The sequence below is a fragment of the Osmerus mordax genome, chromosome 3, assembly GCF_038355195.1.
Source record: "Osmerus mordax isolate fOsmMor3 chromosome 3, fOsmMor3.pri, whole genome shotgun sequence".
Taxonomy (NCBI): Eukaryota; Metazoa; Chordata; class Actinopteri; order Osmeriformes; family Osmeridae; genus Osmerus; species Osmerus mordax.
Window position 1 is genome coordinate 10586922 of NC_090052.1, and position 72089 is coordinate 10659010.

The 72089-nt window shown below is 41.3% G+C and overlaps 2 protein-coding genes and 2 long non-coding RNA genes across 8 annotated transcripts; 1 reads left to right on the forward strand and 3 right to left on the reverse strand.

Annotated features, from left to right (window-relative positions):
• Positions 1-12740: 12740 nt before the first annotated feature.
• LOC136941021 (uncharacterized) lies at positions 12741-14841 on the reverse strand. Its single transcript, XR_010876431.1, has 2 exons — positions 14402-14841; positions 12741-13281 (listed from the first exon to the last, which is right to left on the reverse strand). It is a non-coding gene; the product is annotated as an uncharacterized lncRNA (long non-coding RNA).
• A 3078-nt stretch (positions 14842-17919) lies between these two features.
• On the forward strand, positions 17920-34466 carry LOC136941018 (uncharacterized). 4 transcript variants are annotated; one of them, XM_067233389.1, is made up of 6 exons: positions 17920-18137; positions 31888-31995; positions 32441-33150; positions 33328-33438; positions 33517-33793; positions 34088-34413. In XM_067233389.1, exons 2-6 carry the CDS (start codon positions 31966-31968, stop codon positions 34289-34291), a joined length of 1332 nt encoding a protein of 443 aa, XP_067089490.1. In that variant the 5' UTR covers positions 17920-18137; positions 31888-31965; the 3' UTR covers positions 34292-34413. The 4 variants fall into 4 exon arrangements, with proteins under 4 accessions (XP_067089490.1, XP_067089489.1, XP_067089488.1 ...); XM_067233388.1 differs by lacking the exon at positions 17920-18137 and having other exon boundaries at positions 31566-31995; positions 34088-34277; positions 34408-34466; XM_067233390.1 differs by lacking the exon at positions 17920-18137 and having other exon boundaries at positions 31567-31995; positions 32441-32947; positions 33059-33150.
• A 77-nt stretch (positions 34467-34543) lies between these two features.
• Positions 34544-36717, reverse strand: LOC136941020 (G2/M phase-specific E3 ubiquitin-protein ligase-like). Of its 2 annotated transcripts, none has more exons than XM_067233393.1 (7): positions 36594-36717; positions 36426-36512; positions 35915-36168; positions 35570-35698; positions 35302-35442; positions 34943-35030; positions 34544-34793 (listed from the first exon to the last, which is right to left on the reverse strand). In XM_067233393.1, exons 1-7 carry the CDS (start codon positions 36694-36696, stop codon positions 34573-34575), a joined length of 1023 nt encoding a protein of 340 aa, XP_067089494.1. In that variant the 5' UTR covers positions 36697-36717; the 3' UTR covers positions 34544-34572. The 2 variants fall into 2 exon arrangements, with proteins under 2 accessions (XP_067089494.1, XP_067089493.1); XM_067233392.1 differs by having other exon boundaries at positions 34916-35030.
• A 17347-nt stretch (positions 36718-54064) lies between these two features.
• LOC136941052 (uncharacterized) lies at positions 54065-56150 on the reverse strand. Its single transcript, XR_010876436.1, has 4 exons — positions 55799-56150; positions 54899-54963; positions 54542-54642; positions 54065-54253 (listed from the first exon to the last, which is right to left on the reverse strand). It is a non-coding gene; the product is annotated as an uncharacterized lncRNA (long non-coding RNA).
• Positions 56151-72089: the final 15939 nt, after the last annotated feature.

Consider the following 72089-nt stretch of genomic DNA (forward strand, 5'->3'; position numbering starts at 1 on the left):
CAGGAAGAGAGAGAGAGTATGTGAGAGAACAGTTTTTCTCTCAGCAACATTTGATGGTGGCACTTGACAAACCTGGCAGAGAGTGAAACATCAATACTCATCCACCAACCTTTGTTGCTGCTGGGAGGAAATGGATGTTAATCTGGAGAGCACTGGAGGACGGCTAAACCAGCCAATTGATTACAAAGAAACACCCAAATCTTCATCTCATTATTAATCTCAAGGCCCTGGGTGTTCTTAAGTCTGGCTACATCTTCCAAATGAAACCCCTCAGAACTGCTGTACATTTCAGAGTATTGACATTTTCACTGTTTGGCATGCCAGCCTGGTCCCTACAAAGCCATTCATTTTAATGTTTGACACTCTTCTTAATGATTGGACTGTAAATCACAATGCGGGCGTGATAGCATTGACATTACCAATTCATGCAATGAAGGAGATTGCTGAGTACATACTCATAATGTGCAGCTATTACACCACAGAGAGTACTGATGCTGATTATATGCTTTTTTTCTATTTATTCTGTCTCTTCTCTCTTTCCTCTCTGTATCACATCATCCCTTCATCCCGTAAGATGCAATCGTACTTTATCAGCGCTGAACTGTTGGGCGGATTTGTTAAAAAAGATTATTTTTTTTGAAAGTCTGCACTCAAATGTGTTTAATACAGTGACATGTTGACAGATCTCAACTGGTGGGTAGACTCAACACTGTTGACTCCCGGACACAGCAGCAGAACACTTGCAGTAACTCAATCAATCTTTGTTACACATTTGTGACATAGATCAGGGCTATCTGAAATTAAATACAATATATACTATATTGGATTCTGGATCATAACAAAAGCTACTACAAGCTGGGATGGATACTTAAGGCATGAGCTGTGTGGAACCTTGCCGACTCCTGGCAGTTTTACTCTCCGGATCAGAGGAGGGATGTGCTGTTCAATAAAGAACTCATAGCTCCAGATCATTAGACACAATACATGTACCTCATGACTCCAGCATGGTATCATTCATAAAAAATGCAACAAGGGTCTTTCAAGCTGAAAACATACTTTGATACCCCCTTTCCACCAAAGTGAACCGGGAGCTAGTTCGGAGCTGGTGCTAGAGCCAGTTCAGAGCTAGTTCAAGATCGGAACCTTCTAAGAACCGGTTTGCTTTTCCACGGGCTAGAGATCCACCACAGATCCACGTCATTACGTCACTGTATACGTCTCATCTTTCCCAGCAACGCTAGCGCGGCTGCGCCAAACACAAAGCAGAGCCCTTCTAAAGGCTGTTTATCAATCCGAAGAACGCTAAGAACGCGAGGTTGAGATGCATGTTTTCTTGGCTATTGCGCAATACCCTGGACGCGCAGCAGTATGACAACACTGGCATTATCAGCGCAACATTTTAGTAACTTTTGCTGTATAGTGCTTGTGAATTACATTTGTGTTAAATATAGGATCAATAGCTCATAACATTTGTGTTTGTCATTTCACTCATTTGATAGGATTATGATCAAATGCAGCAACTAGTGTCTGTACTGCACTGCGATGCTAGCTAGGTTATCAAAAAGTCAGAGCACATTTTCAATGAGAAATTTCATCAATAAAATAAGCACATTTTCAGCAACTAAACTGCCCACTTTCGTTAAATTTTCGTTTCATTCAGATGCTGATTTGCAAGTATCGTTTAGCTGAAATATGAATTGTAAAAACTTAGAGCAATGGCGGTCAAAGGATTCTGTTCGTCTTGTTGGTCACGGTAAACCCGCCCCAAGCGGTTCTTACTTGGGTCCCAATCTAGCCCAGCTCCGAAGTGGTGCTATTTGCGAATCACGTACGAACCACTTTTCTGGTTCTCAGTGTGTCAAAAGAGAAATAACTGGTTCACGATTAAGCACCGGCTCCGAACCGGCACCCAAAATGCGTTGGTGGAGATACACAACTCCCACTATACAAACAGGTACCAGCCTTGCGGAGGTGTTGATCCAGCTCAATGACTGTGGAGTGTGGAGACCAACACCTTCCCCCACTGTCCAAACATTCCATGGAAGTCCATACTGAGCCCTCACTAGTCCCAGACCTGCAAGGTATTTCAGCTGGCAGGATGTGTGGTGCAGGGGCACTTCCTAAAACAGCTCACACACGTATAATTGGGCTTTTGTTGACCCATGACATGAGAACAACACTAAAATTTACTCCTAGTTGTTACAACACTTCAAGAATCATGAATTTGAGACAAGAACATTTGTTTGTTGGAAGTCCACTGCAATTTCATCATAGCTCTTTATTACTTAGCTTCCTTGTCATTTAATGTTCGTCAGGTCTGGTTGTTATTTTCTTCCCTAGGAGCTGTGCTGGTAAATACCCAGAAGGAGGGGTATACTGTCTGGACCTGTGTTCAGTCATGGCATCAGCATAGCAGACCAGTTAGCCCAGATACAGAGCAGCACAAGATCTGTCTGCAGGAAAGGGTGGGTGGTTGACACCACAGGCGAAGACAAAAAAATGGGAACCATTGGCCCCTAAGGCAATATGTGGGAAATAATATTATGCAACCATGCAGCACTCTTTTCTTAATGGACAAACATATTCTATACATTGTCAATCTAAATGTTACGTCATAAATAAAGTTCTGAACATATGTTAATCTCTGACTAAGTATCTTTTGTCAGAATCATAATCACAACAACCTTTTTCAGAAATGGAGACGTGGTCACAATTCTGCTCAAAGACCAACGGACAGTGAGAGATGTGGATTGCCTGGTCTCATAGAGCTAGCATTTTGACATGATAAACACAAAAGCAGCTGCATTCAGTATTTACACGCACTTTGTCATTGCTTGCTTATTATCCAGCTGTAGCAACACTCAAGTGTCCCTTTATGTCCAGTCTGTTCCTGGATTTGGTAATACTGTTTGCTTCAACCCACAGCTGAGTACCTCAGCATGTTCAATATCGACACGTTTGTGTGCTAAACATCTGAACGAGGTGTAATGGGGGCCGTCCGAGCTGAGGGGATCTTTGTGTGGCAAGGTTGGACGTAGGATCAACACTCCTAGATGGCACTTTAACCTGGCATGAAGATGGTTTCTAATTGCAGCAAGCTCTCTGAAGGCTCTGGAAGCCCCCAGCATTGATTATAGTATGTTCAGAATGCCTGGAGGACGAGAGCGAGTCAGCGCTTTTCTCAGGTCCAGTGATGGTGCAGGAACAGCTTTCTCTCTACCTCTTTGCACCTTTCACACCTGATAGGAGGGGATGTCAACAAGACTAGAATAAAATAATTGTAGAATGGTTACATCTGATTTTATGGAGTTAGATAAACTGAAGTTCGGGAAGAAGACAGCGCACCAAGACTCCTCCTTCACTCCAATCAACTCATACGCATCAGCCCAGCTAAAGCACGGAGGAATGCGACCGAACCTCAAACTTCCCGTTTTCAATTACGAGTTCTGCATAAAGTATCTTCCGTTACTCTGGTCCTTGTACTAGCATGTTCTTGTCAGGTACTAGAATGTTGTCTTGTCAGCTTGTCATCTTGCGTGTTACCCCTTGTCGCTATTGCTGCCTTCACTGCTGCATCTGCTCCCGCTTCTGCTCCTGACTCATCTTGACTCATCTCCCAGCTCCCGCGGATCCCCTCCCGGCTGGAGAGGCTGTCCCGTCCCCAGCGTTCCGGCCACGTTCCCTAGACCCCCGGTCGCTCCCCGTTTGGTGGTACTCCGTGCTCCTTGGTCTCCCTGGGTCCCACACCTCTGCCTCCTGTTTCCGGGCGTCGGTTCTACCGTCCTCCACGGTCTCCACCTCCAGGGCCTTCTGCTCGGGCTCGCTCCCGGGATCGCCCTCTCTTTGGCCTCCCCTCCGGCTGGATCCGAAGGCTCGGCTCTTCCACCTCTGCTTCGGGGACTCCAGGAGCCGGCGTGCCTCCCCCTCCTCAACTTTCCCTCATCCTTCAGCTCACCCTGTAGTTCGGGAGCTCCGGGTTTTTCACCTACCACGTCCGGTTTGCCTCCGAGGCGGCGCCAGCAATTCAACAAGGCCACCTTCAACGGGGCTCCAGGGAGCCTTCAACAGGGCTCCCTGGACAACAAGATCTATTGTCGGGTTTTCGCTGCCCAGTCTGCCCTGCCCTGCTCCCTGTGCGGTGCTCCTTCCCACCCTGGAGTGCACGGCCGTGGCCGAGGCTCTCAGGAACCACCTGGATCTGGCATTCGTGCGGTATCACCTGGACGGCTTCATCCTCGGCTTCTCCCCCGGCCTCGTGTCCCTGCCCACCTGCTTCTTCAGTTGCCACATCCTCCGCTCTGTGCTCAAGGCCCCCGATGTGGTGTCTTCTCTGCTGGCCAACTAGTTGGCTCAGGGCTTTGTGGTCGGCCCGTTTGCCTCCCTGTTCCCAATATACCAGGTGAGCCCCATTGGCATCGCCACCAGGAAATCCTCGGGCAAGTAGAGGCTCATCATCGACCTCTCTGCCCCCCGTGGCGGCTCCGTCCCCGGCATCAATAACCTGATCCCTAGCCCGGACTACTCCCTGTCTTGCTCTCCATCGAGCAAGCCATTTCCGCCTGGCCGGTTGCAGCACCTGGCTGGCCAAGTCCGACATCACAACCGCCTTCAAGGTCGTTCCCATCCACCCCGACTTTTGGGCTTTCTTTGGGGTTCACTGGCAGGACTCGTACTAAATTACTTTGCCGTCCGCCTGGCATTCGGATGCAAAAGCAGCCCATGCATCTTTGACTGTCTCTCACCGCATCAGGCTTGGCTCTGCTACCAGCCCCGCCTCGGTAAAAACTAACTCCCTCTCCCGTCTCTCCCTCCAGTAATTCAGACTTTTGGCACCAGAGGTGGACCCCCTTCCCACTCCAGTTCCTCCGTTTTCCTGTTCCACCTTCCCATGACAGCACCCCTCTACGACCTTCCCCTCCACACCAAAGAGGCCATCCTCCAAGGTGTGTCCCCCCGTACAGTCTCCACCTACTGAACAGCCTGGAAGTGCTTCAATTCCTTTCACACTGCTCACCACCTCACCTTCATCAGCTTAATTTCCCATTTCCGCCTCAACTCTCCCCTCAGCCCCTATGAGTCTCTGTATAACCTGGTTTGTTCCAAGTCAGGAAGTGGTGCCTTACCCTCCAGCCCACTATTCCCCACAGAATCAGGACACGTCGCCTCCCGTTTCTGGTTCCACCATCCTCTCCTCCCCATCCTCGCCAAATCAGGTATCGACCCCTCACCTTTCCTCAGCACATGCATTCAGGATCGGTGCTGCCTCCTTGGCTTCCAGCCAAAGTGTCACCGACCACACCATCCAGCTCATGGGTCGCTGGTGCTCCCAGGCATACCGCTCATACGTCAGGACCAACCTCCCTGACCTTCACCACACTCAGGCACGCATCAGCCTCGCCGCAGCCCGCTAGGTGAGTCTGTTCCTTTTGGGGATCTGCTTGAGCTGTTGCTCGGCCGTGACCCACTAGGACTCTCTGCCACACCCGCTCCACCAGGCTCGGCTCTGCTACTAACCTCCACCAAACGCTCCAGCCTCGGCTCTGCTTCCAGCCTCCACCAAACGCTCCAGGCTTGGCTCTACTACCAGCCTCCACCAACTGCATTAGGCTTGGCTCTGCTACCAGCCTCCTCCACTCAATCGGGCTTGGTTTTTGGATTTGTGGCTTATGGCCGTTGTAATACAGAACCATGGTTTACACCATGTTCAAGCTGTCCCCTGGTCTGGTGGGGAGGTGTGGTTGCTCAGGTGGTACCGGTTCGATTCCCGGCCATGCAAAAATGACGTTGTGTCCTTGGGCAAGGCACTTCACCCTACTTGCCTCGGGGGAATGTCCCTGTACTTACTGTAAGTCGCTCTGGATAAGAGTGGATAAATGTAAATGGCAAAGAGGGGGGAAAGATTTACTGGTTATTTAACGGCCTTGTACTTTGGCAGTCTGCCACGACTCTGAGGGTCATGAGTTAAAATTGAGAGATGAGACCACACGTACACACACCGCTTTCATACACTTTTCATTTGCAATAATGATACGACAGGTGGCCATAGGATGGAGGCCGGCTGTGCCTGAGTCTCATTGCTCTATGTAAAGACCATTGACATTGCTGTTCTGTACTGCAGGGACAAAGTAAATAGTGGATGTGTTTGTGGCAAAGGGTTGATAGAAAAGTGCAATACTGACTGTAAAGACTTAAGCATTGGTGCAGGAATGATATCATAAATCTTTTGGTAAATGCACACACACATACTCACATACTACAGGGATGGAGGACTTGAGGATGTCATTATATTTAATGGGGTTGTTAGCGTGTCCTTGGAGATGGGCTGGACTGTGATGTAATCACAGATCTGGCAGACTGAGACTCTAAATTGAATAATCCTTGGGATGAATGACATTGTGATCTCACAACACAACAATACCAAACAGATTACTTTGAGTATTTTTCCCCCAAGGGGCTCCATTGAAAGAGTAACAGACGTCACCAGAAGGCTCTTTCAACATCATTGGGAGTTTGACGCCAAGGCTGTCCTCATCTGTGTATCCACACATCACAACCAGTGCAAGATTCTAACCGAGTAGTCATTCAATTTCATCCTTGCCTAAATCATGTTTTTGGTCAATCGTATCATATTTGACTAATCAAATCCCATGATAAAAGGTTCCTTCACGTCTTTGATGTTCAGGCCAACTTTTCAATGACAAGCTTAGTAGGCTCTGTAAAAAATATCAAGTGGGTGTGACCCTCTGGACTGTAACTTGAGACCTCTTGCCTTGACCTTTCCTTGACAGGAATGCCACTGACAAGCAAATATCTTTGGAAAATAAAACGTAGGATTAATTTGACTTGTTTACAGTTCATTGACGATATTGAGCATCTATAGGGTGTACAGAAAGGGTACTGGGTAACTCTTTACGGGGGTATTACATCTGTATATGTCATGTGTAACATGTAAAATGTAAAAGCTATGGCAAAGTGTTTAAAGGTATGCTGCGTTATTTGACTGCTATATTTGAGTAACTAAATGTGTGCATGCATGTTGTTGGCACAGATTTTCTCACACAAATGTTGCTGCAGTATGTTATGTTTTGTAATTTGTGTTTTACATTATGTAGAAACCATTTTGTGTAGTATCAGGTATTATAAGCGTACAATTCTAGAGACAAGACAGTCCACAAGGCCGAAACAACATACTCAACAGTCCGTGATCATCTTCAGTGTTGCTGAAAGTCCCATGGCAACAGTATTATGATGCTCTGTTACACTTCTCACCAAAGGTCACTGTGTACTAGGTCACTGTGAACAGTGTTAACAGGAAACGCTTGCTTCTCATTACATTTCTGCATCAAGCTTATTCATACGTATGTTAAGCAGTAAGACGAGCTCTCTCTCATCAGCAACGTGAGATTCCCATGCCAGGAGGGCTCAATGCTGCTGTGTTATTGGGACCTTATTCTCTTCTTCAGCACTCATATTTCACTTTGCTGCTTGGGTCAACATATTTTGAGCTTGCAGTCTTTATATTGATTGTATCTGCTCTCTATTTCATGCGGGCGAGTTGGAGGGAAGTCACATTCCTCGGGTCCTTCGTCCTTGAGAGGGCCTGTGTCATTATCTCCTCATAATCTTTCATCCATCAGTTTGAGACCAAAGTGCTCTTTCCAGAAGGTGCTTACTAAAGTCAGTAGTGTTGAGCACACACTCTTATCATACATATTTGGTGCTGTGCATAATGATATTGGATTGTGCCATGTGGTGAGGTTCTGTCTTTAAGGTAATTTCATGGCATGCCTTTTGAAGCTTAGAATATTTCATAGCATAGAAGCAATTGTGTCACTAGATTTCTTTATTAATTGTATGACAATATATCTGATGATAAGTATCTTTAAATCCACAAGTGGCTGTTATGTGGATGTGTGTGTGCTCTTCCTGATGTACTTTGTCTGATAATGACTAATAATGATCATCTATAATTTTCTGCTGTTCAAATGCACAAACACACTACCAACAGTAATGATAGGGTTTAGTGATTTAAACAATGCACACAGATAACAGCACACAGGAATAGAAACAAATGTGCTTCCCAAACGCACATTGATATCTGGTATTATCATCCCTGTCATCTGGTACCAGGGCAATTTCCCTGCTCCTGAGTCCGCCTCTCTCTCCTACTTTTTTCCCTCCCCCTCTCCTCCTCCCCTCACGTCATCCCCCCACTTGTTCCTCTATTCTGTAACAGCCTATGTTTTTATAATGCAAGAGGTGGCTGACACGATTCTGCTGCATGATGCGGAACCCCCCTTATCACACACACACAACTTGTCACGCTGGTTTCTCGGGCGAGTTACAAAACCCAGAGCCTTGATTGGATGAAAGGAGCCGTCTGCCTTTTGACGGAAAGCTGAAACATTACGCAGCTCAAACGAGATGGAAATACCCTGGTCAACTGTGAAAGGGGGAGGGGGGGGCGAGGAGAAAGGATAAAACTTGCACTCCTCTCTGCAGCCTTTCCTGACTTCCCTGCCTCATCCCTTTCCCTTCTCTGTCAGCCCCTCCACACGTTCATACCCTTTTCTTCACTAGTCGACCATGCAGGTTTCCTGGTGCCGGGGCTGTCACTAACAGTTGTCATTGTTTACGTTTATCCAGTGGGCCGGCCGTGTGTGTGTCTCTCTCTGTCTCTCTGTGTGTCTCTCCAGTCGTGCAGGAAGGTGCAAGAGAGAGTGCTCCTAGCCTGGAGGCTCACTTCCAGAGCACTGGCTCCAAACAAGGACTGCATTCTGAAGCCAAGGGAGAGAGGAGAACTAGCCAACTACACTGGCTGGCCTGGTCATTCAGGCTGGCCTTCAGACAACACGACACGATCAAAGACTGTGCTTCCCTTGCCATGGATGACCCACCCTCTGCTGAGTGGCAATGATTGGTCTGGGTATAGTTCTGAACCGAACATGTGCAACAATGTAACATTGGCAACATTGGGCTGGATTTGGATAATATGTGTATTTTTGTCAAGACAGTATCTTTGAATAATTTTCATTGTTGTTTACAGAAAGAAGAGTGAGAAGGAATTAATTATGTCTAGTGAGGAACACATGTTTATGTACTGTACAACGATACATTTACATTTAGTCATTTTAGCAGACGCTCTTATCCAGAGCGATTTACAGTAAGTACAGGGACATTCCCCCAGGCAAGTAGGGTGAAGTGCCTTGCCCAAGGACACAACGTCATTTTGCACAGCAAGAATCGAACCAGCAACCTTCTGATTACTAGCCCAATTCCCTAACCGCTCAGCCACCTGACTCCCAACATTTCTACCTCTGTACTGTATCTCTCCCTCATCCTCAATCTGTCTGTCTGTCTGACTTTATTTGACCACTATGCCCCATATTCACTTCCACACAGCTTCAACATTTCTGTAGAATTATCAAATGTATTCTGTAAACTAAGTGATCAATGGACCACAGTCCAGGTAGACATGATGTAATGTAATGGACACTTAGAACTTAGCACTCAAAGTGAACCTCTTGATCCCTGTTTTGGACACAGTAGAGTGGTCACTCGTAACAACTGTAGCATGGACTGGTCTAAGATGGTGTTAATTGATCAGTATTGTCTGTTAAAGATTGTACTATTGTCACCAACAGCCAAAGCATATCTTACCCAGGGACACATACCGTATTTCTTCGAATAAACGTCGCCCTTGAATAAACGCTGCACCAAAAATACACGTTGTGTAATAAATGCCGCCCTCGGATAAATGCTGCACCAAAAAAATCTGAAAACGGTTATTTAATTGGTTAAATTCAACCCCAGTATCTATTACACATGTACATAAGTTTCTGCACAGCTTTCTGTTTGAATGCTAACATGTATGCATGTTTAGGCATGCAGCTTCAGATTTCTACACAATGTAGAACACTTGTATAAGACAGTTGTACTACCAACGCACATAATTGATAGCCAATGAGAAAGGGAGTTGCCGCACTCATAGACAAACAAAGAATAGACTAGGAGGTCAGCAGTAGTAAATGAAACCTGCGTTTAAGCTGCATGATTCATTTATCACAATGTCAGCAACGAAGTTGTCTATGGCTGCACTGCAGCTACAATTAACGAAATCTCTCTTACTAATTAAACGCCGCCCTCGCATAAACGCCAGCCTCGAATAAACGCCGGCCTCGAATAAACGCTGCACCAAAAATGAACGTGAAAATATGAGGATAAACCGCACTGGAAAATATGCGATCTTACAGCATGCCGTTGTGTAACACACTTCGAAAACGAAAGTAAGTAAGTGCGTAATGTATGTTTTCTATTGCCTGGGAATTAACTAATATTTACCTTTAGACACGTGAGTTCTAAATATTTCCAACGGTCCCCAAAGCATAAGTTATTTTGTAAATGCAGGGATTTGTAACTTGTGTTCTCCGATTTGTAACTCGTGTTCTCCGATTTGTAACTCGTGTTTGTCAGGTTGCAAACAAATGTCATGGGGTCATTTATTTGTGAATCCCGTTACATTTGTTAATCACGAAATACATTTGTGAATCGCGTTACATTTATTTGTGAATAATGAAATACATTTGTGAATCGTGTTACGTTTGTTTGTTTGTTTGAATTATTAAACTAATCTAACTCCATAGAGCTGCACAGGGATCTTCTACGCTACGGTATAGACAGACATCAGCCATGCCCGTTGAGTCAATGTTAGCTAGACTCTAGCTCATCATGCTTTTTATTAACGCTGATTTGCAAGGAATGCAAGAACAACTAGATAGCGAAACACCTACACTGTAGGCATGTTAACTAGTTTAGCTTGCTAACGCAAGAGCATAGGTAGAATGTGTGATGATTTAGCGTAGTTTATTGGCAATGGGGCTTACGCGTTATTTCATGTTCCTGACTGTGTTTCATTCGAATAAATATAACCTGTGTTGTCATGTAAATCTACAATTCACGATGCATGTTTGTGCAGATCTTTGTCAGGTTATTCTTCATTTTATTTTTCAGCAAGATATCTAGCTAACTGAAGCTGAGTTGAATCACGATAGAGTTTGGTTGCTAAACTGTAACGTTACCCACCTAAGTCGATCCCGTTTGCTTCGACAACAGAAGTGGAAACAAGTAACGTTATCATTTCAAATGATATCTAGTCAATCTGTTGAAAACAGTGTTGTGTAGACACAATAAATGTATTTGCACGTTTTTATTTCAAGTCTCCACCTTCGATGCTTCAGTGAGTGCTGTTGGCCGTGTTGCGTTTTTGCTCCGCAGCTTCACTCGTTGTAAGCCAACCAATCAGCGCCAGCTCATCTATATATTCATGAGCATACCATAAAAGGAGAAAACCTAGCGTTTTTTCCCGGGACAATTTCAAAGGAAGCACCAGGGGGCATAGAACAGCACCCGGGCCATTTTCAGCCCAACCAATGTTACACAACCTATTGGGAGACCTTAAGGAACAGTGTGAAATACCCCTAAAACCCAGTCAATGACCCCTTTAAACAAGATGAACATAGACATATGTTCTACATTAGCCTTCTCATTAGTACATTTTGAAGCCATACTAAAGCATTTGTGGCATAGTTTTTGTCCATCGGAAAATATTCAGTTGGAATGTTCGAAATCGCATATATGCGACGTTACGCTGTGAGACCCGCATTCAAACAATCACATATGTGCAAAGCTACTCCTTAACGGGAGACCATTGACAAGCGTTAACTTCCTTGAAGGCAGGTACTCTGTTGAAGTTTAAAACTATTGGATCTGCCCAGAGCCACTCTGGATCTGCCATAACCAATCGCTAGCGTTTGCTTTAGCCAACTCCTTCACCACTAATGGAGCTAGCTGGAAAATCAAACTTTTCCAGAACCCCATGGGGAGGAGGGCCACAACATCATGGCCACCAAGAAAACTCAGCAGAGATTGTTCTTGCTTCGGCTTTAACTTTTGGATATTTGCCTCAACGGACCAAATGGCTTCGCTCGCATCTTTCTCCGCCGCCATTACTGAACTAGAACTCAAACTAGCGCACAACATCAACGTCATCGTTGCTGATTGGACCGGTAAAAAGTTGATTTGAAAAATCCGACTAATTTGCCGAAACCCCAGACTGAGTACAGAAGCAAATTGAAAATTGAGCGGAAGTACGTAGGAGGGGAGTGCCAGGCTAGCTATAAGCCGCTTCGAAATAAAAACTGCACCACCACAAGAAAAATGTAAACTCGGGGTATAAACCGTGGTTTTATTTCCCAAAAATACGGTATGCTTAATTTACAATCCAAGAAAATAAATAGGGATATAGTAGAAGATAATCATTGAAAAACATGTCTTTTGATGCTGGTTATTTTTAAAGAATATGAATTAAAACACCCACTCAACCCTACTCTATGGATGCACAAACAACGTGATTTTTTGTTGTGGTGATATGTTATACATAAACAATCTGATTATGAGATTGGAGCTATCCGTTATTACAATCCCATTCATCTAGATTTTCCTAGCATGGTTAGAAAATGACTTCACAGCCTTAAGTCTATGGAGTGTCATTTAGAATTATGTGAAGTTAAACATGTAAAACATTCAGTAACATATGAAGTAGCTGCTGCGCTGGTACCCTACATTACCCATGGCTAATCCTTTGATGTGATTTGATGATTGAGTTACTGAATTAGCTGGAGTCCTGTGCAAATATAAAGAGAGCCAGAATGCTAAATATATTAAAAGGTACAACATACAAGTAAAACATAAGGTTTTATTCCATATAAACATGGAAGATAATGAGCCCCATTGAGTTGTATAGCAAGCAACACAGACAGCCCTGTTGGAGAATACATTCCACATTTTTGGAGTAGCCTGATACTTCCAATCAATCATGTTATAGCAAGTCTGTTCCAGCCAATTGCCTTTGGTAAGGCGGGTCTTCCTTCTTATTTTGTAAAACCACTAATGAAAATAACTTGAGCTGGAGGAAAGTGAAGTTCAGACAATAATTGAGGGTTTCTTCTGTTTGAGTTTGTTTAATAATCTTAACAATTGCATCTTTACATAGGGATGTCAAAACTACCCCACAGATATGTATACTTTTTTGCAAGGTGTTGGATATTTTACATTGTGAGATGAAACAACTTACAATGTTACAAAGGGCTTTGTGATCGGTTGTAATACGATGGAAACATCAACAATGATTTGGAGGAAGATGTGCCATTAAACCACAACTGTGGGTACGGCGGAAGAGCCCATAGCAGCTTGGTACAGGAAGTCTTGTTCCTCTCCAGGTTTCTAAATGGAGAGAAGACCAAATAAAAGAGAAAAAATGAATCTCAGTTAATTCATCTCTGAAGTTTTGGTAGCCTCTACGATGAAAATAGTATTATCCAAAAATAATTATCCAAGCACAGCTTTTAATGTGCCCTTGAGAGTTAGTGTGTATGGAGCAGGGATTTTTTCTGTGATGTAATGAAAAAAAGCTAGTCTCACAAACAGAGACACATGCACACACACACATACACACACATTTGAATCACATGCATCGTTAGGCTAAAGGACATCAGGATGGACCCTCACACCTCACTGGACAAAGTGTGTGTGAATGTCTGTGTGAGCACACAAGGGTGAGTGTGTCTATAAAAATAGCTCTCTCTCTTTTTCTATTTTTCACTCTCTCTCTCTCTGTCTGAAGCCTGGGTATTAGCAGCTGAGAGCTCCCCCCTCACTCTCTTTTATTGTCCTTCCTTCACTTGTCTTGAACATTCTACCTACCATCTCTCTCTATTCCTCTCCCCCACCTTAACCACTTCTCTCCCTCCATCTCCCCTTTCTTTCCACAAGAGTGCACAGTCATTGTCTGTCTGCTGGAGAGCAGGAGGAAGAAGAGTGCCATTGGGGGTGGTGGTGGGGTCCATGCTGGAGAGAGAGATCAGGATCAGGTTGCTGATGCTGAGCATGGGAAAACCTGTTGGTCTTTTCAGGTGCCCACTTAACCTCCCCTTAATTAAGCAGAAGCTGTTTACTTTTGCACCTCCTCCTTTCCCCTCCTCCCTTTGTCCCTCTGACCATTTTACCTGTTCTGTCCTTTGTCATGACCATGAACTGACCCCCATCAACTTTTTGGTGTCGACTGAGGCAGGAGAAGTGATGCAAGTGCTGGATAAAAGATGAGTGTATGGAGATTGTGAAAAGCTGTGTCAGTATGTGCATATCTACTGTACAGTGGATTCACTCACTTGTACAACCCCCCCCCCCCCCCCCACACACACACACACATACACGCACAAACACAAAAATGCATGCACCCACACACACAGACATGCAAATACCCACCCACGCACTCACACCCACGCAGTGCACACGCATATGCACACACGCACGCTCACGCATGCACACAAACCCACGCACTTACACACAGTGTGGGAAGTGCAGCTGGAGACCTGTCTAGACCATTTTTCCATGGTCACATAACTCTCCTCTACGTTCTCCCTCAGAAAGTAATTGCAGTCATCTTATTCCAGCTGTGCGCCTTTTCAACTGGAAGATGTTGTTTTTGTATGTCCAAATTGAACTGTGATTTCCTGAAATGAATCAGTGACATTTCCGTGTCCCTGGAAACAGAAGAAGGTTGACTATGTTGAATGAGAAGGTTGAATATGTGACTCCATATTGTTTTAAGTTCGGATCTCGGAATGATCCATTTGTTTCTTTATATCTTTATATAAAACAAGGTCTGAAAACAATACCATTCAAATAATAATGTGAAGACAAACTTTGTTTACTACTAAACCAAACCCACAACACTATGTTCTAGCCACCCTCTCGACTGTCCCTCCCTACTGCAGTTGTCACCCTTTGGCACTAACCAACAGTGCGTGTGGTGGAGGGTCAGGGACACATGACACCTCTCTGACCCAATGAAATGGATGAGGGGGGCAATAGAATGACACCGCAGTTGTCTTAGTGAGGGTCAGAGGTTGTTGTCAGGTGTTGTGAGGTGCGTTCAGGGTGGCATCTTTTTAGAAGGGGGGACTATGTGTGTGTGTGAGGGGGGGGGGTCACAAGTGGGCATTGGCAGCTGTGTGCTTCCTTTAAGCTCACTGTGAGATCAGTTAGAGCAGATCTGGGCATTTTACGTGAGATAAATCAAAAATGTAAAATAAATAAATGTGTTGAGCGTTCGGAAATCTGTAGTCCTGAAAGACTACAGTGATCAGATGATTTACGTATGTGCGCTTATGCAGCCTCACCAACAGGAGACACTGAGTTAGCTGTTGGTTAGCCCTCGAAAATGTCCACTCACGGTAAAAAACGAAAGGCTGATACCGAATGTAAAGTTTGTAACAAGACATGGACTTCTAAGTATCTGTTTACTGAAGTCAAAGGCAAATCTGTGTGCTTAGTTTGTGGAGAACAGGTCGCTGTGTTGAAGGATTACAATTTGAATCGGCACTACGGGACTAAACATGCGGACAAATACAAGAACTTGACTGATGCAGAGAGGGCGCGGGCTGCTGATGGTTTGCTAGTTAAACTGCAGACCCTGATGATCACCTGTCAGCTGTCCTTCGCATATCTACCTCAGACGTTCAATGCACTTGTTCAAGCCCAAAACAGACTGGATTTTTCTCACCGAGTAAGAAAAACTGAACTGAACTGGAAAACATGAAAAGCACTTATTGCTTTTGTATAAAGTTAATCAATTGCTGGTCTTTAACATACAGATTATGTATTTTTGTGAAGGTTTAAAGGTATGTAAAAAAAAAAAGACACTTTTGACATATTTTCATAGCCTTATTGGGTGTGCTTACGCCTTCGGCGAGCACAACCTTTGTTCTCTCACATATATATTATTTATTATTCTTTTTGCCCCCCTAAGGATCCCTCAATATTTGGACTACACAGACAACGTTGGTGTCAAAATGTTTGATAACGATTGCATTGCTTCTATTGGTATTTACGTTCCGTTGCACGGTTTAGGTTGAACTTAAGTTTTTGTGGCAAAAAGTGCCTTGTGTCAACAAAGGGTACTCAGTGCTAGCCTACGTCACAACTTCAGCACACGTTAGCAACGACACCTGGATACAACATGCATCGATGTGCTGTTGCACAGCGAGTATTGTATCGTGCCGTGGTGTACTAGCAGCATCATACATGTGCATTTAAGAATCAAATCAAGACTTGCATGTACAGTAAGTAATGTCACATTAAAGAATTTATTTAAACTCAAGCTTGTGTGGTGCGTCGCTGTCTTCATTTCCAGCGCTTTCAAACAATCCGCTCACTCAGAGAAGTTTGGCTAGCCACCGCAACTAGCTTGCTCGTAGCAAACCTCTTTTGAATAAGCCATTTCCCCCAAAATAAGACGCAAGTAAGCACACCCTACAATTTCCCCAGAAATTGTACCGTCTCTAGTAATACATGTTGTATTACGTAGTAGCAGCTCAAAACCATATAATTTACTGTTTTTTTATAAAGTAATCAAATTAATATTGAGCAGAATTAAGTTCAGCCTATTGGTTCGGTCCGCCACAACGGTCTCAATTTCTCATGTGGCCCTTTGGGAAAATTAATTGCCATCCTCTGATTTAGAGGGAAGCATAGAGGTGGTGGTGGTTAGGAGGGATGTTTTATTTCTCATTTGTTGAGATGGCTTGTCTGGAGTAAGGGGTGAAGCAGCTTTGAAACACAACAGCAGTGCCCTTTTCACACTGTCAGGCTGACAGCGCTGGCCCAGGTTATTCATATCTCCCACAGTGTCCTTTTAACCCTTGTGCTGCCTTCGGGTCATATGACCCAAAGGTTCATAACTAACCATCATTACATATACGTATACTGTAGATATTGAATATACATGGCAATGCAGAATATCTTGGCTTGGTTTGTCTTGAAATGTCTAGGATATGTTGAGAGAGTTAGCTATGGGTTGGTGTACAGGGATAGTGATTTTCAGAGAGAGAGAGAGACAAAACAATGAGACAGAGACTGAATGGAAGACAACATGCTGCATGTGAATATTATTGGGTGTTAGGATAAACCAGAGGAAAGGAAAGAGAGAAGAAAAGAAATGACCACTGCATGGTTTGGATTTATTTGTACTTCATTGTTCTCCCATCTCCTACCTCATATAAACCTGACTCTCCAGATGGTTAGTAACATATAACCATCTGTGAAATTGTCTTTTGAAACTGTTTGGAATATGGCAGTCACTTTCAAAAAACACTTGGCAGGTGATTGGATGAACCATCTGTCTATCACTGTCTATCACAGACTAACTTCAACCGTGCCCAAAGCTGACAAAAGTTCCTCATAGGACCCTGATTGGTCCGAACCACTGTGGTTTGGGTGTAAACAAAAAACTTGGAGCTTGGCAAGATGGATTCTTGCATGGTGATGATCTCCCAAATCCAGCTGTCTCACGCGGTTAACCTCATAAGCCTCTAAATGCTTTCAACAGCCTTGCGCTTGTATCTTCAAATCTGCTGGTTTCTCTTGCTGTAATTCAGAAGTAGTCTGTTGCATACACATCTGACATCCATCCATCTAACTGCTTCCACATGGTAGCAGCTAAATAAAGCCTGTTGATGCAATGTACATATTAAAGTATGCATGACGCATGCTGGTGACTGTAGATCTGTTTTCCAAACAGGTGGACACATCTCGTGGTATTGAGTCGCTCATCACCTGTCATCCATGAATGTGTGTCTGTGTGACACTAATAAGGTTGCATGAGATTTTAAAAGGGATGCCATCGATGCATGTACATATGCAGGCACACACCTACACCTAAACTACCACGCTATTATATCTAGGACAACATTTCTTAAATGATCAAATAACATCCAGTCATCATGACCATAAAACGCTGTCTAGGTTTTCCCAGTTATACCCCCCCCCAACACACACACACTCAAGTAAACAGACAATTAGAGCATAGACAGACGATCAGAGCAGAGTTGTAAGCAGAGCTGAGTTTCTGTGCGATAATAAGGGCAGCCAAAGAGAAATCAAGTGTGATGGCCAAACCCGACTCAAAGTCCAGTTTAAGTCAAGCTGGAGGGGTGCAGAGAAAGTTCTGGATGACATCATCGCAACCAAACAGCAGACTGTTCTGATTCTTATCTCCACGGCAATACAATACTGCAGCGGTAAGAGCTAATTTGGACATACTGGGGTTCGGAACTGGTCAATATATGCTGACTACAGTGTATATAGAAATGTAATAGCACACTGACATGATCAAATAAAGTCTAAAAAGGTACACTAAAATAAGTTAAATGTATAACTACAATAATCAGATTATGACATTTAAGGTGTGTTGGAGCTGCCTTGTTTTTCTGTCTTTTTAGAGACAGCTTTCTTAGTTTAATTGTTTGTGGTAACCAAAATCAAATGCACTTAAAGTGTTTGATTGTATTGCAAATACAGCAGTATTTGACACAGCAAGCAGAAAGAGACAGCCTTGACCAAAAGAAGACATTAAGTTGATTCAACAAGATGGACTAACAATGTCTCCTACAGTATTTGTCACAATGCTATGGCTGAATGCTTGAACTTGTCTCGTCTCTCAGTTATTCTCACTGTAAACTGTAGAGTGCGTGTGTGTTTCATGTTACCAACTTTTGTTGAGGGCTTGTTATAAAAAATTTAAACTTCCATTTAAATCAGTAGTTTATTGACTGGGTATGGGGGTGAGAAGAGAATTTACATATTCCTCACGGAGGTGTTGCTGTGAGAACTAGGGGTGCAACAATTAAACAAGCCCACGGTTCGGTTTGTATTGCGGTTTATGGGTCACGGTTTCTGTTTCGGTTCGTTTAGCACATTAGGGGGAAGAAAAAAACATTACCATTTCAGTGTTCTCTCTGTATTTCCTCTGCATGAATAACATTGCAGACATCCCAACCTGCAGACTCTTTTCAGGGAGGTGGCTTCTCCAACCTAAGGGCAATTGTAATGTATTTTCTTAAAAATCCTCAGTATGTTACCTACAGGATCCACCTGTGTCCTTGAATAATATATTTACATGGTCAAGGACTTGCGATCTAATGTTGGTGGTTTATATAGCCATCTTAAAAATCACTCAAACTCATTTGGAGGTACATGAGCAGTGTTGGGACTGTAATTCCACTACTTTTAGCGGTAACGAGCATTTAAAAACTCATTTAAATGAGTTCGTTACTCTCTTTTGTGAAAAATGAACACTTGCAGACAAGAAGACAAGATAGGCCTACTTTCTTAAATGTTTACTTTAGCTGCTTCTGATCTGACATCGCAGGACCTTGGTGGCGCAATGATACACCAATCGAATCAATCAATGAGCATTAAACCACATCATGGCCGACAGTGCGGATAGAATGAGCTTTCGCTCCTGGAAGTATGGACATTACTTTTCGCTTGTCGAAATTAAAGACAAAAATGTAGTGGTGAGTTGTACATTATGTGCAGGTGCAAAGAAACTATCCACATCTAGGAGTAGCAATTCCAATCTTCTGAAGCACCTGTTGAAACAACACGCTTCGACAAAGCTAGTAGCGAAAGACCCCAGCCCTACGGATGCTGAAGGCGCCACTCCATGCAAACAACCAAGGCTAGACTTTACACGGACTGCAGTGCAGCCGATAAGCCAGGCAGAGCTGAATAAATTGATTGCTAGGTATGTTGTCGATGACATGCATCCCTTGTCAACTGTTGAGTCAGTTGCCTTCAGGCAACTAATAAGCAAAATTCCAGTAAAAAAGCAGACATAAAAGCAACTTAAAAGTTACTTTTCCTAGTAACTAATTACTTTTGATATACAGTAACTGGTAAAGTAATTCAATTACCTTTAAAATAAGTAACTAGTAACTGTAACTAATTTTCAGTAACTTGCCCAACACTGTACATGAGAAATATTCTGGTGCGTAACCACTTCCATCAACTTTGATTAGCATATGTGCACACACACATGCACACACACACAAAGCATGTACATGTGCATGGACACATGCACACACACAGACACAACCTGTTTGGGATGACACTTTCTCAGATAATGAACAGTTGACTTAGATGAGGTGGTATGTAGGTGTGTGTATGTGTTGGTGTGGTAGACACACGCAGACATACAGTATGTACACTCCCTGTCTGTACTGTCCTGAGGTCACTTCCATTTGTACCAGGGTGAGCTTGATGAGAGGAGTTCTCTTTGTCAAGACTCATCACTGGACTTCTTTACCATCTTTGATGGTGGTCGTGTTTCGCTTCCCTGACTGCATTTTACTCCTTCTTAGAGAAAGGCTCTTGTTGAAATGTTAATCACTGCACAGAGATTGATTTGAATCCCAGAACTCCAGTTTACCTCAAGTTTACCTCAACTTCTTTCATCCGTACTTCTTTTCTCTTCATGCCTCTTCCTGTTCACACATTCCCCGGTTGTCCACAGCTGTCTCTCACACCGTCACATCACCTCTCTTTTAACACCTTCTGTCCATCCCTCCACCTCCCCTAAGACTCTTTCAGACTAGCCCCTAGAGCTACGTCAACTGCCCATGCTGATTCCATCCTCTCAAACAGCACCTTGCTCACTTCACTGACAGTTTCAAATTCTACCTTCTGGCTCCTGTTTCAGATTCCCCCTGTCCAAAGCAACAGATACAGTCACTCATTCATTACCATCTCCATTTCTCTTCTGAACTCAGGCCAGGGGGGAAGATGGTGTTGATCTTTGATGATGATGATGATATGGTGACGATGATGAGGGTTGTGACAATGTTTCACAATCTAACTGACCTTTTGACACAACTGACTGACCTTGACTAGTTGTGTCGGTTTTGTTATTGATAACATTGTTGGTTTCCATTAGGTTGTTGAATTGTGTTTATATATCCATGTTGTATTGATGTATTGAGGATCGTAAAACAATTGTCCCAAAATTCTTTATAATAACTACACACAATTCATCATTAATTAAGCATTTGTTACCTATTAGGTAATAAAAAATAAAAAATAATAATACATGAATTATACTTAATTAATAACAAAACAACCATTTATAAATGAAATCATGTTCCCATTATAAACCAGTTGTAAACTATTACTAAATGCTTTATTCATAATTTGTAAAGCATTGTTCCTATCTTAATTCTCATCAATAAAGCATTTGTACACACACTCATAAATGGTTTGTTCATAGTAAATAAGGCTGTCCAAAATTCAGTTTATAAATAGAAGTTTCACACTTAATAAGTATTGCGAAAACCATTTGTAAAATACATAATTGTCTCTTTATAAACTATTTACAAGCTATTAGTAATTTCTTTGTTCATCATTTCTAAAGCATAGTTCCTGAATTCATTCTAATCAGTAAAGTATTTGTAAATATAGCTGCAAGCAGCAATGAGGTGGCCAAGAAGTCAAATGACCCAGAAAACATTTTAGACATCCTCAGAAGAGGGTAACGAGTACACGCAGCAAGTTTGGTGTGAATCCATCAAAGATTTGCTGAGATACGACCCAACTTCCTGTTTACTGGCTTAACGGCACATTTTGATTGCCTGTACAGGGCAAACGGTTTCGAAAATCTTAAAAACATGTGATATCTTTTGTTAGGCTTGGACTGAAGATAATCTCTGCCAAATGTAGTGAAGATTGGACAACATGTGTAGGAGGAATAGAGAAAAAACGTTTTTCAATGAATTCAAAATGGCGGCCGCATCAATTCGGCTATTATCACAAATTCTTAGTCACACACGGGATGTCCCAAGATATCATGAGACAAAGGAATCCCTTAACCCTTGTGTTATCTTCGGGTCATTGTGACCCATCAGTCATTGTGACCCACCGTCGTATTGCGACAAATTTACCGCATACAAAAACAAAGTGAAGCATTTTCTTTTAACCGTTGGGCTGTCTCAGATCCCCCACATTGCAAAGGTAAAAATAAAATTATTTGTATTTGTTTTTGTATTGGGTAAAATTGGGCAAACACAACGATGGTTCGTTATGAACCTTTGGGTCATGTGACCCGAAGGCAGCACAAGGGTTAATAAAGGCAAACAAATCGACAATTATTGGCCAAAACACATTTTGGCTTCCTGCGGCCACGCCCAGTGATCACATGACACCAAATTGTGTTGACATCCTCATAAGAGGGTTCCGAGTCAACATACCAAGTTTGGTGTTGATCTCTCAAAGAGTTGCTGAGATATGAACCAACTTCCTGTTTGGTTGCTTTGTTGCCGATTTTGATTGGCTGTACCGGACAAACGGTTTGGAAAATCGTTTGATAACTTCTATGAGGGTTGCTCTGACGATGATGTGTGACAAATCTGGGAAAGATTGGACAAAAATTGGAGGAGTAGTGAAAAAACGTGTTTTCTTAAATTCAAAATGGCGGAAAATCTATATAACCGGAAATTGACGTCATAGAGTGTGTTGAACTCGCCTTGATCCAGGGAATCCAACGGTACCTCATTTTTGAAAATCGGTCATACGATTCAAAAGTTATGTGTGTAAACACAAGTCCAACTTTGACCCATTGGTGGCGCTAGAGTGCTCGAATGGGAGACATGAAACTTGGTGAATATAAAGAGGGTACTGTGCATAATGAGTGTGCCAAATTTCACAACTTTTAACCATACGGTTCTAGGGGCTGCCATAGACTACAATGGTAGAGGAAGATTAACTAGAGAGGGTACAATTTCTGTGGAAATTGTGGGTGTGCTCGCTTGCGTCGGTTGCAGATGGGTCCGTTCCCTTAAGTTTTTTCCAATCTAGTGATATTTTCAAGCATTTAGCCCAGTGGTTTTCAAACGTTTTGTGCCCAAGGCACACCAAAAGGCAAGTCAAAATCTCAAGGCACACCTGTATTCATATCTGTGCAAAGCGCCTCTATAACATGTGTTATCACTCTGTAAACGTTATTTTTATTTACTGATGTTATATGGAAAGGTGCAATCGCTGAGGGTCATCCAATTAGAATGAAGAAAAAAAGGGAGACTTGGATATCCAGTAGAACTCTTTGTATTAAATACTTGTAAAAACAATGAATTCATTGAGGTGTATGTGGTAAAGCACAAACAGAAAATATACATTAATACATAACTCTGTAGTACCATTTGAATAATACATTATACAGGGAACTAGCCCTCGTGAGGCCAACAATGACGGTGTTTCACTGGGCATACAACGTGACTTCCATGTATGACTGAAGTGACCTATATACAAGGGTACCACACTATAAAAACCTTTAAAGACAACCAAGTACAAGAAAGTGCAAAAGTGCCCGGACCAAGCTGCCACTCCATCCGAATGTGCCGTAAAGCAAACCAAAAACATTTGTAACGTGCGGAGTGGAGTCATGTGACCAACGTGATTTCCATATATGGTCATTTAAATAGACACGCCTTAACTGGGCAACTTAACAACTTACTATGGCCTTTTTTAACAACTAATGCCAAATACAATTTGTCAAAAAACTATATTACTCATAAAATATTTATTGACAAAATAATTCAATAATTAATTTAAAAGTTTGTAAACTTACAACTAATTTATATTTGAATCAGCATTTAAACATTTTATATTGTACATTTGCTATTTAACATTTGCTCAGGCCCGTAAAGATTACCCCCGCAGCCCCCGCACCGCGGGGGGGCCTCGCAGGGATGAGGGCCCCCTGTTTTATCCAATTTGAATTACATGAGATGTCTTATTGTCTTGTCTGTGTTTCCAGAGTTGATATAAAAATAAAGGAAAGTATATTTAATTGTGCTTTCTTTGTTAGCAAGGTAAGTGACATGACGGAGTAGGTCAGATGGTCACACAGACCGGCGAGCCCGCTGCAAATAGGTAGCTAACTGTAGCGTAGGAAAAATGAAACGCACATTTAAAAGCGGTGCCCAAAAGCGGCATTCAAAACAGAAAATTTCGGAATTAAATGCCAAACTTCCCAAAATTACAAATGTCTTTTTCGACCAGCCGGTGAAGGATGCACTCATCTGCCAGAAGAGACAGGTATTGTACTGTTTGTTATAGCTAACATTACTGTACCACGTAGCTAACGTTAGCCTATACTTTGACAGCTGTACTGCTCTGTCTGTGTTGTGCTTCCTAGCGTTAACAGAGCCTCCTTTCCAAGAGCCAGGAAAATTTGCCTTGCTCCTTTATTGACTTCCTATCAAGCTGACAACATTGAAATGGAGTGAAACTACAAAAAAAAGAGAAAGTAGAAAAAGTGCTTAATTATAAAATATATTAGCCTACATAGCTGACATTATTAGCAAACGTGATAACGTATGCGACAGTAGTATCGTGCAGTTGCAGCGATTGCGTTTGACTATTTAAACATACAAAAAAACATAATCAAAGTTACAATAAGTCATTGTATTTCAGTTATATACATATTATGATCGTGTAAAACATACAGTCATTGCTTTCTACAAGATTCACACGACAAAAAATGGCTCCATTTATAATTTAGCGAACAGGCTAATAATAAAACACAACTCCATACTATCAAGTGTGCCTGATGTAGCCACGGCCATCAAATTATTTCTGACAATACCCGTGACTGTCGCAAGCGCTGAAAGGCAATTTTCCAAGCTGAAACTGATCAAAACATATATCATAATCCATGTCACAAGAGAGGCTGTCAGGTCTGGCCATCCTTAGCATAGAAAATGAATGTGCGCGCAGTTTAGATGTAAAGAGTGTGGTAAAAGACTTTGCACACAGATTTGCTAAAAGACGCACACATGTGTAGGCTATTCACCTGCAAACCGTTTGAGCGTTTTTTCTTATTGAATAAATTTCCCTCACAAGACAAGCTTGAGTTTTGATATCTTCGTTGCTCACAGATTTTTTAAATTCTTGGTGGTACTGAAGAGAGGGCCACTCGCAAGTCCTGTTCAACGGAGAGGCGTGACCTCCTGTTGCTCTTCATGTAAACTAGAGTAGAGAATGCCAACTGACACAGGTAAGTAGTGGGGAAAAGAAGAAGTTGTTCAATCGCGTGGTGGGAGATGGTTGGGTACTCTGATGCAGAAGCCAACCAAAACTGATCCAGTGGGAGCTCACTAAATTTGAGTTTCATTGTGCGGTCCATCCGGAGCTCTGCACATTCCTCTCTCTCCCTCAAAATGAGCTTTTCTGTTGAGGATTCCTGATTGAATGGGGCTCGAATCCAGGCAAAGTCCTCGATGTCGGCCACACGTGGAAAGTAGCGCTCAAACCTCTCTTTTAATGTCTGAAGGTGTTCAGCAAATAAAGCGCGCTCCCTAGCTGAAGCTTGGTGTTTAACTTGTTGAGATGCCCAAATATATCTGCAAGGTAAGCCAGCTTGGTGCACCACCTCGGATCCGCGAGCTTGTCCTTATGAGGGACAGAGTGTTCTTTCGAAAACTCCAAAACCTCTTCTCGCAGCTCATAAAGACGGGACAGGACTTTTCCCCGTGACAGCCAACGTACCTCTGTGTGGAGGAGTAGGCTTTGGTGGTCAGCTCCCATCTCAGCGCACAGTTGGGAGAATAGCCGAGACTTTAGGGGCCTTGATTTAATGTAATTCACCACCTGCACAGACTGATCCAGCACCTCAGCCAACTCCGGGGGCATGGTTTTGGCAACTAATGCCTCTCGATGTAAAATACAGTAGTTTGTCACAATATTTGGGTTTTGTTCTTTCACCTTGGCAATAAAACCTCTCACTCTCCCCGTCATGCATGCCGCACCATCTGTACAAAGACTGACGCACATTTCCCAGGTCAGACTTTTCTCTTTTAAATAGTCATTAGTTACCCTGAATATCTCTTCCCCTGTTGTGTGGCTTTCCATTTCTTTACAGAATAAACAAGTCTCTTTGATTGAATCACCATCAACATATCTGACGTTTGCCAGAAGTTGGGCAGCCCCACTTATGTCAGTTGACTCGTCTATCTGTAGAGAAAATGTGCCGCTGACCTGCAGTTTATCCGTCAACTGTTGTTCTATGTCATCTGACATGTCGTCAATCCTTCTTTTGACTGTATTATCTGACGAAGGCACTTTTGATAAGGCATTTGTGGCATCTGGACCCAGCATGACACCTGCAATTTTTTTTAAGCGGGGAGGATGAGCGTCTCCGCTATTGTGTGTGGTTTTTTCTGCTTTGCAATAAGCTCCGCTAGGCAAGTTATATTATAACTTGCCTCCATAGCCTTATCAGACACTTTTACACAATCCAACAAACGGTCTTGCTGCCTCTGGTTCAGATCCCTCGCTCTTTTAAAGAAGGCCAAGTTTCTCTCAACATGAAAGGGATGTTTGGTTTCCAAGTACCTCTTCAACTTACTTGGCACCATGTTAGCATTAGCCAACTTCTCCCGACAGATGACGCACTCGGGATGGGGGCAGTTGACATCCCCGGTCCAGGTGAAGCCATAAGACAGGTAGCTTTCATGATACTGTCTGCTGACAGTTTTTCTTTTCTTCTCTTTAGGTGGTTCTTCTACGCTGACTATCTGTGGTTTGCTCCTCACAATAAAGCGATCCATTTTCTTTCTTTCTTAATGACGTTTGAGAAAAACTAGCTAACCGCAAGCCGTTATTGTTGTTTGACAGGACATTCTGAGGTAACATTCTTTGCGCGTCTGTGTTGCGGCTCTCGCTCTTTGCGCAAGAGCGGTTCGAACGCGCCACCAAGTTCATTAACTTGTACGCTGTATGTGCCACCACCAAGGCTGATATTTTGTTACAAATCTTACTGGCGCTAAGCCATACATTTTGATATTTTATTGCAAAATGTGTATGGCTGTCACAAAATCCCTGCACACTGTTTGGGAACCATTGATTTAGCCTACTCGCAAACCCCCTTTGAAACAAGCTACTGTAACAACGTTGTCACCGGCAGTATTTCAGATGGAATCGCGATTCAAATAGTACCATCTGCAAACTGAAAATATGCCCCCAACAACGTAAATAAGCTTTACATCTATTTAGGGAGAAATGGCTAATTCAAAAGAAGTTTTCTACGAGCAATCTAGTTGCGGTGGCTAGCCAAACTTCACTGAGTGAGGGGATTGTTTGAAAGCGCCGGAAATGAGAATGTTTGTTTTGACATAAAGTTTAGGCTGTGGCACGGAAGCCAGCGACGCACCACACAAGCTTGAGTTTAAACTTTACATACATTCTTTAATGTGACACTACTTACTGTACATGCAAGTCTTGATTTGCTTAAATGTACATGTATGATGCTGCTAGTAGTAGAAAAGAGTCAATATAAGATCTTTGGTAGTAGTACACCACGGCACGATACGATACTCGCTGTGCAACAGCACATCAATCCATGCGTCGTTGCTAACGTGTGCTGACGTGGTGACGTAGCTAGCACTGAGTACCCTTCGTCGACTAAAGGCACTTTTGTGCCACAAAAACATTGGAACCTCCTAAACCGTGCAACGGAACGTAAATAAAAATACAAGCAACGCAATCGAGACCAAGACAAACATTTTGACACAGGCATTGTCTATGTAGTCCAAATATTGACTGATCCTTAGGAGGGCGAAAATAAACAATAAATAAATAATATATATGTGAGAGAACAAAGGTTGTGCCCTTGCCGAAGGCAAAGCACACCCAACTAGAGAGGGTACAATTTCTGGGGAAATTGTAGGGTGTGCTTGCTTGCGTCGGTTGCACAGGGGTCGGTTTTTGAATGACATTTTTACAACTGATATTTCTGTTTATTTTATATAAAAATGCATAGGGCCTACTTATTATTTATAAATATTACATAGATTTAAAAGCATCTTTTTTTTGCTGCTCATTTACAACTCAAAATACGAGTGAAGTGTAGAATGAAATATGATGTCTTCCCATTTCCCCTGCAAGAGGCAGCCTCATAGCTGAATCAAAACGAATACATTTGGCTCTCTATGACTTAAACGTCCTTTTAAGTTTTCCCTTCTCGTGATATTTTCTGGCATTTAGCCAGTTCCATCTGCTAACTGAAAATATGCCCCCAAAAACGTAAATAAGCTTGACATTTTTAGTGGAAAATCGCTCATTCATAAAAAGCTCACTGGTAGCGATCATTGTCAGTAACAACACAAAATGCGATAGAGCCCTGTGTGGAGAAGCTGCCCCGGTAAATTCTACTACTACAGTACAGTACTAGACTACTGCTGTGTTCGTCTTGGTAGCGATTGCGTTGGTTGAATTCGATGTAACGTTCCGTTGTACGGTTTAGGCTGAAATTAATTATTTTCATGAACAGTTTAACAAAGTTTAGGCTGTGGCAATGAAGTTCAGGTTAGTAGTCAGATAGTTTCACCTATTGAAAGACTTTGATAATTTCACCAACAAATCGTTTACTTGTAATGTAATGTCATAATAAATCCTACAACGAAAATGTATTTGTGAGGAATGTTTATTTTAACGATTGAAAACAGATGCATCATAGACTACTGTAGTATGTGTTGCCCGGGCAACAGAGGCTAATGTCATGACGCTAATGCTTCATTGAAATAGTAGATTACCATTTCCAAAAGTAGATGTGGGCCTACTTCCTTAATAATATCAGCTAATATTGTACATTACATTTCACAATTGTGTTTCACATCACAAAGTAAAATGAGTAAATAGTTATCACCCTGGCCTCTTGTGGCTTGTGGCGTTTCTGCAGCTGCCTTGCAGTAAAGCTATAGTTAGCCTAGCTATCCCCCAAGTTAACAGATGCGAAACGAATGTTCTGCTACAGGTAGTCACGCGTGTTTTCGTGACGTTAGTGACGTAGTGACCTTAGTAATGTCAGTGACTGTGGCTAGCAAGTTAGCCACCGTTAGCTTCATTTTTCGCCACTAAACCATGCAACGGAACGTAAAAAAAAATACAAGCAACTCAATCGCTACCAAGACGAAACTTTTGACACCTAGGTTGTCTATGTAGGCGAAATATTGACGAAGATTTAGGGGTGAGAAGAGAAACAATGATAAATATAGCTGCAAGCAGCAATGGCGGATTCCTCCTAACATTACAAACCATTGAAAAATGTATATTCTTTACAAATTGTCACTGTAAAATTCCATGCTGCAGACTTACCAATGGGATACCAAATCTGAAATGCAATACCATCAAGATCCACAAGGGCTTTTATTTCAAGCCAAGGAGTGAAGGGAGGGGGCTTGGTGAGCCTACCCATTCCAGAAAGCCTTGTATCTTTGTGTATCAGGGCGTGGCCTGTAGCGTCACTTATGGGTGATATTGAGCCATTTGTGGTGTGGTAGTTACTCTTGGCCTATACTATCAATGTTTCAGGATTTTGAGAACTTTTTACCATCGCATAAAAAATCGGAAATGCAATACCATCAAGATCCACATGGGCCTTTGCTAAAGACCAAGCAATGAGTGGGGGCTTGGTCAGCCCACAATTGCCTGAAATGTTGTGTATGCGTCTCGTCAAGCTTGTGCGTGTGTCAAGGGAAAGGCTGAGTGTGTGAGAATGTGGAGCACGCGCGCGCTGAGGAGCCGTACCAGACAAACGGTTGTGAAAATAAAAAATATGTTGAATAAATGAGTGAGGGTTGCTCTGACGATGATGTGTGCCAATTCTGGGGAAGATTGCACCAGAATTGAAGGGGGAGTAGCGAAAAAACGTGTTTCCTTAATCTTTATTGTACAGAGAAATCCAATATGGCGCCCGTTATAGGTTCTTGAGGCTTTTTTGTTCCTCATGAGAAATAAGGCATATCTAATGAATTTCAGAAAATTGGGACAAATGGGATGCAAATGGCATCACTTTGAATATAGGCAAATTGGGGCATGGCTGTAGAGGTTTAAAAGGCTACCTCTGCCTAAACTGACATGCACCAACTCCGAGTATTGCGAACGAATGTTCTGCCAAAAGTAGTCACGCGTGTTTTCGTGACGTAGTGACGTTAGTAACGTCAGTGACTGTGGCTAGCAAATTAGCCACCGTTAGCTTCACTTTTCGCCACAAAAACTTAACTGAAGCCTAAACCATGCAACGGAACGTAAATTCCAATAGAAGCAACTCAATCGCTACCAAGACGAAACTTTTGACACCTACGTTCTCTATGTAGGCCAAATATTGACTGAGTTTTAGGGGGGCAAAAAAAAATAATAATAATAATAATATATATGTGAGAGAAAGGTTGTGCTCTCGCCGAAGGCTTGAGCACACCCAATAAAACTAACAATAACAATAGGTTTCCTCCTTACGGAGGAATCCTAATAATAATAATAATAATAAAACTAACAATAACAATAGGTTTCCTCCTTACGGAGGAATCCTAATAATAAAACTTACAATAACAATAACACTAGGTTTCCTCCTTACGGAGGAATCCTAATAATACCACCAATAACAATAGGTTTCCTCCTACCGGAGGAACCCTCATAATAAAACTAACAATAACAATAGGTTTCCTCCTTACGGAGGAATCCTAATAAAACTAACAATAACAATAGGTTGCCTCCTTACGGAGGAATCCTAATAATAATAATAATAATAAAACTAACAATAACAATAGGTTTCCTCCTTACGGAGGAATCCTAATAACTAGAAAAGGCTGTTCCTGCGAAACAGCAGTGAGAATGCTGAAAACCTGAATGGGGATAGCTGACCATGCTAAAAAAGCTGAAAATTGTGAAAATTTTGTAGAAAGTTATAAGCTGAAGCTTCAAAGCGCCCGAAAGGTATTTTTGAAAGGGGCAGGAGCTGGACGAAGGCATAAAACTACAGAAAAGAGAAGAACAATGCAAAAAGAGAAATAATTTGGAAATTTAGTAGAAAGTCATTTGCTCAGGTTTCAAAAGGTCTGAAATGTATTTTAGAGAGGACCTGGAGCTAACTGACTAACTATTGTGGGTAGTAAATAAGATCATGCTACATCTAACCAGCGGATCATCTTGCAAGTGTGTCAAAGTGGTATTTTTTACAGACTGTATTAACACTGTAGGCGTGAATAATGCATGCATCGTGATTGTCGTCCATCTGTAGCCGAAGCTAAGCTAGAGAGAGGATGCAATGGAACATTTCCTAAATAAGATACATTTACTTCTTCAAATTGAAAACAGAGACCATATTTTGATTAAAGACAAGTTCCTTAACCTCTGTTGTCAATATCGCCAATACAAAGTAAATATTCTTCAGTTACGAAGCATTTGTTTGTAGCCAGGTAACGAATATTATGTCTGGAAAAACGTAGCTAGCTATGTGACCTGGTTTCGCCGTATGATGACAGTCGTAGCGTCACTAGAATGGAGGCTAGATTATGTACACTTTAAGCTCAATGTAGCTACATACCTTGTTTGGCCAATTTGGTCGATTGTGGAAAAAAAGTCGAACCGTTTTTAGTTATGGAGAGCCATCGCGCTAGCTTGATTATAAGAGAGAATAAAAGAAATGTAGCTAGAATCCACACCTCAAACAAGTTAACCTAGACGCAAAACTGTACGTCCAATACAAAAAAATATATTTTCCGTGACCCAAGACTGCCGAAACCAGAGATATCCTTTATATGTCTGTGCTATGGAAGCAAATCAGTGCCATAATGTTTTGAATTTTAAAAGGCATTGAACACTTAATATTGAAATTTAAACAACACTGAATTCTCATCTGAATATATTTCAATGTAAAATAAAATTCAGGTTGCTCAAATTCGAGCCTAAAAATTTCAATCTTAAATAATTCAACCATAAAAAATTCGACCCTATCAAATTCGATCAGAAAATTTTCGAGCTGAAAACATTTGAGCTGAAAAAATTTTAGCCTATAAAATTCGAGCCTAAAAAATTCGAGCCTATCAAATTCGACCCGAAAAATTCAGAGTTTAAAAAATTCAGATTATTAACATCCGGGATATCAAGGACAGGTAGAGCAATCGAGCCTCAATGCAATCAAACCAACTTCTGACCTATCAGAGCACAGACCTTCAGTCAAGCACTCCGAGGAAGCGGGAAACTTTCAAGCTTAAGAAAGAAGAGAAGAGGAAAAGAACGATGGCTACCCGTGACAGCAACCAGGCTTCGGTGAGTCAAATTTCGATGTAATCAAATGTTATTTTATTTATATAGAGCATTTCATACCAAAAGAAAACGCAAAGCGCTTGAAGCACGGTGGCCCAGTACTGTATGGAACCCCACATGCTAGCCAGTTGATCACTTTTGGGCCAGTATGATCCGACTGGCCCAGGCAAAGCTAGCGACCGTTTGAAAATACCTGTTCATTATTCAGTTTATATTATATTCAATAAAAACTTTCCTAAGATTTTACTATTTTTCTATGAAGAGAATTTAGAAAAGTATAGTCAAACTAAGTAAACTTTGGGCAAGACATACTACTAATTCAAGGCCAGTTGAATTTATAAGTGATGACCTGGATTCAATAATAAACGTCTAAATGTCGAGCCCTAAGTGCATTATAACCCCTGGAGGGAAAATAATAAATCTTTTTGACACATTTTTTCTCTCTTAGGAAGTGCTGCTTGACCATATTTTGGGAAGACTCCGCTCTCGTTTAGAGCATATGCCTTTGGATTTGGACTACTTAGAGTTCGCTGTCACACAAGAGTATGTGTTTTTAAATGCTGTATCCAGTCGGGTGACTGCTTCTTCAGCAATTGTAGATGCCCTGACATCACTACATAGGCTTATAAACCTGGAAAAGGAACAAGTTGAACAGCGAACTTCAACAGTGCAATTTGAGCAAGGACTAGTTGGACGACCACGAATGGTTCTCTCTCCGGAGTACCTTAGCAGTCTTTTGGACCTTAACTTGTCCATCCCATGCATAGCTGCACTTCTGGGGGTGTCAAAACGAACAGTGCATCGACGTATGGCTGAGGCTGATATGTCAGTCAGGACACTGTACAGCACTCTCACAGATGAGGAATTGGATCGGTGTGTGAGAGACATCAAATCCAGGCAGCCTCACTCAGGTTATCGGATGGTGAAAGCCCTTTTGCAAGCTCAAGGACTGCGGGTGCAGTATGACCGCGTCAGAGCTTCCATGCACCGCATCGACAAATGTGTACATGTTTATCCTGCTTATATGTGTTTGCCTAATACAAAAATGGTGTGTATGGTATTACAGATAATGTATCTTGTTGCAGCCTCCAATAACCTTGCATCAACCACCCTGGCCTTCTTCCAAGAATCTGTGGAGAAGTTTGGTTTCCCTCTTAGGTAAATATGATTTTTAAACTTTGTCGGCCCCTCCATATAACAGCTTAAACACATGCATCATCTTTTGCAGTTTTTGTAAATTTGATGTAAGATGCTTCAAACATTCCTGTGCTGATTTCATAGGTTGTATAACCAACCAACACTTAATATGGTCTTTGTTGTAAATGTTTGTTTTAGGGTAGGGGCTGATCAAGGGGTGGAGAATGTGGATGTTGCACGCCTCATGTTTACAGTCCGTGGCACTGGAAGAGGCAGCTTCATTGCTGGGAAGAGTGTTCACAATCAACGGTTAGTAAAGAAGTGCAGATAAAGCTAGTTGAAATAGGGCACTCGACTGCTGCCATGCATCTAAACTTATTTTTCCAGAATTGAGAGGCTATGGAGAGACCTATGGACAGCTGTAACAAACATCTACTATGATGTCCTTCACTACCTCGAAGAAGAGGACTTCCTCAATATCGCCAATACTACACACCTCTTCTGTTGCCATTATGTGTTCCTATCACGTCTACAAGATGACCTGGACAATTTTCGCAATGGTTGGGACCATCATCCATTAAGAACGGAGGGCAATATGACCCCTAATCAGCTGTGGGCACTGGGTCAAATACATCAGCCAATTCCAGTTCCAGATCACATGGCAGTATGTCTAAATATTCAACTATTTTGTGTTAACAATTGTAAAAAACAAAACAACCCCCCCCCCACACACAATTATTAACATTAGAAACAGTCTAATAGACCATAATAGACCATATTTTGCTAAATAGGGCTGTGCGTTTACTATGTAATATGTTGAAGCATTTGCTCAATGACCAATCCTTAGTTTTATGCTAATTTTACATATATACTCTATAAATATATATATATAACTATGCTGTCTGTATAGATAATCAACACCGCATACAAGTGACATTTTTTTTTTTCAAATTTGTAGGGTATAGATATGCCTCTCATTGAGTGGGAGAACAGTGGACTTACTCCAGACTGCCACTCCAGCATCGTTGTCCCAGACATCGAAAGCCCACTGACTGATGAACAAATGGCAGCTTCAAGAGAGGCTGTTGACCCAAGAGCTTTATCCCAGGCTTATGGCTGTGAAATCTACACTGCAGCAGTTCAGTTTTGTGAGAACATTTAAATAACTGAATGTTTTGAGCATTTTCAGAAGAACTGTATCAACTATATAATAATACATCATATACATCAATAGATTCTTCACATCTCTGCTGAGTCAAATACTATTTTTTATTTCAGAGATAACTGCACAAGCACTTTGCAATGTGACCCAGGCATCTTAACTCACTGGCTCATGCATCAAAGAAACATGCAGACATGCATAACACAAACTGTGTGGTGTAAACTTCTTTTGTGTGTACGTCTCTAACTATACGAGTGTGTATATCTGTTTGTATCAACATATTAGATGAGACCAAATCCTGTTTGGCAACTGCCAATACAGGCTAGGATGTCAATCTTAAAAGATGCATAGTCTTTGTAATGCCCTGGGATTCGCAGGGTCTCGTAACAGGTGGAGGCGGTGGGGAAGCTGCCTTTGACCACCTCAAGGGACAGATTCGTCCTTGGCAGAATCTCCCATCCAGTCCAGAATATCACCAGATCTCTCAATTCATTCGGTGATGCTGTGTAGTAAACATATTAAATTATTTTACAAGTTACATGAAAAGTTGCTGTGGAGAGGTAATGATAATTAGATGACCAACTGTTTCACGGTTTATCGCATATGTTTACTCTGTCAACATACAATTTTCAATGAACTGTCGAAGATAACCTGATACGTGGCACATGGTGTCAACGGAAAAATCATTGTCATCATCTTCTTCATCATGATGAGGCCAGGTAATGTGCTTCAGAAGTACCTACATTGAAAGCAAAAAAACAACAACATGGGATACACTTTTTATTATGGCTTCTTACATTATATTTGGTGTGATTCGTTCAGGCTTTTGAACCACACACTTCAAAAAACGCCACTGGTGGGTACTTTGGAAAGCACGTTGCAAATCCTAAGAGCGCTAAATCAAGCACACAGACTAATGGGCACAATTACAGATGCTGTATACAGATATGAAACCTCTACCCTATAGTAGTATTCAACAAAGGCCTGGATTTAAAATAGTGTTAAATTACCTCAGGGCAGTAATCCACTGCTCCCTCTTTAGGGAAAAGCAGGGCCACTGGGTCAGGTCGTTTGGTCAGCACGGTCCACATTTGTGTCTCTTGAAGACCACGTCTCAGCTGTTTTATTTGTCTTGTGACACGTCCAATGACCTGTTAATGACAACAGAGAGAGAAGGTGGAATACATTGCCATTCATAATCCCCCCCCCCCAAATTTTTTTATTAAGAATGAGAAATTAGGTTCTGCAAACATAACCACATCCTAAGATTTTACTCACAGCATGGATCAACATTTTCTCGAAAAGCCATCTCCTGTTATTATTAGACAGGCAAGGGAGGTCCCAGGCATAGGCCAAGTCCTGTACTCTTTTTGCCTCTTCCTCTGAGAGTTTGGATTCACCTTGAAGCTTCAATACACAGAGGAAAACAAGAGGAAATAGAACATGTAATGACACTACATATACTGTATACAGCGGGTCTATAAAGTTTCCACTCCCTATTTGCCATTAAGTAAAACAAACTTTAAAACAAATGGTTGGGTGGGGACTTTTTATATCCACTAAAAAATATAAAAAGGGAAGAAATAGCAAGACTTTGAAAATGATTAAGAATGGAAAACATACAAGCCTGATTGTTACCCGGATGTCCAGGTCTGGACAGTCTTCTAGGGCTACAGTTGCAGTTTTGGGACCCCCTCCAAGCAGGACATGAGCTAAGGCAGGGCTGAGCCCAGACAGGCACGGTCCACCATGAAGGAAGGAGTGGCCCATCATTCTCCCTGCCATGACGAACATATCACTTTCAACTAGGAAGTGAGAGGCTGACGGCACCAAATGGCCTGTCTCTCCATCAAACAGCCGTGTCACATCAGTGTTTGCTGTTAAAGAAAATTTGTTTAGAGAAAAGCCATTTAAAATATATTATACACAATCATTTAGTAGGAACTAACTGTATTATACATTAGATCTAATTTTTTCGCCAGTGTAGGCATGATATTATTTAGTATAACATATGTATTACATATATTGTTCTCAAGTAAAACTACTAAGATGAGAAACAGATTGACAATGTGAAAAATATATTCGACCATACCTATTTAATAAGTCATCTTACACATAACTGCACTATACTTACCAAAGTTGATGCAAAACCCAGACTTCAACTTCTCAATGCAAGTTGAGAGGAAAAAGCGAGTTACACCCTTTCCAATGGCAACGTCACCTGTAACACAATGCAAGGTTTGATATAGTAATGTCATACTTTTTGCAGTCCTTGACCATTAGGACATGTGGCTGAAGCTACCTTCAAGTCTGCAATGCAAGGGTCGTGCCCATTCCACATTAGGTCGCTTGTAGAAGGAGAGGAGTGCCATGTCCTGTTCGGCAGGGGTTTCTCTAGTATCCATGCTGAGAACCAAAGCACTCTCCTTTTCATAAATGTGCAATAGGGAATCCCGAAACTGAGACATGGCCTTGGTAGGGTCTTGGATGGTGAGCCAGTCTAGTAAGAGGAAAACATACAAATGTGACCAATTAGGCTTGAATCTAACGCTTGACAGCAACCTCTAGATATGTTTTAAATGTAGATTGAAGCCGTATTCGTACCGTCTGTAACTGCTGCACTGCTTCTGGACGGTCCAGGCATTACTGCTTGCTCTTCTTCCATCACAGTACTACACTCAATTGCCTCATTTCCTGCACTGTACAGTCACAACATATTCATAATGGTTATCTGTAAAACTGCTTTTATGTTTTAATAGCTCAAAGACCAAGGCATCTGCTGGTGAGTGAAACGAGTACGGTACGAACAATAGAAAATTGGTGTTACCTTTCCCCGCATGAAGCAGCATGTGCCTCAATAATGTGACAGGGAAATATGTCCATGCACATAGGACAGGGTTGCTGATCTGCTGCCGAGAATATGAAGTTAGCAAAGACAACAAAACAAACTTAAGTAGGAACCACTAAGAAATGACTTAATGTAATTTCTAATAAAGCATCTGCGCTCATCAGGCATTTTTATTGCAGCGTATTCATGTTCAATGTTATTAATTATATATTGAAAATGCTCCAATAATTCATTCTTACATGTTACGTCTTCCTGCGCACAGTTTTCCTCCACATTAGCCGGGCAATTATCACTGTCAACATCAATGATGTTGCTAGATTTTAAGTGTTCGGTCAGAAACGGCAGTGGAATAGCTGCTCCACATTTCTGACACCCTGCGTTTGGCATGCCACTGAATGCATTGTCTGTTAGTTGCAAAGGAGTTGTGCTTAGTTCTTCTTGAATTGGTGCCATGAAAAGAGTCGTTTTACCCCCCTGGCTTGCAAGCTTTATTATTTTACCTGTGTAGCCAGTATCATCAGGTGTCACAAGAGAGAGTTTGCGGCTACCCCATCCTCCTATAAAAAAAAAACATTTCCGAGCATAATGGGAAATAAAACTATATATGACATAAGCACCCTTGTATAGACATGGATTACATTAAGCCTATTCTTTAAGTAAGAGAAAAAATTTAATGAAGATCTCCATTGAAAACTTTTTTTCCTCTGCCACTGTACCCATTACAGATGACCTATAAACTGTTTGGATGAGCACTAACAGAGTCATTGTTGTTCCATATCTCAATACTAATACATACAAACGTATAAGTGCCTACCTGCTGATTTGTAAAGCAGCCAACCACCAGACACCGTCTCCAATTGTGGAAATACAACCTTGAGTGTATCACATGACTGTAAACCAAAAACAATTAACATTAATTATTATTATACATTTATTTATTATTAAGAATGCTGAAAAGGGTTGAGGTTAAACTTTTTGAAAAACCATGCCAGTCTTGCTTAAAGGTGACATGACATGAAAACTTCACTTTAGGATGTTATTTAACATTAATATGAGTTCCCCTAGCCTGCCTTTGGTCCCCCAGTGTCCGCCTTTGAGAAAGCTTTACTGTATAAGATTCACATTTTTCAACTTAGTCATGCAGACTAAGACTAATGCTTACCTCATCATGTGTTGTGCTGTCATCTAAATGGGCAGTCCTGCGACCCAACCCTGCCTGCATGTGAACTAGTTGCTCTAGCTCAGTGGGAGATTTTTGATATTGTTTAGGTAACAGATGGAAAGCCACTTGAAGTGGTTTAGCTCTTTTAGCAGGAACAACATTTACTGCAGGAAAACGCCTCTTTCCTTTTGCCTTCGTAAACATACCTGGAAAGGACCTTTGAGAAAAAATACAGTCTATTTAAACCTAAATACTATCAGACCATCAAGTTGTTTTAATCTGTTCAAGTTAATGTACAGAATCTAATGCTGAACCTTGTCATTTCAATTTGAACTGAAGGTCTTTGTGACTGATGGCCTGACTGCCCATTCTGTCCTCCCTGCCCATTCTGTCCTCCCTGCCTCTGTTCCCTGCAGGGTTGTAACCAAAAATAGTTATTAGTGAGTCTGAAATTATTAATTAGATAGAAAACATAATTTTCATGTGTACAGTATTAAAAGTGTACTGAACGATGTCCCTTCTACAACTGACTTGTAGAAGGGACATCACCACTGCTTGCACCTCGTGATGTCAGTAAAGACAATAAGGTCCTGACCGATTTTACAACCTCAGCGTGATTACCCTTTCAACACAATAATAGAAGTGTAATTTAGAAAACACACCAAAGTTCAATTCTTTTTAGATAGCTAGACCGTTTATAGTTAATTGCTACAATACATTCTCAATACATAGAAAAAGAGTAACATTTTCGGAAATGTCATTCATTCATGATATATAATCGTCGTCATATAATATAAAATGTAAAAAATAACCTTTTAAAAACAGACTTTTTACGAGTGGCCCACATGTGAATATAAAGGCAGAATAATACTACTGCGTTTTCATGGACACAGGGAACGCCGTCAAGGAACGTCCTCTCCAAGGAGCTCGGAGAGGGCTCGGAGAGCTCTACGTACACCTCCTGATTTTCTCAACTGTCCGTGCGCTAGTCCGTCAATTTACGGATACCCCTTGGCTGTGATCGGTCCGTATTGGAACCATAGATATATATAAATCTTTATATATATCAATGATTGGAACCGCTTGCGTCAGGGGCGGGGTTGCCGTGACCAACAAGAGAACAGAATTCTTTGACCGCCATTGCTGCAAGTTTTTACAATTCATATTGCAGCTAAACAGTACATGTAAATCAGCATCTGAATTAAAATGTGACGAGAAATGGGCAGTGTAGTTGCTGAAAATGTGCTTATTTTATTGATGAAACGGCTAATTTGTAAATTTGCTCTGACTTTTCGATAACCTAGCTAGCATCGCAGTGCAGCACCTCCTGCTCTTCTGGCAGTGAATTGTTTCACCCACAGCCTTCGGAGTACTATAAATTCAACGAATCCGTCCGACTCCGTCCGTCTGTCTGTCTGTCCATACCAGAGTCGGAGTAGTATAATTCGGCCTTTAGATGTATCTACGTAGCCTAGCTTGAGAACAAATAAGCTAACGGTTAGAGCTATGTTTTCACCAGCTAATTTTCAAACGGTCGCTACTGTAGCATTGCCTGGGCCATACTACTGGCCCAAAAGTGATCAACTGGCTAGAATGTGGGGTTCCATACAGTACTGGGCCACCGTGCTTCAAGCGCTTTGCGTTTTCTTTTGGTATGAAATGCTCTATATAAATAAAATAACATTTGATTACATCGAAATTTGACTCACCGAAGCCTGGTTGCTGTCACGGGTAGCCATCGTTCTTTTCCTCTTCTCTTCTTTCTTGAGCTTGAAGGTTTCCCGCTTCCTCGGAGTGCTTGACTGAAGGTCTGTGCTCTGATAGGTCAGAAGTTGGTTTGATTGCATTGAGGCTCGATTGCTCTACCTGTCCTTGATATCCCGGATGTTAAAAATCTGAATTTTTTAAACTCTGAATTTTTTGGGTTGAATTTGATAGGCTCGAATTTTTTTTTGTCTCAAATTTTATAGGCTCAAATTTTTTCAGATCAAATGTTTTCAGCTCGAAAATTTTCGGATCGAATTTGATAGGGTCGAATTTTTTATGGTTGAATTATTTATGATCGAAATGTTTAGGCTCGAATTTGAGCAACCTGAATTTTATTTTACATTGAAATATATTCAGATGAGAATTCAGTGTTGTTTAAATTTCAATATTAAGAAATACAACTCTTGGCAGTTTCGAAAACGTGTACCCAATTCTGCTTTCTTGGTGCGTGTCTGTTTGTTGCCACGGTGATGGCGCAGCTGTGAGCTGGGAAGAGAGAATAACAGAAATTTACCTAGAATCCACACCTCAAACAAGTTAACCTAGACGCATGTTTTCCGGGACCCACGACTCTGCCGAAACCAGAGATGTCCTTTATATGTCTGTGCGGTCAGAAATACGACTCTATCGGCAGTTTCAAAATATTGTTCCTTCTTGCTTTCTCTGACTGATTTTACCCACCTCTCCATTGAAGTTAGTGAGATAATTTGAAAGGCTGCTCTCGCTTCAAGGCTCATAGCTGAAAATCTGTAAATGTGAGCTCTTTAGTAGTTACATTGGCTGAAAGAGGACAAATTTTCCTACATTTTAAGGTATAACTTGCTTCTGTAAGTTAAACTATATGAACGTTAGAGGAATTTGTTTGACAATTTAGTTGAATATCAGAAAAAGAACAGCCAGCAGAGAGTACCACTCTGCTTATAAAAATGCATACTTATTATTTATGAAGATTACATAGATTTAAAAGCATCTTTTTTTTGCTGCTCATTTACAACTGAAAATACGTTTAGTGTAGAATGAAATAGATGTCTTCTCATTTCACCTGCAAGAGGCAGCCTCATCGTTGAATCAAAACGAATAAATTTGGCAGACCGGTGTAAAACTTGACCTAATCTCTATGACTTAACCCTTGTGTTATCTTCGGGTCATTCTGACCCATCAGTCATTGTGACCCACCTTCGTATTGCGACAAATTTACCTCATACAAAAACAAAGTGAAGCATTTTCTTTTAACTGTCGGGCTGTCTCAGACCCCCCACATTGGAATGGTTAAAAGAAAATTATTTTTATTTGTTTTTGTATTGGGTAAAATGGGGTAAACACAACGATGGTTCGTTATGAACCTTTGGGTCATGTGACCCGAAGGCAGCACGAGGGTTAAACGTCCTTTTAAGTTTTTCCCTTCTCCTGATATTTTAAGGAATTTAGCCTACTCATATTGCATTCATTCATGAATAAAGAACCCCCTTTGAAGATTATTCTACGACGTTACCCGGCAGTAGAAGATGGAATCGCGATTCAAACAGTACCATCTGCTAACTGAAAATATGCCCCCAAAAACGTAAATAAGCTTGACATTTATTTAGTGGAAAATCATTCATTCATAAAAAGCTCACTGGTAGCGATCATTGTCAGTAACAACGAAAAATGCGATACAGCCCTGTGTGGAGAAGTTGCCCCGGTAAATTGTACTACTACGGTACAGTACTAGACTACTGCTGTGTTCGTCTTGGTAGCGATTGCGTTGGTTGAATTGGATTTAACGTTCCGTTGTACGGTTTAAGCTGAAATTAATTATTTTCATGAACAGATTGACAACGTTTAGGCTGTGGCAATGAAGTTCAGGTTAGTAGATAGTAAGTAAGGGGAGTGCCGAACATGTTCTGTCGCCGTTTGACTTCCTAAACAGCTGTGTAGTGTAGATGTTTTTGTAGTGTGTCTCGCGTAAGCTACAGCGTTGCAGTGAGCTACACTGGTTTGAAACCACAGGTAATGGTAATTTCACCAACAAATCGTTTACTACTACTACTACGCTCTCAACGAAGGCAGTCGCATTTTCTTTCCCTCTCCTCCCCCTGACCTTCCCTGCTTGCTTCCCTGCTTGGCTTCTATCGTATTGTCTAGTTATTCACAGAGAAATGCTCTGAAGTTTCAATCATTTGGATAGTTTTTGAAGATATTACTCAAAATCAAATACTACAAAAAGGAACAACCTGAGAGGACTGAAGCCCAAGGAGAACAGAAGTATTTTTGGCTGCCCTCCAAGACTGACCACAGGCAAGCCAACTAAAGCTTGTTCCCTGTAGAACTATGGCTTGTAATGACTGCAAACAACTTACTCAGAGGATAGTCGAACTGGAGCTAAGAGTCAGAACCCTCTTAGATATCAGAGAGACCGAAGACTTCATAGATTCCATGCTACCTAGCCCGGAGGCTAAGCTACCTGCCAATGAGCCACCCTTGGAACCAGCTTTCTCTCCACCGGCCGTTGGACCGGATGAGTCATGGCCTGCTCTCGGCGCTAGACCAAAGAGGCCTAGCGCCGCTTCTACCTTCATCAGAGATGGGACTGTCACCAAGGATAAACAGCAAAAAAAGCGAGGCAGAAACTCTTCCCGCATCACCTCTCCTCCTGTCACACTCAGAAACAGTTTTGAACCACTGGGAACTTTCTCTCCCTTGTGTGTGGAATCCAAGGCGAAGAGGCACAGGAGTGCTAGCCACGCAGCTAACAAACATGAAGGGCCCAGATCGCCGACACACCATGATGGTAGCTACTACACACATGCAAATCCAACACATCATCGTCTGCTGCGACCGGGAGTCCCCCATTTCACTCCAAGCCCCTCTCGGACCACTCGGGGCGCTGTTCGACCCCCTATCAAGCCTAATCAGACAACAATATCACAGGATTATCAAGATCCAAGGTATGCTAAGACTACCCACAGCCCATCAACACTTAGAGGAGCTAACACTGCTAGCACTATAGAATCTACTGCTAGCACTAACGCAGTGTCTAACCTTGGTCTAGCACAAGGTCCTATCATTGCTAACCCAAATAAGATAAGAACTGGCCCCGCAGCTACTGATAAGGCAAACGTTAGAAATGCAAACACAACACCACATATGGCCATTATCTTGATTGGAGATGCCATGACAGCACATGTTAAACTGGCAAAGACAGAAAATATTTGTCTTAGCAACACATCTGTCGAGGAACTGTCCTCAGAGGTACAAACAATCCTCAACAATAAACCAAACAACCCTAAGATTATCATCCACACTGGCTCGTTTGATATCCTACACAAGAAAACTGGCACTGAGATACTTAAAAAACATTTCACCCAGCTACTGAACACACTTAACAGATATCAAGATGTATTCATCAGTGGACCAATTGCATGCTTTCGCAGAGGAAAAGAAGCCTTCAGTCGACTACTATCCTTCAACACATGGTTGGCATCTGTCTGTCTGACACACAAACTGAGATTTATCGATAACTTCAATGTGTTCTGGAAATGTGCAGACCGTTTTCAAGCTGATGGACTCCACCCAAACCGTAGAGGATCTCGACTACTAACAGCAAACATCAATCACGTGCTCCTGACCACAAATCAAGCTTCTCTCCCTATCCCTGTTGTGTCTAAGCTGACTGACGCATCCCAAACAACCTCCCATGGAACAGAACAGAACATTCAAACAGCCTCCTGCAAGGACATGGGCCCTGCACAGATCTGCACCCCCCGGATGAATTCCCTTGTGATGGAACAGCTCAGTGACAGAGACTTTCCCAAAGAAAAGCTACACTAGGACAGCCACCATGCTATTTCATTGGACATACCGGTCATCATCACAAACAGAAAATGGCATGGTAAAATGCATGGTTACAAACCTGAAACTAGTGTTAGAAGTCACAGAACTATCCATATTCTTCCAACAGATTTATCTACCCATGTTTTATCTGTTAATACCCCACAGATGAAACTGGCCCTTCTAAATGTTAGATCACTAAATAACAAAACATTCCTAGTTAATGATCTGGTCAAAGAAAACAACTTAGACTGCATCTGTCTAACAGAAACCTGGCTAAACAATGACACGGCAACAGCAACTTTGATAGAAGCGTGTCCGCCTGATTACAGCTTTCACCAAGTTTCAAGGACATCAAAAAAAAGGTGGAGGAGTCGCAGCTATTTTCTCCTCTAAACTGTTGTTCAAAATCACTGAGCTAGGTGAATTCACATCATATGAATATCTTGCTATAGAGCTCAAAACCGAATCAATACTTTTTGTTATTATATATCGGCCACCCAAGCACTCGCCAATATTCATACAAGAATTCTCTGAACTATTATCACTATGTGTCACTAGATATGACAAAGTAGTTTTAAACGGAGACTTAAATATCCAAGTAAATAAAAAAGCAGACCCAAGAACTATTGAACTCTTAAATCTCCTTGACAGTTTCAATCTAACTCAACACATAACAGACCCAACACACCGGCACGGAAACACACTAGATCTAGTGATAACAACTGGACTAAATATCAATAATATTTCAATAACTGATCTACCCCTCTCAGACCATCATTATATACTTTTTAATGTGGAAATTATCCTAACAAAAACCAAAAAAGAATTCTTAGTCCATAGAAGATATTTAGACGATACAGCTATGATGACATTTTCTGAACAATTTGCTCTATATGAGCCGACTTACCATGATTGCTCTCTGAATGAAATGGTAGAGAACCTCAATGATGCACTATTATCTGTGTTAGAATCTGTTGCACCACTGAAAACCAAAAGGAAGTGCACAAGCAGAACCTCCCCATGTCTGAGAAATAAAAATGTTAGTGAAACGAAAAGAAAATGCCGTGCAGCAGAGAGAAAATGGAGGAAAACAAAGATCACTATCCACTACAATATCTACAAAGATACACTAACCACCTTTAACAAAACCATCCGTCTAGCAAGGAGAGAATATTTCTCCAACATTATTACAGAAAATGCCAGAAATTCCAGAGTTCTTTTCTCCACCATTGACCAGCTGCTAAACACTGTCCCTGCCCCACCTCCATCCTCAGCAGTTAAATGTGAAGAGCTTGCTTTGTTCTTCAAGAACAAAATAACTTTGATTAGAGCGAGTATTATTAATAGTGGGGTCGAAACTGACATCAGTAGATTCTGCAACATAACCATGAGCACATTTACCTGTGTCACACTTAGTGAACTTTCCAAAATTGTCAGCGAATCTAACTCCACAACCTCAGATATTGATCCTATACCCACAACATTCTTTAAGCGAGTGTTTGATAGTGTCTCAGGTCCGGTGCTAGAGATTATAAACACATCCCTTAGAACTGGCGTCTTCCCAGATGCCTTCAAAACAGCTGTTGTAAAGCCCCTATTAAAGAAACCCAAATTGGATAACAGTCTACTTGCAAATTACAGACCAATATCAAACCTCCCATTTATTAGTAAAGTACTGGAAAAGATAGTTTTAGTCCAATTAAATTATTTTCTTGAAGAAAATAACATCCTGGAAGTCTCGCAGTCAGGTTTCAGGAAATATCACAGTACTGAAACTGCTCTCACCAAAATAATTAGCGACCTCAGACTAAACTCTGATGCAAATAAAGTCTCTATCCTTATCCTGTTAGATCTCAGTGCAGCATTTGATACAATTGATCACGACATCCTAATCAATAGACTGGAAAAGCTTATTGGGTTCACGGATAGTGTATTGAACTGGCTGAAATCATATATCACAGGAAGGAAGTTTTATGTTAGTTTAGGTGACCATAGGTCCAAGAAACATGAGAACTGCTACGGGGTTGCTCAAGGAAGCTGCTTAGGTCCATTACTTTTTTCTCTTTATATGTTACCACTCGGCGACATAATCAGAGAACATAACATAGATTTCCATAGCTATGCGGATGACACACAACTATATATATCCACTGAACCCAACGATGCAACGGCCATCAATTCCATTACAAACTGCCTGTTGGCAATAAACAAATGGATGAATGATAACTTTCTTAAATTAAATGAAGACAAAACTAGTAAGTCCTACTATGTGGCCCCAAATCCAAAAGAGAGATGCTTATTAAGAATCTTGGAGGCTTAACCCCCTGTCTTAAACCAGAGGTGACGAGTCTCGGCGTAATCCTGGACTCAGATTTGAATTTCAACTCTCACATTAATAAAGTGACCAAAACAGCTTTCTTTCACCTGAGGAATATAGCAAAGGTACGACCATTCATAAACCAAAATGATGCAGAGAAGTTAATTCATGCTTTTATATCCAGCCGGCTGGACTACTGTAACGCACTTTTCACTGGTCTTCCCAAGAAAACCACTGAAAGACTACAGCTCATTCAAAATTCTGCAGCTAGATTATTAACCAAAACTAAAAGGAGAGAACACATTAGTCCTGTCCTAGCTACTTTACACTGGCTCCCTGTTACCTTCAGAATTGACTTTAAGGTCCTTTTCCTCACATACAAAGCTCTACACGGACAAGGACCTAGCTACATTGCTAACTCCTTTATAAACTACACACCAGCTAGAACACTGCGATCATCAAATGCAGGCCTATTAGAGGTCACCAGAAGCAGTCATAAGAAGATTGGTGATTCGGCCTTTGTCAATTATGCCCCAAAACTATGGAACAAATTACCCATAAATATTAGGGAAGCTAACACTCTAGACATTTTTAAAAGACAGCTTAAAACCTACCTTTTTACCGAAGCATTTAAGTAATTTTATCTCAAAAGGGTTTTCCTACTTTTTAAAGTTGTTTTCTCTCTTGAACAGAGATCTTATTGGGATTTTTATTATTGTTTGAATTATTTATCACTTGTATTATTGTTTTTATTGATTTTATGTAAAGCACCTTGAGCTACAATTCTTGTATGAAATGTGCTATATAAATAAAGTCTTACTTACTTACTTACTTACTAATGTCAGAATAAATCCTACAACGAAAATGTATATGTGAGGAATGTTTATTTTAACGATTGAAAACAGATAACGCTACATTATAGACCACTGTAGTATGTGTTGCCCGGGCAACACAGGCTAATGTCATGATGCTAATACTTCAGTGAAATAGTAGACTACTGTTTCCGAAAGTAGATGTACTTCCTTAATAATATCAGCTTATATTGTACATTACACATCACAATTGTGTGTCATATCACAAAGTAAAATGAGTAAATAGTTATCACCCTGGCCTCTTTTCTTGTGGCGTTTCTGCAGCTGCCTTGCAGTAAAGCTATAGTTAGCCTAGCTATCCCCCAAGTTAACAGATGCAAAACGAATGTTCTGCCAAAGGTAGTCACGCGTGTTTTCGTGACGTTAGTGACGCAGTGACGTTAGTAACGTCAGTGACTGTGGCTAGCAAATTAGCCACCGTTAGCTTCACTTTTCGCCACAAAAACTTAACTTAAGCCTAAACCATGCAACAGAACGTAAATTCCAATAGAAGCAACTCAATCGCTACCAAGACGAAACTTTTGACACCTACGTTGTCTATGTAGGCCAAATATTGACTGAGTTTTAGGGGGGCAAAAAGAAATAAATTTAAAAAAAATAATAATAATATATATGTGAGAGAACAAAGGTTGTGCTCTCGCCGAAGGCTTGAGCACACCCAATGAGCAAATAGTTATCACCCAGGCCTCTTTGATTGTGGCGTTTCTGCAGCTGCCTTGCAGTAAAGCAGTTAGCTTAGCTATCTCCCTGAAGTTAACAAGCTGCTAATCTAATGTTCTGCTAGAGGTAGTCACGCGAATTTTTGTGACGTTAGTGACGTAAGTAGTGTCATTGACTGTGGCTAGCAAGTGATCCACCGTTAGCTTCACTTTTCGCCACAAAAACTTCAGCTTAAACCGTGCAACGGAACGTAAATCCCAATAGAAGCAACGCAATCGAGACCAAGACGAACATTTTGACACCGCCGTTTTCTATGTAGTCCAAATATTGACTGATCCTTAGGGGTGGGAAAATAATAATAAGATATATGTGAGAGAAAATAGGTTGTGCCCTCGCCGAAGCACACCCAATAATAACTAGAAAGTGCATTTCCTCCAGAAAATGCGTTGGAATGCTGAAAGATGAATCATTTGTTTTTATATTGCTGAAAATAGGCTTGAAAAAGTCATGAAACATAATCAGTGATATTGAAAAAAGTTGAATAGATATCAAAAAGCTGAATTATTAAAAAATAGTTTAGGGTTTTGTAAACATTTTAAAGTTTAAATGGTGGCTCTAGCTGAAAGATTGAGGAAGAAGAAGGATTTGGAAGTTGAAGAAGTTTAAAGAAGTTTGAGAGGATTTGAAAGAAAACTCCATTGGAAACCCATGTTAAAAATATTATGAATATTGATTTCTATTAATTCAAGCATAAGAGGTACAAAGCTGAAAAGTCATAGCAGGAATGGCCTGAAACTGCTGAATTATTTGATAGCTGAACGGTTTTAATAGCTGAAGATTTGAAGGCGCTGAAACGTGCCACGGAAGAAATAGAATAAGAAGAATAAGAAGTTGAACTAGAAAGGCAATTTCCTGCTGAAAATGCGTTGGAATGCTGAAAGATGAAATTATTTTTCTTAAATTGCAGAAAATACAGAAATGAGAAAATACCCACAAGCTGAAATGAATGTCAAAAATGTGTGAGTCACACAAAAGAGGCAGTGTGGAAACTGAACTGCATCATCTAACAACGTTAAGAGCTGAAATACAATGCGGGAGAAGCTGAAAGCTGAACTGTTAAACAGAAGAAGTAGGCCTAGGCTAGCTAGTCATATAAATAATATTATAGTCTTAACAGCTGAAATTATAGTTGGGATAGTAATAGCAGTAGCAGATGTGTGCATTGAGTGCGTTTACTCGGCTTTCTTAGTAGGATTCAATGTGTTGATGGAATGAAACATACAGCAGTAGGGCCGATACAGGAAGACACGGCGACACTTTGTTGCAGAAGGATGATGGTGCAAGTTTGGTCCGTGGAGCATACAACGATTAATAAAAAAGAATCATGTAGACGCGTTTATTGAGTAATCGCATAACTAATTACACATGTAAACGGAGTAATCGTATTATTGGCATAAACCGACAATTGCTAGTAATCGGGTTTCTCATGGTCAAGTAAACGTACCAATCACCTGTGTGAGAGACTGAGTGGTGCGTGTCTGTCGTTACGGTGATGGTGCAGCTATGATTGCTAACGCGCTGAGGGCAGAGAATAAGAGAAATGTAGCTAGAATCCACACCTCAAACAAGATAACCTAGACGCAAAACTGTACGTCCAATCCAAAATCTAAGGATATTTTCCGAGACCCAAGACTCTGCCGAAACCAGAGATATTCTTTATATGTCTGTGCAGTCAGAAATACGACTCTACCTGCAGTTTCAAAAACGTGTTCCTTCTGCTTTCCTGGTGTGTGTTTGTTTGGTTGCCACGGCGATGGAGCAGCTGTGATCGCTAACGAGCTGGGCAGAGAGAATAACTAATGTAAAAAAGTCAAAAGTCATGAAACATAATCATTGATATAGAAAAAAGTTTAATAGATATCAAAAAGCTGAATTATTTAAAAATAGTTTAGGGTTTTGTCAACATTTTAAAGTTTAAATGGTGGCTCTAGCTGAAAGATTGAGGAAGAAGAAGGATTTGGAAGTTGAAGAAGTTTAAAGAAGTTTGAGAGGATTTGAAAGAAAACTCCATTGGAAACCCATGTTAAAAATATTATGAATATTGATTTATATTAATTCAAGCATAAGAGGTACAATCGCATAACTAATTACACATGTAAACGGAGTAATCGTATGGCATAAACCGACAATTGCTAGTAATCGGGTTTCTCATGGTCAAGTGAACGTACTCAGTGGCGTAGTAGAACAAAACAGTTCCATTAGCGAAGTAGTTAGTAAAAGAGATATTAGCAGCATCTGCAGAATTAGTAGTTGTAGTAGTGGCATAAAATATAGCAGTATCAGTAGTGGTAGTAGTTGTGTTGTGGTGCTCTTTTTCTTAAACTAGAGCTTTTTGAATAAATGCCGTTATCGATGCCGTTAGTTACCGTTTATACCTAGCTACCACTACAGCGGCTAAGATAGCTAATCAACCCCATCACTTTAGCCAGCTAACGTTAGCTAACTATTACAGTAGGCTATGGCACGTCAAAGAGGTTCTAACTTTTCAACATTTGAAAAGATGTTGGTGACCGAGTTAATGGAGGAGTTTGGGGTAACGATAGAAGATAAAAGGACTGACAGCAGTACTTTAGAGAAGAAGGAGAGGAGCTGGGTCCAGTTAGCTGACCGCTTTAATGGCTCTACTGGAATCAAAGAGACGAGGGACAGGGCACAACTGAAAGCCTGCTGGAAAAATCTTAAAGCTAAAGCAAAAAAAGATGCGGCAGAAGAGAGGCGTAGCCAATTTCAAACCGGCGGAGGACCACCGACCAATGCTACGGATCCTCTGTCAAAGAAGATCATTGATATGATCCCGCAGCAGATTTCGCCCCTCCCCAACCCCTACGACGATGACGGCGCATTAGATGACAGTACAGCCACAGAAGCTGCAAGTAAGTAACTACGAACTCTAATGACGAAATAAGGCTATAATTTTGCCTACCAAGCATTTGTTAGAGCCTATGTATTACTGTACATACCCCTCAGATGTTAATCATTTTCAAATTGAATAGCACATCATACTACAGAAATAACAGTTCCATGTTCTCTTTAGTAGCCTACGGTAATTTATTAAATTAGTTATTTCCTATGTCATTGGACCTCAAGAGACCTCAAGAGTAAAGTACATTGTGCATATACAGTTGTAGGTAGCCTCCTAATGTGTTGATGTTTTTTTTGTTTTGTCTAGCTGACACTATCATCATACTGGAGCAAGTGGAGCCTCATGGAAACATCGAAGCAGCAGCATCACCTGTGAAACCACCTGCTAAGCACCCTAAGCTTAGCTCTCACCAGGAGCTTCTCACATTAGAGAAGGAGAGATGCATGCTCGACATTGAAAATGCAAAAATAAAAAAATATGTCCTGTTGCTACAGAAAGAGGTCCTAACTCTTCAGAAGCAGAGGCTACTGGATCTAAGCCAGTCACAAGAAATAGAAAGATTTTTGAATGAATTCTGAAACTGAAATTGTGTAATGTATTTATTGGAGTAAAATGTTTTTTTCAATCAAATTGGCAGTCCCCTTGTCTTGCTGTTCTTATTAGTTCCTCCCTGTATGGATGAGAAAGTAAGAAGCACATTAGTTAATAAGTATGGGTTAAGGTCATCTATTGTATAAGTGCACATATCAATCAAAATGTAACAATATTCTGCCAATACTGACCTTAATTACGCTGCAAAGTGGTTTTCAATCAGTGTTCTCCTGACAGCATTTCCATTTGCGTTTGCAGCATTCTGCCCTTGAGCATCTTCCAGATCATCCTCAAGTGGGTGCTCATCCTCCTCGGGTAGCTCATCTCCTACTCTCTTCCCAAAGTTGTACAAAACAGCTACTGCAACAATGATGGTCAGGGTAGTGTCCAATTTTGTGCGGAGTCCCTCCTGTATACATGGAAATCTCTGCTTCCACACCCCAAACACTCTCTCTATTACCCCTCTTGTTTGAATGTGAGAGTAGTTGTAGTTTTTTTCTGCCTGGGTCTGAGGGTTCAAAAGTGGAGTCATCAGGTATGGGCGACATGCATAGCCATTGTCCCCCACTAGGTGTCCACGGATCTCCCCTCTCTCCAGCAGTGCACAAAGTTGACTGTTGTCAAAGATTCGGCTGTCATGTGTGGATCCTGGCCATCTTGCAACAACGTGTGTGATCTGGGCCTGATCATCACACACAACTTGGACATTAATTGAGCAGTAGCCCTTTCGATTCCGAAACAGTTCCACATTCTCACCACCTGGGTTGGTAATGGGAATGTGTGTGCAGTCGATAGCCCCAATTACTCCTGGAAAAACTGCTCTCCCATAAAATCCGGCTGTTGTCTCTCTCCTTGGTTCAAAGTGAATGTACTGAGCCTTTAAACTTGCAATTGCCTTGGACACTCTGCTGACAATTCTGCAGACTGTGGATTTATGAACTCCGAAAAGATCCCCATCAACCATCTGAAAACACCCTGTAGCATAAAATCGCAAAGCTACTAGGAGCTGGAGAAGCGGTGGCACAGCAAAATTCCTCTCACTTCCATGCTTGATTGCTGGTCCAACCTTCCCATTCAGGTATATGACAGACTCCTTTGTAAATCTGTACCGCTGTGAAAACTCACTGTTGTCATAGAATTCAATTGGGTTTAACCTATCTCTAATTTTCCTGCGAGGAACTCTTTCCTCTAACCCCATCCAGCGAAGATATGCAGCCATGTTGTCAATAAAACTGAGATAAACCTCCTCCAGGGGTGGTTTAAATATAACTGCTAATCCAGGTTTAGACTAGGTTTAAAATGACTGGTGCAACATATTTAAATTTAATCTAGATTTAAATGGAAATTAAACAGAGATTGCCAAAGGGTTAGATTTACCCAGGATTAATTGTAAACTAAGGTTAAACTAGGTTTAAAGTTTGGTGCAACTGGATTAAAAGACAAACTTGGTTTAAGAGTTAATCCTTGTTGGTGCAACCCAGCCTTAGTCTTTTAATGAGACGAGTTGACTGAATAGCTTGTCTTGTGTCTCCACTAATCAGCTAATACCAATCACCTGTGTAAGAGACTGAGTGGCGCGTGTTTGTGTGGTTGCCACGGTGATGGTGCAGCTATGATTGGGGCGAGCTGAAGCAGCATTCCAACAACTAGAAAAGGCTGTTCCTGCGAAACAGCAGTGAGAAAGCTGACCATGCTAAAAAAAGCTGAAAATAGTGAACATTTTGTAGAAAGTTAGAAGATGAAGCTTCAAAGCGCCCGAAAGGTATTTTGAAAGGGGCAGGAGCTGGACGAAGGCCTAAAACTACATAAAAGAGAAGAACAATGCAAAAAGAGAAATAATTGGCATGTTCGGGAACCGAATTGGCAACCTTCTGATTACCAGCCCGACTCCCTCACCGCTCAGCCACCTGACTCCAAATTGGTCTGAAATGTATTTTAGAGAGGACCTGGAGCTAACTGATTAAAATGCTGCTGCAAAAAAAGTTGAACTATTGTGGGTAGTAAATAAGATCATGCTACATCTAACCAGCAGATCATCTTGCAAGTGTGTCAAAGTGGTATTTTTACAGACTGTATTAACACCGTAGGCGTGAATAATGCATGCATAGTGATTGTCGTCCATCTGTAGCCGAAGCTAAGCTAGAGAGAGGATGCAATGGGAGACTTTCTACAGTAAGCCATATCTACTGTTTCAAATTGAAAACGGAGACCATCTTTTGATTAAAGTCAAGTTCCTTAACCTCTGATGTCAATATCGCCGATAAAAAGTAAATACTCTTCAGTTACGAAGCATTTGTTCGTATCTAGGTAACGAATATTATGTCTGGAAAAACGTAGCTAGCTATGTGACCTGGTTTCGCCATATGATGACAGTTGTAGTGTCACTAGAATGGCCATAACAAAAGATCATATTTCAAATATGTCTGCTGTTCTACATTGCCCACACAATTCAACTCTAACATGGCCTGTATCTTGTATCGAAAGTGCTCGAAAATTAGCTCGTCTAATGTATGGTGGACTGAGAACATATTTGTTAGTCAAAGCAGCCCACCGCGCAATCTGACGTCGGAGTGACGTCTTTTCTATGTAATTTTTGGACGTCTAATTTTGGTCCACTGAAGGGGTTGTTTTGTAACGCCAGGCGACGTGATTTTTTGGACGTCTACCGCACGTCTAATGTTGACGTCATTGGGACCTCAGTATAAAGGCTATTTATAGTCCAAATGTGGTCGTTTGTGGACGTCTTTTCAACATCGAATTTAGACTAATTTTTGACGTCATTTTTATACTACTTCTATAAGCAAATAAATCACAATTCAATACCACCATATCGATTTTTATTCAAAAATACAATGTACAGAGAGAATTGAACTCTTGAGTCCTGTAGGGCTCATCTAGGCGTGGTAAATCCTCCACCTCCACGTCTTTGCGGCGCGTGCTTTAGGTGCTCGGATACGTTCACTTTCATGTATTCCTCAGTGGCCGCAGAATCGAATTTCATGAGCCCTTCTACAAAAGCAGAAAAAGAGAAATTATTTAGAATAATACTGGATTAATACAAAGCCATCTCAAGCAGTTGTTAACTGTAACACTTAGGCTGTCTACAAAAAGGGACTAAGCAGACTGTACTTTTTGAGAAAGCTTAGATCCTTTAATGTGTGTTTAGAATGTTGTGTTTTATCAGCCTGTTGTGCTTAGTGCTATTTACTAAAGCTGGCTCTGCTAGAGCTCTGCTCTAAAAATTACTATTGAGAAGAGTTTTGCAACAACAACAAAAACGTTAAGTATTCTGCTTACCTTGTATTGCTCTATAAAGCTTTGTTCCCTCTAAAGGGCGTTTCCCCCTTTCCCCCTTGCCCTTCAAATTAAATTTGGCCATGAGGCTGTTGGTGAAGAGCCTAAAGAAAAATAAATTACAATAAATTAATGTGAAGGATATATGTAGGAACAACATTACACATAATAAACATTACACATAATAAACCCTTTACACTAGTTGATCAGTGTCCCCTAGGGTGGTCCTCCTTTCATCCCTTTACTTATCTCCTGCTGGTCTATAATCTCACAATGCATTTGGTTGTGAACTTGTATTTTAATTGAATTCCAACCTATTCTGACATGCTAACGAGAACATGCAGAAAATGTTGTAGATACCTGTCCAACACTTTGTGGACACAGTCCTTGATGTTCCGCCCACCAACTCTTGAAATTTGCAGCACCTGTTGGAATAAGTCCATAATAAAGTTGACTTAATTTGTTTTAGGTTGAAACCAGAGCCATAGAAAAAGAGAGTTGGGACACTTCCATAGACTCCCATTGTTATCGAGGAATGCGGAAGTAAAGCGTGTCACATGCGACCTGTAGTTCCAAACATTGCATTTTCCACCGTTCAACCCCATTCATTTTCAGTGTCTCCGAAGCAAGTTAGCTGGTAAATTGATGAAAATCCTTCATTTTTTCATATTTTTACCACCACATATCAATTGTTATTAGTAGTATTTCATATAGCTAGCTTTAGATAAAGTTTATCGTAAGATTATAGCTTGTTTGATTCAAAACGGAGTTAGAGCTTGACTGTAGGTCTAGCTAGTATCTAACATAAGCAACACTTTTACTGAAGCTAGCTAGAGAGCACGTGTATCATAACCAGAAGTCAGTTGGCTTATAGTCTGTCAAATTAGTTCTAATTATTGGTGTTCGTTGGCATACAAAGTAAGTCTTCTATATATAGCTCTTATTAGCCTAGTTAGTAGAGCTAGCAACAATGAATTGCAAATTAAGTGGTCCGAAGCAAGTTAGCTGGTAAATTTTTTTCATATTTCGACCACCACATATCAATTCTTATTAGTAGTATTTTATATAGCCAGCTTTATTTAAAGTTTTGAAGGATACAAATTCTATGTGTCTATTCCAATATGTAATGATGGTATTCAATGACACAAATCTGTGTTCTAGAAAGAGTGGTCCTGGAGTCGCAGAGGTCCGATAATATCAGCTTTAATGCAGCAGTTGAAAATCAACAAGTACTTCCTGGGTTTGTCTACGTTTCCCTACCCGCAAGAGTTTGGGCTGGTTCACGAAGTCCAACTGGCTATCTGTCCCTCCCCAGCATATATTTATACAGTGCAATTGAAACACAAGTATTAAAAAACGGTTGAGCTTGTTCTCTCGTGCATCAGGGAGTTGTTCTTGCCTACGCGTCCCACCTTCTCGGGTGCCGTCTCCACCCGGTTTCAAGGTTGTTTCTGAAAATGAAGAGATAGAGACACAAAGAACAGCCTGCTTCCCACACCCAGTGTGAGACCCAATGTTTAAGCCTGAGCACACTTCTAAGTTCATAACTTTAATAAGCACAATGCATAACTTTAATAAGCACAATATATTCTTTAGTTTATCGTAAGCTTGTTAGATTCTAAATGCAGTTGGAGCTAGACTGTAGGTCTACGTAAGCAACACTTTTACTCTAGCTAGCTGTACATGTATCATAGCCAGAAGATCACCGGATCACTACAAACAAAAGGAGTGGAAGAACACAGGACATTGTACAATAAAATGTTTTATTGAATGCAGTTGGTTGCCTTGTTTATTCTGTTCTATTTACCAAACTCCTTTCTTGTCTTAAATTGAGCAGTTGCTGGTGATAATGGTTAGATTCAACTTGCATCAAGTGCTACAAATATAAGTGTTGTTAATGTTGTAGGCTAAATTGTAAGTGGGCTGATGAATAAAAAAACGTTTAACAAGACCCATTTACTTAAACCGTCCAAGGTTAAACGTTAAGTGGAACAATATAGTCCTCATTAGGCTACTGTTTGGTATGTACAGTATGGTACAGTACAGTTTGTACAGTATGGTAGCTAGCATAGCCATTTCTAGCTCTGCTTCACAATATTGCGTTATGTATAAGTTCATGTAATACATACATGTTAATAAAGTATCAGACATACATGATACAACACACAAGTAACCAATTGACATTATGTGTTAATATACCGAAAATGTCCGTGAATCGAGATGGTGCTGCTGTCCGTCCCGCCGAAAACCATTCAAACAGGTTGACAGCAGTGGGGGTTTTGTTTAACTACAGGGAGCTACCGGAACCACGTGACGAAAAAGCTCTAGCTTTTTTCCTGTGTTTCACTGGCAGTGAGTGTTCACAATGTTGTATTTCACTCCATTCTACACCAAACACGTCAGGGAGGACTGCCCTTTGTAGATACGAGTCTGCTGAAGATAGCCAGAATATCGGATATCTTTAACCGAGCCTGTTTCATTCATCATTTGCCTGAGAAAGCGACTTCCGTTGGCCAGCTTCATTGAAAACCATTCAAACCGGTTGACAGCAGTGGGGTTTTTTGGAACTACAGCGAGCTACATGAACCACGTGATCACGTGTCGGCGAGATCAAAGCGTGTCGCAACTCTCTTTTTCTATGGCTCTGGTTGAAACCATACATTGTTCGTTTGGTTTGCATTGAGATACATTGTGTGTGTCGCCCCCTATGGAATGTATTTGGTACCTAGGATGCACGGGCGGGAAATGAAAACGTCCCCAGTTGAAGAGCAAGACGCGCAGCTGAACTCTCGCTGTTGTGGTGGTTATTGTCTTATTACGTTTTTGCCTTGGACACTATCTGTAAGTACGTGTACAGGATGGATAATTGGTGTAAACGTTTATATTTGCAGGATATGTGTTTGTAACATTATTTATGTCGTTAACGTGTTTGTTAGGACACGCTCCAAGCAGCTAGCATTTAGTAGCTCTCTGTATAGGCTTAACAGTATCGTAAGTGAGAGAATGCTTCTGTTTTTGCATACATTCGCAGTAAGCTGTGTTTTCATGTTTCTTGGATGGCATGTCTTATTGTGTTTGTGTATTAATGTATGCTTCCATTCTTGTGTTGTATCTTCAGTTTTACAAAAAATATCAAGAATCTTCAGTAAACGTCATAAAAAAAGTCAAGCCTTGTGATTATTGGAGATCTTGAGCGTTAGCTACCTGTCTAGCTCTGCAAAGAAGCGCACCGCAAGGGCAGAATAATACTACTGATCTCCAGTCAGTAACACAACACACAGAGTTCAGAAAAATTAAGGAAAACATACCGCATGCACTCTTTGAAAATATTTTGGTAAATCAAAGCTTAACGTATAAGCTAATAATATGTACAATACACTTTTTTAACTAAAGCTAGCTAGCTACCGTTTTGGGGGGAAAAAACTTGGACTGTGGGGACCTTGGGAAATATTTAGAACTCACGCATCTAAAAGGTTAAATCTTAAAAGAAAAAGAAACACTGTCTGAACATTTCTGATCCAGTGTCAGTAGCTTAACAAACAGTATGGCACTGACAGCCATATCGTACTGTCACCGAGGGGCATATCTTTCGTGATGAACGCTGTTACTGCTTGAGTAATTTCGTACATGACTGGAGTTAGGCTTTGAAACATTTCGATCAGTGATCCTGTCGGGGCTTATTTGACACACTGGTGTTCAGCATTTTAGCTATGCATCGTACATGGCTTTGTGGTGTTTTTTTCAGGGCCGAATTAGGTTGGTGGTGTTGCCCCATGCTATCCATTACTTCCAGACTTGTAAAACCTACCAGAGTATCAAAGGCCTGTGCATCAGAGAGGTGTTGCTCCTTTAACTCAAAGTCCTCCATGGTCTCAATCCTCTCTATATGGACAGCTGAAGAGGCAGGCTGCGTATCCTTCAGGCGATGGCGGATGTCGACCAGTAAGCTCAGGACCTTTTTCTGGAACACTGAAATAACACATTTGTTGATGATTACAATGTTCCAATTAGAATAGCAAGGTTAGCTAGCTTACAATTGTTTTTGTAATCAGCTTCAGTGTTTGTTATTAGTACAGCAGTGTTGGAGAAAGAAACACAAGTCCAAAGAAATATCATCTGACATGCCAAGGCTATAATTGAAAAGCAGTTTCTGCAGACAGAGAGAGAAGGTGGTACTATAAAAAAAAATCTCCACTGCCAATAGATCAATACTTACCACCACAAGGCAATGGAAAGGCCCATCTCCCAGTCTCTGCATCACAAAAAGAAGTTTTAGAAGTTATGTGTGAACCACCTGCTGCAATAAGGTATTCTAAATTACTTGGTTTCTTGTTCAAAGCAATGTGTGCCCTGTGTAATGTGAACAGGCAGCCATGGTGATAGGATCACCACCTGAATAGCAAAATAATCCTAATTAAGCGTAGTGTGAACACAGCCGACAACTCACCATGCCTGTGATAAGGGGGGCTGCTGAGATCACTGTGCCGTGATCGGGCATCATGTCTGAACCTGGCCTGGGGACTGGGGGCCTCCCGGGATCGGGCATCATGTCTGGACCTGGCCTGGGGACTTGGGTCCTCATGTCTGGACCTGGCCTGGGGACTGGGGGCCTTCCGGGATCGGGCATCATGTCTGGACCTGGCCTGGGGACTGGGGTCCTCATGTCTGGACCTGGCCTGGGGACTGGGGGCCTCCCGGGATCGGGCCTCATGTCTGAACCTGGCCTGGGGACTGGGGGCCTCCCGGGATCAGGCATCTTGTCTGGACCTGGCCTGGGGACTTGGGTCCTCATGTCTGGACCTGGCCTGGGGACTGGGGGCCTCCCGGGATCGGGCATCATGTCTGAACCTGGCCTGGGGACTGGGAGCCTCCTGGGATCGGGCTTCATGTCTGGACCTGGCCTGGGGACTGGGGTCCTCATGTCTGGACCTGGCCTGGGGACTGGGAGCCTCCCGGGATCGGGCATCATGTCTGGACCTGGCCTGGGGACTGGGGGCCTCCCGGGATCGGGCATCATGTCTGGAGCTGAAGGTGTGCCTCGAAAATTCACTGTGCCAGGACCTGATACTGGATCCACTGCTGGACCTACTGCTGGACCTAGTAACATTTAAATTGATTCACTTGGCCATACATTTATAACATGCCATATTTGAACACAGAAACAGACAAACCCCTACTGGTTGACCAAAAATAAGGGCTGGAGACCAACCAATAGAAGCCAGCCACTACTGATGCGGTGCCCTGTCCTACGTTTTTACCTGGAGCGATAGCCATCCCTCGCATGACCTCTTGCTGCATGACGAGATCCTGAAAAACACAGAATATTTTCACATTTCACATTTACATTTAGTCATTTAGCAGACGCTCTTATCCAGAGCGACTTACAGTAAGTACAGGGACATTCCCCCCGAGACAAGTAGGGTGAAGTGCCTTGCCCAAGGACACAACATCATTTGACACGGCCGGGAATCGAACTGGCAACCTTCTGATTACTAGCCCGCTTCCCTAACCGCTCAGCCACCTGACTCCCAACAACGCCTGACAAAATACAAAAGTGACAGTTTCAAGTCTGATGCAATGAATACTCACTGGGTGTCGACAGGTCCCTGCTCCGAGGTGCTGTGCTTGCATCTTGAGGGCAAAGAAAACAAAGAATATTCAAAGATTAACAATTATTGAAATGAAACAAAAAAAGAATTGGCACTCCGCTCCTCTAAGCTAGACAAGTCTGAAACATTTAATTAAGCCTGTAAAATACATAATTACCAAATTTGATTCTCAAGCAGTGAGTAACACTTTGTCCTGAATAGACCTTTGGTTGGCAATGGATAAAGTGAATACTCACTTGACATTTCCTTGCGCTGAGATCTGGCAGCACATTTCTCTGGGCCAGAGAAGGCTTCCACAAGGCCATCCAAGGTTTGACTTACGGAGTCTGAAACACATGAGTCAGCCTATAAGTACGGTCATCTCGCATATACTAAATTAATAATGAAATACTTGAGTCATAACTACGCTTAATTCACAAGCAGTGAGAAACTACTCATTTTGAATGGACAATGACAATGGCCGCGTTTCCCAGCTTAAACGCGGATGGTTGGTGCGAGGCGAAAATCAAATACTCACTAGGAGTGGACATTTCACTGCCCCGGGGGCTCTCCGCACACTCCACTTGGCCAGACATGGCTCCATCTTCACGGGCTAAAACACATGAATGAGCCTGTGACTCATGTTGTATACAACACATTATCATGCTTCTTAGGTTGTACTCACAAGTATTGTGCAACATGTTGGTGTCCTCAATGGTCTGCAGCTTCCTTGGTGTAGTAGGGAAGGTGGGTAGCTTGATGCCTATACACAGGTAATCATGTAAAACTAAGCATATCCATCTCCAAAAATATTTAATCTTAAAGAATTTGATTTATTTTGAAACTGGAATTATGAATTCATTGGGAGAAAACCATTACCCCTGAAGCTCTCCTCATCCGAATCCGTTAATTCTGCAAAAAATGTTTAGAAACATTGATGTCTCAAATTTGAGGCCCAATTTGTATCAACCGATTTTATATTTCAAATGTATTAAATATTTGAGAAGGAGAAACATACCATTTCTTACAAAACCCTCTGGAATTTCTTTTTTAGTGCGCTTCCTCATCGGTGTAATCACCTCATCGTCCTCCTCCTCCGCCTGGCTGGTCAGGTTGTAGGTGTCACATTCACAACGCTTATCTTGAAATGACACAATTCACCTTAAAACAAATAATTCAACAATATTTTGACTTGGAAATGTATTACATTTTCTATTCATCTATGCAAAACTTGCCTGAAGTAATTTTTATTAATGAGAATGTCATCCAGTCATCCTGGGGGTCAATTTGGTCCTTAATAGCTTTTTCTGTTTTTGTAACGCTCATTTTACGTGGCCATCTGACGGTTTTCATTTCTCTGTCGATCCAATTGTCAGGAACTACTCCCTCCTCCTCTAGGGTCCCCTCCCTCCAAACAGCCCTTGTGTACATGACCTGGAAGAAAGCATATGCATGTTACTATACGTTTTTAAGTATGATATTGTGGCAAGAGGACAGAGAGGCCCAGGGAGGTTTATGGATGCAGTGAGAAAGAACATGCAGGAGTCATTAAGTTAAGTTAAAACTTAAGTTTTAACCTTAATGTGTGTTCCACACCAATGGCGAAGGGGTATGAGGACAAAACCACCAGCTTCTTGTGGGAGGCAGGCCACCTTCCGGAACAGATCCCTTTCTTGCAGTAGTGTATTTTTCATCCTGACATGACCATTTCCTATGCACACTATGTTCAGAAGTCCAGAGCTACATGGTTGGTGAAATAATGGTGAAGTGTGACGCTGGCGCAGAATTTCACAAGAAATGTTTATATTTTTCGGGGGACAGCACAGTTCTCAAAACCACAGGACCTGTGTACAGCAAAAACTGCCGTAGTTCAGTTGCTTTCCACCTATCAAGTTCATGCAAACCCCGCGGTTGACGAGCAAATTCACTTGGCATCTTCCCTCTCAGTGCAATTCGTTTTTGAGAAATTGCATCCTTTTGCCTCACAGATAAACGACAGACTTTTGGGCCACGAGTCAAGTAAACTAACAGGCGCTTAACTACTCCCAAGCAGACGACATGCATATAATCTAAGACAAATGAGCTAACACAAGGAATTCCTGCAGCAATGAAGGGGCTGATACCAGTTTGGTGGTTGCTGTACTCCACTCTGGAGAAACCGTCGTCTGTTCGAGAAGTGCCTTCCAGTTCACTGAAAACTATTCTTCTCTCAACACGAGTACCTCTGACTGAACATCTTTCACAACTCTCATAGGCAGTATGACCCTTAATACATTTCAGATATGCCCTTGCTGGCGCATCACAGATGAGAGCATCAATATTGACAGTGTAAGTCTGGCCTTTAAAAACTATTCCATTGTCTTTGAGATGTTTGTATTCAGTGAAAAAGTCTTTTAAATACTCCTCAAGAGGACTTGGCTTACTTTGTCCACTAAACATGGCTACAACAAATGGATCAAAATGGCCACACTTCACCAGTATTGGCCAGAATTGAACACCACTACTTCTGAAAAGTGGGACGCCATCAATGTTTACGCTGAGGTGCACATCCTGACTCTCCATCTGATTTAAATGACGGCAAATACATTTTTCTAAGCCGTAGTACTTGTACTGCCCACCACATTTCGTCTCAGTTGTGTTATGCTGTGGGGTAGCAAGGAGTGTCCGGCAATCCACAGGCAACAGGTGCCCTTGCTTTCTCAATATGGACATTAAACCATTAAGCGCTGTGTGTGTCAATTTGTACTTTAAGGCCCACAGTCTCAGTTCATCCTCAAAGCTGATCACTTCAGCTTCATTTGGTTCCTGTTCCGAGTCAGTAGAGCAATAGTCCATATCAGTGTCAAAGTCAAAATTATCTGATGTCCCAAGAGCACTGTCACTCATTAAACTATCTGGGGTCCCAGGCACATTGTCACTGCTGCAACTACTTGGAGTCCCAGGCACACGGTTGCAATTATTTTCAATGTCCTCTTGTTCATCACTGTCAGAATAATGTAGCAGTTGATCCAGTTCTCTTTGGCGTTTTCGCCATTCTCTTACTCTCAAAGTCATCTGTAAACACAGACGTTAATCCAAATGAGTTTAGTTTTACTGTTTATTTGACTGGGGCCTGTACAAAAGGAAAAAGGATGAGATCACAACACGTACCTTGTTTAGAGGTAGGACACCTCACTCCTTACAGCACCTGACAGAAAAAAAATGGGTGAAACACCTCAAATTTTCATTCTCCTTCACACAACAGTTTGTTGCAGTGTTACAAACTGAACTAGAGCCTAAGGTGTAGGGGTGTATGGTCAGTCAATGTGTATGAGGGGCACAGCAACAAATTGTCTTCCATGGGGTATTAGGAAAGCGTTCCCTTCTACCAGTCCAATTTTGCAGTGGTGTGTCATGTCCAAGAGGATATCTACTAAATGTATGCCAAATGTAGAGTAAATCTGTTGAATCTGTGTTTTGTCATTGGCAAATTAAATTGTTTTACTATCTTTGACCACTAGATGGCATATTTATGTACAAAGATAAATGTAAATATAGCTGCAAGCAGCGATGCGGGTTCCTCCGCAAAATGGCAAAATATTATAAACATGTAATGTATAATTAATCTATGGCATTGCATACCATATCATTGTTGTTGAAACGTTTTCCATATGCATATATAATTATAATATTTTGAAGACTGATCAAATTATTTCAAAGATTATAAATGTGACCATTCATTAAATCTAAGGTGGAATGAAATCACCGCGCTAGTGGTTGTTTTGATTTCATTCTGCGAGTTTAGAAGTACAACAAGTGAGAAAATGACTGTGGTAATTGTTAAACAATGTCAATGCTGTTGCTGTATTTGGCTGTTCATTGAGATTGGGGAACAAAAAGTTGTCCACAATCAAGATATGTAAATTTCCTATAAAAACAAGACATGGGGATGACCTGGTTTAGCCTGGCTGCCAGCCCAACTTCTCCCCGCCCACAAAAGAATTTGGTCGGGAAGTTGGGTCTGGAGGGTCTCGTATTGGGAACAACTACATAAAACCAGGATCTGGACGGACCAATGAAATTGCCAGGGCGGGCTTTATACGATGATGGACAGATGATCAACAGTAACGTAATCAACAACGTCACGAAAGAGCCCTTGGGTTGAATTTGTTTTCAACAAACAACATATTACGTTGCTCTGATTGGTTGTAGGTCTATCCAATTGAGCGAAGAGGCATTTGTTTTACGAGTTCGGTTGAAACAGGCCCCGTAGTCACAGCCCAACGGAGAGTTTTCAGACTCATATTCTGACTAGAATTATGAGTATGACAACGTCAGGCTAGACCTGGTTGCTGCTGTAAAGAATATATTACTCATAGTGCTTAGATTAGGTTGTTTGGGGTGCCATAACTCAACATAAGTCATGGAAGAGAATTTCAAATCATGCCTAGCATCAGTATTAGGTTTGAACCATCCTTCAAAAATACATTTGATTTAGTGACACAAACATATTGAGGCAATGTGGACATTTACATAAATACATCCATTTCAGCCATTTTGTACTTGATTCAATTGCCTTAAGTAACGTTTTTAAATACGTCAATGATACATATCTGTACCAAATTTCAAGTCAATTTCACCTTTGGTTCAAGAGAAGAGGAATTTTGAAGGTTTTCCCAAATTATCACAGTACAGGAAAATCCATCATGGCGGACCTTATGGGTCCTTGAGGCTTTTTTGTTCCTCATGAAAAATGAGGCATGCACACCAAGTTTCGGAAGAATTGGAGCAATGGGGTGGAAGTGCCATCACTTTGAAAATCGGACCTTTGGGCGTGGCCTGTGGCGCCCCCTATGGTCCGATGTGGCCCATATTTGGTGTGGGGGTACCCACTTGGATGTAGTATCAATGTGCCAAATTAGAAAATCTATGACCAGGGACTTTTTGAGATATTGGGGCGCAAGGAGAAGAAAAATAATAATAAATAAAGCTGCAAGCAGCGATGCGGGTTCCTCCGCAAAATGGCAAAATATTATAAACATGTACACTGTATAAGATCGGGAGTTGGACAACAAGGGAGCAAAACTACTTCATGTTTGGCCAACAACAGGCTGAATGGGGATTTGAACTCATGAGCATAAGGTTACAAAAGTCAGTCCCTCTATCCTCTCTGCTACACACCAACTGTTGAGATTGTATGAATAGAAAGGGCAGAGTCTTAGCTTTGGTCAGCTTTGGGACAAAGGTTAAGAAATGGTTGACATTTCAAGGTGAAATTGCATGAAATTGTGCATGGTATTTCAGAATGATGTCATCCTGTTTAACTAAACAGATAATCAAAATTATGACAGGCCAAAAGACTATGGCTGGATTCCAACCTACAACCTGATACTTTACAGGTCACCACCCCAGCCCATTGAGCTATTCTCAGTGTTGAATATTGTCATGTTCAGCTACTGTATGAAAAAGTAAGCTGTTTCTCCTGTGATAAGCGTTGTTAGATTTAGCCTAAGTTGAAACTGCTTGTACATTTCCTATAAAAACGGGACAACGGCGATGACTGGGTTGCTGCTGTAAAGAATAACTTTCTCATGGTTTTTTAAACAGGTTGTTTGGAGTGCCATAACTTGTCATGGAAGGGAATTTTAAATCATGCCTAGAATCAGTGGGAATGTGTCCTGGCTTAGGTTACATTTTACATTTACCAGACGCTCTTATCCAGAGCGACTTACAGTAAGTACAGGGACATTCCCCCTGAGGCAAGTAGGATGAAGTGCCTTGCCCAAGGACACACCGTCATTTGGCAGAGCCAGGAATCGAACCGGTAACCTTCAGATTACTAGCCCAACTCCCTAACCGCTCAGCCACCTGACTTCCGGGTTACTGAAATGAATTTGTGCAACAGGCAAGGGATCCACCTGAACAATCAATTTACTTCATTAGAGATAACCATTAGAGTTATCTCTACCATGCATAGACTACAAGTATCTAGCTACTGTGGTGAACCTGGCTTGTTTTGCAGCGGTTTACACAGTCTCGCTAAACAGATGATCAGAGTGTTGTGATGGGCTCAAATAAACACGCATTGCTATGTTTTACAACCGGAGGATTTATCGGGAGACTAGAAACCGTTTGGTCAGAATAAAAAATTAAAAACTATGCCTCTGACTGGTATTGAACCTTGATTACCAGCACAACATCTCAGCCAATTGAGCCATTCCCAGGCATGGAATACACAAAGTTCAATAACTGGATAATTAAAAAAAGCTGTTTCTCCAATGGCGAGCATTGTCAGATTTGGTCCAAGTTCAAACAGCTGTAATTCAGTCATATTTTGACATATCAAGGTGAAACTTTGCATGGTACTTCAGAGGCATGTCACCTTAAAGCTTATTGGGTTTGAACCATCCTTCAAAAATACATTTGATTTAGTGACACAAACATATTGAGGCAATGTGGACATTTACATAAATACACCCATTTCAGCCATTTTGTACTTGATTCAATTGCCTTAAGTAACGTTTTTAAATACGTCAATGATACATATCTGTACCAAATTTCAAGTCAATTTCACCTTTGGTTCAAGAGAAGAGGAATTTTGAAGGTTTTCCCAAATTATCACTGTACAGGAAAATCCATCATGGCGGACCTTATGGGTCCTTGAGGCTTTTTTGTTCCTCATGAAAAATGAGGCATGCACACCAAGTTTCAGAAGAATTGGAGCAATGGGGTGGAAATTCCATCACTTTGAAAATCGGACATTTGGGCGTGGCCTGTGGCGCCCCCTATGGTCCGATGTGGCCCATATTTGGTGTGGGGGTACCCACTTGGATGTAGTATCAATGTGCCAAATTAGAAAATTTATGACCAGGGACTTTTTGAGATATTGGGGCGCAAGGAGAAAAATAATAATAAGAATAATAAGAATACCAACAATAACAATAGGTTCCCTCCTACCGGAGGAACCTAAATATAGCTGCAAGCAGCGATGCGGGTTCCTCCGCAAAATGGCAAAATATTATAAACATGTACACTGTAGAAGATCGAGAGTTGGACAACAAGGGAGCAAAACTACTTAATGTTTGGCCAACAACAGGCTCCTTTTTGTTCCTCATGAAAAATGAGGCATGCACACCAAGTTTCAGAAGAATTGGAGCAATAGGGTGGACATGCCATCACAAAATTTATGACCAGGGACTTTTTGAGATATTGGGGCGCAAGGAGAAGAAAAATAATAAATATAGCTGCAAGCAGCGATGCGGGTTCCTCCGCAAAATGGCAAAATATTATAAACATGTACACTGTATACTATATATTGGTTATATTAATATTAGTTAGATTTGACTTCTGCCAATAACATATGTTCAAATAGAACACTAGGAAATAGACAAATGATAGTATAAATGAAGTCGTTTATTTTTACTTTGTTATCGTTTTCGTTCATTATACAAAACATTAAACAGAGATATTTTATCATATATGATAAATAGCCTGAGCAATAATATAGCCCATACAATTAATCAGACCATTTTAAGCACCTGTATAGGAATGTTTGACGAGAATGACATTTTACGGTTATAGTCCATACATTTATTTGCTCGTTTGGTTATTGTCAACTTTTTAAAGTTATAAACTCAGTTGTTGCAACGAAATCAAGCAATGTAACCTACATTTCCGCTAGCCAATGTTCGGGTCCTTGGGCTGTATAAAAAATACCACATCGGACAAGGTCGACGACACCAGTCGAGGAATTAACCTGGAAGAGGAGCCATTCGTGATGGACAAGCGTGAATGGTAAGTTGTTTATCATACAGAAGGCATGCATAGTTTAGATTAATCGTTTTGTTGTCCAATTTATATTCTTGTATCCGTCATGTCGAGTATTTTTTAGGTTAACCATCAGTATCGTAAGGAGTAGGTTAACATTGACTCCCCGCTCACTTGCTCGCTCGCGCAATCTATTTGATGTTACCCGTTACTGTATAGTAGCACCGAGGTTTTCCAACTGTCACATTAGCATAGAACACCTTACCACAGTACAGTACAAAATGGTTATTTTGTCGGAAATTAGACACAAAGATACTCTTAAGTTCATACCCACATTAACCTTAACAATACATTAGCTAGCTCTAAAATGTATCTATCTGCATACACCAGTGTAGCCTCACCTGGCAACGGCGATTGGTAGCTACGTAGAGCTAGCGTTATAGCTAGCTTGTCGAAGTTGGTGGTTGTCAACTAACCTAACTACTGATTTAACTTATCGATTAATTACAAAAATCTACAATTAACTACACTAATAGATAAAACGATTGATTAAAGGTAATATTTACACAATTATTCAACTAACTATACTATTCTAAGCCACACTAAAATACAAAAACCTACAGTACTATCAATATCTAGCGTTGATCAATTATATTACTACTATACTAACAACTATACTAATAAAATGAATATCCTAGTCAAACTACACTATGTCAAACTCTAACCTATGTCTTACAAATCCACCAACAACTGCGAATAACGTTTGTTATCACAATTTGAATGTGTTGCTGAACCACGAGACGGCCTGGCTCGTGAGTTCAGTCTCTAGTTTCAGTGGTGGTTTTAATCCAGCCACCTTGTTTGTTGTGTTACTCTTCTGTACCCATATGAATGGAGACTTTTGTGCCATACATGTTGTGTGTTAGTAGTACAGGGGGATATGTTACAAACTTGTACAAGTATTTGTTTTTCACTCATTGACTCTTGATGTTTAACGTTCACATTCTCTCAAAGTAACTTGTGGCCAAAATGATTCCTACTGTGTTTATTGATTAACTTAATGTAAAACTAATATCAGCATAATACAAGTCATCTTTGTCTCCAGTTTCAGTTTCCTGGGTGTCCCCATATCTGAGGACTTCGCCTAATCCCTCAACACCCTTCCTGAGGACCTCTGCTGGTCCCTCAACACCATCCAACTCAGCCCAGCTACAGTTCCACGTCTGCCATCATTACCTTTCCCTTGTCATTTATCACCATTGTCTCCACAACCTTCAATAAATTAAACATTATACACTTTTGACTGTCTACCATTGTACTGATTGTAGCCTAACAATTTAGGTTAGTAGGGGTTGGTATGAACAGAAATAATGCTTGATAGTGCTGGTAGTGTTCAATGTTGGTTATGGGGATAATAATCACCTGGTATTTCTGGTTGGATTTCCTCTTCCGTGAAGTGGCTGTGAAGCCATGAACGTTTCATCTCTGGCTTGGAACAGTGCAACCACCTGATAGGACTGCTATAAACACCCACAATATAAACATGGGGTACACATCTGTGCCCCCCAACTCAAGCCTGGCATGTTCCATCAAAGACATAGGTATCAGCACAAGAGCGTGTCTACTTCTACCTGGAAGAAAAGGAAATCAAAACATACATAATATCAGCCTGCCTTATGCAACAAAGGTAAATGAATAAAGGAATCTATTAATGAAACGGGTCTGTTTAATAAATTAACTTTATTTTTCACAGGTTTTGTGACAATTATAATCAATATAAATTCATAAGTAAAAACATGGAGGGGGGGAGAAGCAATTGTGTAATTTTCCATTTTAAACTTCAAAACCAGACTTGTTCTTGTTGAACAGAGTCCCTTTACCCTGGAGATTTTTAAGAGGACACACACAGTCGTCAGTTGGTTAACTGAGCTCACTATTGTCATGGGTAAGTGGAGTCAGTTGGCTGAGCGGTGAGGGAGTCGGGCTAGTAATCCGAAGGTTGCCAGTTCGATTCCCGGTCATGCGACCTGACGTTGTGTCCTTGGGCAAGGCACTTCACCCTACTTGCCTCGGGGGAATGTCCCTGTACTTACTGTAAGTTGCTCTGGATAAGAGCGTCTGCTAAACGACTAAAGGTAAAGGGTAAGACTCAAATATGTGATACTCTTTAGATCCTCTTAATGGCACGCTTGACATGACTGCATAGTCTGGCTATTGCCTGTGTCTCTCACCTCTTCTGGGCTGAAATGTCAATTTTAGGCCTAAAAAGGCTGGGATCACAAGGGAAACATTTATTTCAGATAGAAGGTCCTTGATGACAAAGCTTGTTAAAGAAAAACAGGAAAATGTAAAAATAACACAAAACCAAAAAACATGTCCGACATTAATGAATAGGCATACACATAATCAATCGTGTCTGTTAAAAAATAATCTGTAATCATAGATTAATCATGTTGACAACAAAAATGTTGATATTTGCAAATTAAAAATAATTATAATGTAAATGTTCCACGTCTTTCATGGACGTCCAAATGACGTCCAAAACAATTACCCAGTTTAAAGGCAAAATGTTGAACGTCAATATGACGTCCACGTTAGGTCACAGTTGGACGGACCAAATAGTGGACCTAGTTTGGACGTCGAACAGATGTCCAGGATTGGTCATGGACCGACGGACCCAATATAGACATGATCTGCACGTCTATCCGACGTCCACTGTTTAGAGGGAGAGCGAGCGGATGTCGTGGGAGAATTCCTACTGTGTTAGATTTACTGCTTCAAATTGAAAACGGAGAAGATATTTAGAGTAAAGATAATTTACTTAACATCTGTGTTCAATATCGTCAATTAAAAGTAAAAACTTTCCAGTTACGAAGCGTTTGTTCGTAGGATTAACGCCAGCTGCAGCAAACACATGCCCCAGCCCCGGTTTTTGGCTGTTCGTGACGGTCAACTATGACAGTCTTGAGCCTCGATTTTTGCAGATTTCTGTGAAATTTGCTAAAATAAAAACGATCTAGCTAGATTATGTACACTTTAAGCTCAATGTACATACCTTGTTTGGCCAATTTGGTCGATTGTGGAAAAAAAGTCGAACTGTTTGTAGTTATGGAGAGCCATCGCGCTAGCTCGATTATACGAGAGAATAACAGAAATGTAGCTAAAATCCACACCTCACACAAGTTAACCGAGACGCAAAACTGTACGTCCAATCCAAAAAATAAGGATATTTTCCGAGACCCAAGACTCTGCCTAAAAACCAGAGATATTCTTTATATGTCTGTGCAGTCAGAAATACGACTCTACCTGCAGTTTCGAAAACGTGTTCCTTTTGCTTTCCTAGTGCGTGTTTGTTTGGTTGCCACAGTGATGGCGCAGCTGTGATGGCTAACGAGCTAGGCAGAGAGAAAAACGAACATTTACCTAGCATCCACACCTCAAACAAGTTGACCTAGACGCAAAACTATACGTCCAATCCAAAAAATATTTTATATAATAAAATATAATATAAAATATGTATAATATAATAATATAAATATTTTCCGAGACCCAAGACTCTGCCGAAACCAGAGATGTCCTTTATATTTCTGTGCGGTCAGAAATACGACTCTACCGGCAGTTTCAAAATCTTGTTCTTTTTGCTTTCTCTGACGATGTTGTCACCAGATTTGCATTGGTCTCTATGGGGCGAGAGTTGGACTTTGTCTCGCTTTCGTGAGGCTCTGAACAAATGTGTACGTGTGTTGGATTCAACAGACAACTGTCTATGACCAGCACAAAATTAGCTATCTATTGATCCAAAAACGAAGCATGAAGAGCGAAAATTGTGGCAATGCTGGCAAACTAGAAATATTTTTTCAACGACATCCGAAGCTGCCCTCCACTCTAGGCGTTTCAGTCTGCACTCTAGGGTTTCACGTAAACACCCATGTAAATCTCAGAAACGGCTTGAAAAAGTCATGAAACATAATCAGTGATATTGAAAAAAGTTGAATAGATATCAAAAAGCTGAATTATTTTAAAATAGTTTAGGGTTTTGTCAACATTTTAAAGTTTAAATGGTGGCTCTAGCTGAAAGATTGAGGAAGAAGAAGGATTTGGAAGTTGAAGAAGTTTAAAGAAGTTTGAGAGGATTTGAAAGAAAACTCCATTGGAAACACATGTTAAAAATATTATGAATATTGATTTATATTAATTCAAGCATAAGAGGTACAAAG

Coding starts and splice junctions, on each gene's coding strand:
- LOC136941020 (XM_067233392.1), bottom strand. CDS start 36,696: ATGGATACTAGAGAAACCCCTGCCGAACAGGACATGGCACTCCTCTCC. Junction 36,513..36,593: donor CTTGCATTGCAGACTTGAAG/GTAGCTTCAGCC, acceptor ATTGTGTTACAG/GTGACGTTGCCATTGGAAAG. Junction 35,031..35,301: donor CAGTGGATTACTGCCCTGAG/GTAATTTAACAC, acceptor CTTTCAATGTAG/GTACTTCTGAAGCACATTAC.
- LOC136941018 (XM_067233387.1), top strand. CDS start 31,858: ATGCAATCAAACCAACTTCTGACCTATCAGAGCACAGACCTTCAGTCA. Junction 31,996..32,440: donor GTGACAGCAACCAGGCTTCG/GTGAGTCAAATT, acceptor TTTCTCTCTTAG/GAAGTGCTGCTTGACCATAT. Junction 33,794..34,087: donor CAGTTCCAGATCACATGGCA/GTATGTCTAAAT, acceptor TCAAATTTGTAG/GGTATAGATATGCCTCTCAT.